This window comes from Myotis daubentonii, chromosome 9, assembly GCF_963259705.1.
Source record: "Myotis daubentonii chromosome 9, mMyoDau2.1, whole genome shotgun sequence".
In the NCBI taxonomy this organism is placed as follows: Eukaryota; Metazoa; Chordata; class Mammalia; order Chiroptera; family Vespertilionidae; genus Myotis; species Myotis daubentonii.
The window spans coordinates 15292859-15364947 of NC_081848.1; the positions used below are offsets into that span (position 1 = coordinate 15292859).

The following is a 72089-nucleotide window of genomic DNA, read 5'->3' on the forward strand; positions in this document are numbered from 1 at the left end:
ATGATGAGAGAGGATCATTGATTGGCTGCCTCCTGCACACCCCCTACTGGGGATTGAGCCTGCAACCCAGGCATGTGCCCTTGAACGGGAATCACACCCAGGACCTTTCAGTCCACAGGCTGATGCTCTATCCACTGAGCCAAACTGGCTAGGGCTGTACCAAATATTATGCTAGAAATCGAGTTGACTAATAGCTCCTAATCTCATGGTGCTCCCTGAGAAGGGACACATATAAAAAAAAAGTGGGGGGAGTTGCCATATTGTTACTGTGAAAGACAGTGGATTATCTATAATAATAAAAGCGTAATATGCTAATTAGACCGACCACCTTCTGGATGAAGCCATGGTGGGTGGGGGCCGAGGCAGAGGCAGCCATTGCAGTGGTGGGGGGCTGAGACCTTTGTATGAATTTTGTGCATCGGGCCTCTAGTAGAAACATATAAGAAGACCATCTAACCCAGCCCTATGGGGATTGAGTAACTGCATATAGTATATCTTCACCTGAATTTTCTACTTTTGTCTTAAATTCATCTTCATTTTCTACTTCTGCCCCATTACTTCATTTCCTTATTATTATATTTCCATATAGACACCATTATTCTCCAAGTTACCTAGATCTATACCTGGAGGATAATTTTTTTTGCTTTTTTATGTTCACTTAGCCAAATTACAAATGAAAGACACATACTTGCAAGCCACACCTGAAACAACAGTTTCATGAATACTTTATATGATAGTCTCTATTATTTCTATCTTATTCTATTACAGTTCACGTGTCAAAAAATGCTACTTACCATCCACTAAATTGATTGTATGACTGACTAAAATTTTATTGCCCACTCTTGAAAACTGCTTTTTTCTATATATTCAAACTTTTACTTCCAACTAGATCTTTTCTTTTTATTTAAGCATGACTCTTCCCTGCTTAAATAGTATCAACAGCAAACTTTCTTTCAATCCACTTTCCACTAATCTCTAGTCCCCTCAGAGCCCAGGGGATGTCCATTTTCTTTCTTCTCCATTCACTGAATTTTAGCTTTCATCACTAATTCAGAGAAACTTATTTTTCTAAATCCATGTTTCTAAATCCAGAGGATATACAGGGTGAGCAAGAGCAGGTTTTCAGTTGTGAGTACATGAAATAGTTTATTCTTTTATTATTGTTTGTTGATTGTTGTGTTATTTTCCATACGAATAACTGTAAACCAACTTTTGTCCACCCTGTATTTTAGTCTTTTTTTTTTTTTTTTTTTTTTTTTTTTTTTTTTTTTGCTATCTCCCTCCTTCAGAAACACTCTGAACATGGTTGCTGTGACCCCCACCTACTGGTTTTTCTTTTATTTCTCTGGTCTCTCCTTATTTTAGATCTTCTTTTCAGGCTCATCTTTTTCCATCTGGCCATTCAAAATTTCTCAAGACTCAGTGTTTTTCTGACTCTGTAGTTTTATACTCACAGCTTTAATTTCCATCTACATGCTTATGTCTCATTCTTGGCATTATTGACATTTGAGGCTGCATCGTTCTTTGTTGTGGGAGGCTGTCCTTTGCCTACTAAAATATTTAGCAGAATCCCTGGTCTCCACTTACTAGATACAAGGGGCAGCCCCTCAACCTCCAGTTCTGATAACCAAAATCCCTCCAAACATTGTCAGCTGTTCTCTGGGAAGCAAAGTCCCCCCAGTTGAGAATCATTGTTCTGCCCGGACCTCTCACCTGCACACTAGACTGCATTTCCAACCACCTAGTAAACAACATTTCCACCTAATGTTTCAAAGATACCTCACGTTCATCATGTCAAAATTGAATTGAATTTACCTATCCATTCTGATCAACCTACCTATCAATTCTTTTTTTTAAAATTAAATCTTTATTGTTCAGATTATTAGAGTTGTTCCTCTTTTTCCCCTCATAGCTCCCCTCCACCTGGTTCCCACCCCACCCTCTACCCTTAACCCCTCCCACGGTCCTCATCCATAGGTGTACGGTTTTTGTCCAGTCTCTTCCCGAACCCCCCACACCCTTTTCCCTCCCCAAGAATAGTCAGTCCACTCCCTTTCTATGCCTCTGATTCTATTATATTCACCAGTTTATTCTGTTCATCAGATTATTTATTCACTTGATTTTTAGATTCACTTGTTGATAGATGTGTATTTGTTGTTCATAATTTGTAGCTTTACCTTTTCCTTCTTCTTCCTCTTCTTAAAGGATACCTTTCAGCATTTCATATAATACTGGTTTGGTGGTGATGAACTCCTTTAGCTTTTCCTTGTCTGTGAAGCTCTTTATCTGACCTTCAATTCTGAATGATAGCTTTGCTGGGTAAAGTAATCTTGGTTGTAGGTTCTTGGTATTCATCACTTTGAATATTTCTTGCCACTCCCTTCTGGCCTGCATAGTTTCTGTTGAGAAATCAGCTGACAGTCATATGGGTACTCCCTTGTAGGTAACTGACTGTCTTTCTCTTGCTGCTTTTAAGATTCTCTCTTTGTCTTTTGCTCTTGGCATTTTAATTATGATGCGTCCTGGTGTGGTCCTCTTTGGATTCCTTTTGTTTGGGGTCCTATGCGCTTCCTGGACTTGTAAGTCTATTTCTTTCACCAGGTAGGGGAAGTTTTCTGTCATTATTTCTTCAAATAGGTTTTCAATATCTTTCTTTCTTCTTCTGGAGCCCCCATAATTCAGATGTTGGTACGCTTGAAGTTGTCCCAGAGGCTCCTTACACTAGCTTCATATTTTTGGATTCTTTTTTCTTTTTGTTTTTCAAGTTGGGTGTTTTTTGCTTCTTCGTATTTCAAGTCTTTGACTTGATTCTTACAATCCCCTAGTCTGCTGTTGGAACTCTATATATTATTCTTTATTTCAGTCAGTGTATGCTTAATTTCTGATTGGTCCTTTTTCATAACCTCGAGGGTCTTACTAGATTTCTTGAGGGTCTCATTAAATTTATCGGCAGCTTCTAGAAAATTCTTGAAAAACCTCATAACCGTGGTTTTGAACTCTATATCCAGTAGTTTTCTCTCCTCCATTTCTGTCATTTGTGACCTGTTTCTTTGTCTCCACATTTTTTATGCTTCCCTGTGTTGATAGAGTGGCTTTCTGTGCTAGGTGTCCTATAGGGCCCAGTAGCTCAGCCTCCCCAATTACCTGAGGTGGACACTCTTGGTGCACCCCCTTGTGGGCTTTGTGCAAAATCTTGTTGTAGTTAACCCTTGATTGTTGTAGGTAACACTGGGAGGGATTGACCTCCAGGCCAATTGGCTGTGAGAATCAGCTGTGTCTGCAGTGGGAGAACTTCTGTGCTGGAAACACCCCTCTGGGGCAAGACTTGCTTCAGTGGGGCTTTGGTGCTCACTGAGTCTGCCCCCTGAGTGTGTTCCTTATGGATGTGAGGAGTTGTAATCTGGATGGTCCCACTCTGACCACTGGGTACACTGGCTCTTGGATCTCTAAGGAGGTGCTAATTTAGCCTCTGCTTGAGGCTACCCAGCAGGAACTATGGAGAGATCTGCAGATTCCTCTTCTTTGTTTGAGGTTTGGAATTGCCCAGATGAGGTCCAGCTGTGAAGCAATGCAAGCTGCTGTGGGGCCTTGGGCCTTCTTTTGGATGTTTTGGGTCTCTCTGACCCAGCTGCAGTTTGTTAGGTAATTTTCAGATTGCAAAGGGCCAGGCCTTCCATATGCAAAAGCTTCTGCACACAGCTTGGGTGGGGTGGGGTCTCAGGGGATAACAGGGCAGAGAAAGCAGCTACGGAAGATCCTCAGTCTTACCCTAAGGGTCCTGCGTCTCAGTGTCCCGGTAATCGCTGCAAGCAACTCTGAGAGAAAGCCGCCCTTGAGTTTCAACTGATGCCACAGTCCAGTTTCTCCCCGTATGAGTCTGGGTCCCCAGAGACTCACCTGGAACTAGAGTCAGGGCCATCGGGAGCTTGTGACTCCCTCCTGATTGAAAAAGACAACCCTGTCCTCAGTTTCCAGCCCTTTCCACATGCGCCTCCATACCTCTGCACTTTACGTCCACACCTCCTCTGAGTCTCAGTGTGCTTTTCTCTTTCCTTCCAGTTGTAGAATTTCCACTCAGCCAGCTTCCTGTGATTCTGGATGATGTCCGTTTTGTCTTTTAGTTGTATTTTTGAAGTTGTTGTGCGAGGCAGCAATTTCCGGTGTTTACTTATGCCGCCATCTTGGTTTCTCTCTACCTATCAATTTTGATCCTCTGCTAATAATACATTCATCAAGTGCCTCATGCTAAAAAGCTACATATAACGCTTGACATCTTCCTCTCCTTTCATCACCTTTCTTCTCCTTCCAAGCTCAAAACTCATGGAAATTACTGGAAGTTCAGAAACCCTTGGTTCCTTTTCTTTCTATCCTTTTCTCTAAGTCCTCTGTGCTAGTTTGATTATTTTTCTCTTAAAAAAAAACCCCCAAACCTTTCACATTTCCCCCTTTTTTCTTCTTGTACTGATCCTTCCATTTCATACTTGAATTATGCCAACAACCTTTTTACTACTTTTCTCTGATTCCAGTCTCTCTTTCCTCCCCTTTTACTATACAAATAAACCCAGAGATCTCTTCCTGAACTTTTGTCCATAATTTTAAAACTCCATGTTTCTTTTTAAAAAAATATATTTTATTGATTTTTTTACCAAAAGGGAGAGGGATAGAGAGTTAGAAACATCGATGAGAGAGACACATCGATCAGCTGCCTCCTGCATACTCCCTACTGGGTATGTGCCCGCAACCAAGGTACATGCCCTTGACCGGAATTGAACCTGGGACCCTTGAGTCTGCAGAGTGATGCTCTATCCACTGAGCCAAACTGGTTAAGGCTAAAACCCCATGTTTCTTATTCATTCCTCTATTCAATAATTAAATATTGACCTGAATTTTTTGTTGTTGAGATTCTCCAGTCTGGTTTTTACCTCTCCACCAGCACCTATTGCTGGCCCCATCCAAATGTGCCCTCTGCTGCTGCCATACTGATCTCCTCATTGGTATATCATTGGATATTTGCACATGTTGTTCTCCCATTTGCAACTCTACCTCCTCTCTTCCACCCCCTGAAATCTTCATCTCTGAGGATTAACTCAATAAATCTTCCCTCAGCTAATCTCCATAGAGCGCTCTCTCTTCACTAATCCCTCATTTATACTTTTAGTTAACACCCAATTTGTTCTTTAAAAAAACCCAAAACATTTTTATTGATTTTAGAGAGATAGGGAAAGAGTGGGAGAGAGAGAAAAGCAGCAATATGAGAGAGAAACATCAATTGGTTGTCTCCCATACGCACCCTGATCAGGGACCAAACCTGTAATCTGGGAATGGCCCTGACTGGGAATCACACCAGAGACAGACTTTTGAGTGTACGGGATGATGCTCAACCAACTGAGCCACACTGGTGATGGCTCAAATATGTTCTTAATTGCTTAATTTATTTTTAATTTTATGGATACTAGGTTTTCTACTTCCAACTTGATTGTAAGTTTATTGAAAGCAAGGTCTTTATCTTTTTTTAAAAAATATATTTTTATTGATTTCAGAGAGGAAGGGAGAGGGAGAAAGAGATATAAACATCAATGATGAGAGAGAATCATTGACCGGCTGCCTCCTGCACACCTCACACTGGGGATTAAGCTTGCAACCCGGGTATGTGCCCTTGGCCGGAATCGAACCTGGGACCCTTCAGTCTGCAGGCTGACACTATATCCACTGAGTCAAAGAAGCTAGGGCAGCCAAGTCTTTATCTTACATATTGATAAGTATGTAGCACATTTTAATAAATATGCAAATAAATGTTGCTAGGTTTTAAAAACCTACTAGACAAGGCAGAGGGCCTCATTCAGTCATTTTCCCCTAGGAAGGTCTTCTTCATACTCTAGCAGACTCCCTTCTTTCATAGCTTAAACTTCATTGTCTTGTTTTACAATCGTAAAAATAAAGATAAAAACTTACCTTTTTATCAACATAAAAACCAATGTCCTCCTTTTAATTTGTTGAAGTTATGTTTTAAAAATAACCCACTGCAGTAGAGATTTAAATACCATTATTAAAATAATTTACTCTCTACTTAAAAATGTTGGGACTGTTCTCTTGAACTCACTTTTGGAATACCTTTTTAAAAATTTATTTAGAAGAGAGGGATAAGAAATGGAATTATCACTGGAAGCCAATCACACTTGGGATCAATATCTACTGAAAAACAAAAACAAAAACAAAAACCAAGCATGATCAGGAGAATGAACCTATCTCCAAACAGAGTGGAGACATTCTGATTAGGCTCCCATAATCATTTTCTGCGGGGGTGAGTTTTAATATTTGAAGGTTAGAAAGGTGAATTCAAGCTGAGTGCAGTGTCTGAAAACAGCCTACTTTTGCTAAGCAAATTACTTTTGGAGTGACTCAGTGTTGGATTCAGAAATGGTTGAGCTGGCTCTCAGAGGAGAAGGCTGAGGGGAAATGGTAGTTCCTGCCAGTGAGATGCCAGTTACTCATCCAAGCCCATCAATCAATGCTGAATGGCGGAAATGAGATTGAATGTCTCGATTCCTCTGATAATGAAGGAAATGAAGATATCCTGGAGAATGTCCAGGAGCAGAAAAGGCTTTAGATGTCAACATTCTCCCATGGAGATGGGTTTGCAAATATTTTCTCTAGGATCATGCTTAGTATTCACTGTAAAACATTCTCTAAGGCTCTCAAAGAATTTTTCAAATAACATCCCATTACTGTATATGTTTGGCAGCAGAGACATGTATTGTGGGCTTTTCTCCAGATTTTGGATATAAATAAACAAGGTTCCTATTCAGACTTAAATACAATTTATCCAGCACTTACCATGGGCCAAACACTGCATTGCTTTTATAGTTGATGCTTTCATGTAATGTTCCCAGTGACACTGAAATAGATATTAACATTCCCATTTTACAGGTAAGAGAACTGAGGCTCAAAAACGTTATATTGTCTGTCAGAGACATCTTGTAAGAGTCAGGTTCCTGGATGAAAATGCATGTTATTTGATTTCAAATCTCATATGTGTTTCACGCTGCCCTATACAAAGTCTTGTAAATGTCCTAAATTACATGAAACTCAAGTTCTCTTTCAGCTTAAAATTAGCAACTGCTTGAGATAAACTGAGCAGGCGATTCTGTTTCGCATATGTGAGCTAAATGAGGCATGAGCCATATGATTTCAGGTCACACAAACTGACTTGGATTCGACTGGAACATGTTCAGAGTATATGAATGCACACACTTGTACATAACTGTACATGATAAGGTAGTCCTAGCAGGTGGTAGATCAAGGCTCTCTCATTTGAGGACCTCACAACACGTGAGGGCTACACTTGTGCTTTAACGAACCAGTATGCTGTACTTATGTTTATCCTGTCCAATAAAACCCTAATATGCAAATCGACCGAACAGCAGAACGACAGGTCGCTATGATGTACACTGACCACCAGGGGTAGACGCTCAATGCAAGAGCTGCCCCCCTGGTGGTCAGTGTGCTCCCACAGGGCAGCGCGGTTGGACATCCCCAGAGGGGCACTGGACTGTGAGAGGGCACAGGCCCAGCTGAGGGACTTCCCCCCTTCAGTGCATGAATGTCGTGCACCAGGCCTCTAGTTTTAAATAATTCTGTGGTTACTCTTAGGCAGGGCAGATCTCCATTAATTTGTTTCTGGCTTCATCACTCCCTGATCATTACTTACAGCTAATTCACACCATTCTGTGACCTGCCTGACCCCTGAATGCATTTGAGTTTGGATCCCTGATTAAAGGCTTCAGAATTCATTATAATTTCACTTTAAGATTTAGTGATTTCATTGCTGGGGATTTTTAGACTTTATCTTAGAGAACACAACGACCATACAACTGATTCATTTCACTACAGACTGGATTCTGCTAGGCTGGCTATATTTAAGACAAGTTCTTAGTCTCCAGAAGCTCACAGACAAGTGAGGGGATAATATATATAAAAATATATAACATGCAACACAAGAGGTATGCATAGGTAAAGACACACTCTATACTAAAGGTATGTACAGGTAAAGAGTGAAACCTTCAACAGCGCATGTAACTTATGAATTGTGTCTTGAAATTATAGCAGAAATTGCCCAAGGAAGGCCATTTTTGACACATGAGAAGGCATAAATGTGTTAAAAGTACATGGCTTGATGGGGTACAAACAAGCTGTCTGGTAAGAGTTGAAACAAGAAAGGAGAATGTTATTATGAAAAATATCTTATAGTTGTACTAACAAGTTTAAATTTTATTCTATAGATAATGGGGAATTATTAAATGATTTTAATTGATGAATTAACATGACCGAATTTTTGTTTTTGGAAGAAGCTTTTTGCAGTTAAAGTTTGAAGGAAAAGACAAATGAAAGAGAGATCATGGTGGGAGTTTATTCAATAGCACAGTTAAGACACATATGGGCTTGAAGTGAGGAAATAGCCATGGTAAGAAGCATAGTTTCAAGGGATTAGTGAGAGGTAGGATGGACCAGATTGAGTACGGGTAGAGGAGTAGGCCTAGGTGCAGTTATTGAGGCTGGAAATGGACTGCCCCTTCCCCAGATCATTGTCCTCTGCTGAACAGAAACCATTTTTTGAAAGAGATATATCTCCAGGGAAAACCAGCGCCAACAACTGAATCATATGGGGGTACAAGAGGCTTGTGACCTCAAGTAAAGGTGCTACCACTAGCTATCAGCCTCATATATATCCTCACTTAGCATGCTTTTCCCTATTCTGCTTTCCTTACTTCTTTCTCATGCAAGCAGGTTACTAATCAACCACTTGAACAAGAATTCTAGACTCAGGCTCTGTGACTAGAACATGCAAACTTGAGCAGACCACAGAATCCCATGAATGCTGTTATAAATATCAACTGACCCATAGTTATGAGAAGAAGCTGTCAGATGTGGAGATGGGCAATTCACTGGTATCCTCAGAAGGAGTAGTTTCATATTTACTATAGAAACTGTGTATTTATGGGTCAGTTGATATTTATAACAGCATTCATGGGATTCTATGGTCTGCTCAAGTTTGCTTGTTAATACTGTTCAACATAATGCCATTTTTGCTAAACTCACGTTGAAGGTATAGGGGCCAAGCAGAAGTAGCTGAAAGATTTTTATGTTCTAATATGCTGCTGAGCATAAAGATTGGCCCATGAAAAACAATGTATTATTTCATAAGTGATGTTACAACAAATGGCTGGCCATCTGTAAAAAAAAAAAAAAATGTGGGCTTGAAACACACTTCTGACATTTAGATAAATTCCACATGAACCAATGTTTTAAACATAAAAAAAAAAGAACTATAAAAGTCTCAGGGTAAAAATATAGGCAAACTTTTTATAGTTTGGTTGTGGGGTTGTATCTAAGTAAAATAAAATAAACCACAGATGAAAGTACTACATGAAAATTTATGGTTTCTGCAGGACCAAAATAAGTGTTCAATAATAGCCAAGGTTTGAATACTGTATCTGTGTTTTACAAGTACTAACTTATTTATTTTTCTTACCAAATATTTGAGGTAAATGTTGTTATTCTCATTCTCGGTTATGGTATTAAAGATTAGGCAAATTTTCTAACATCACAACTCAGTAAGGAGCAGAGTTGTAATTCCATCCAGGTACTATGCTTCCAGAGCCCATGCTTTATTTTGAACTTTCTATTTTGCAGAAGTTTTAAACCCACAGAAATTGGCCAAAACTGTACAGTTAACTCCTATATATCCTTCACCCAACTTCCTCCAATATTGACATCTTACAAAACTATAGGATTAACAAAAAAGAAGATATTAATATTGGTATAATATTATTATTCTAATTTTTAAACTAATATTCTCCCTCCCCCCCCCATTTCAAGATCCAACCTAATATCTGACATTGCATTGAGCTGTGAAGTCTTTACAGTCTTCTCCCAAACTATAACCTTTTCTTCAGTCTTTCATGACATTGGCACTTTTGAACATTACTGGTCAGGTATTTTATAAAATACTTTTCAATTAGGGCTTATCTGGTATTTTCTGATGATTACGTTGCTATTGTACATTTTTGGCAACAGTAGTACAGAGGTGGTGTGGCCTTATGAGTGCATGATATGATGTCAGTACGTCTTAAAGGTTAACTTTATTGTTTGGTTAATGTGGTGTTTGTCAGGTTTCTCCAGTGTAAAGTTAATATTTTCCCCTTTTTAATTAATTAATGTTTTTGAGGAGACCCTCAACTATATTCAAATATTCTGTTTCTCTTTAAATTTTCACCCACTAATTTCAGCATTCTTTTGTGGATCTTGCCTACAGCAATTATTACTGTGATTTTCTAATGGTGCTATTTCTATTCCTTCTATAAGAATTCAAATTCTTTTGTAAGAAAGCATGGCTCTTTCTCTTATTTATTTATTTATTTATTTATTTATTTATTTATTTATTTATTTATTTATTTATTTATAAGTCATTTATTTATATGAAGAGGATAATTATGTGTTTTCCTTGTGCCATAAGTAGAATCAACCAGTTTTCAAAGGAGCTTTGGTTATTTTAGTGGAGTATTTAGATACCAAGATCTTGGTGGCCCCTTCCTTCTTTTTTGAAGTATATTCTTTGCTGGATATAGAATTCTAGGTTGATTTTTTTTCCTTTCATAATGTTACACATATGGTTCCATTATCTTTTGGCTTGTATTGTTTCTGATGATATAATAATGGTGGTTTTAATTTATCATTGCTCTCATATTACAAATGTTCCTGTTTTCCTAAAACTGCTTTAAAGATTGTCTACTTATCTTTGGTTTTCAAAAATTTGATTATAAATATGTTTGGTAGGGGGTTCTTATGTTTATCCTTCCAGGGATTATTGAGTTTTCTGGATATGTGGTTTTATCATTTTCATCAGTTTTAGAAAATATTTGTCCACTCTTTTGTCAAGTTTTTGCCTTTGCTTACTGGTACTTCAATGAATATATGTTAGATCACTAATTGTCACACATACCACAGAGCTCGATTCATTTCTATTTTCAGCCTTTTTCTCTCTGTGCTTCCATTTAAATAGTTTCTATTGTGTTCTCTTCAAGTTCATCAATCATTTATTCTTTAACATCTAACCTGCTATTGATACCATCCAATAATGTTTTCATTTCAGATATTATAGATATTTTTATCTCTGAATGATTCATTTGGTTCTTTTTCATTTCTTTAATTTTTTATGTACATATATTTTTCTTTTAAATCCTTGAGAAAAATTATGGGTGCTTTTAAAGTCCTCATTGGATAATTACATAATCTTTTATTTATTGGTTTTCTTATGTTTCCTGATATTTTTTCCTGCTAATGGGTCCCATTTCCCTGCTTTCATTGCATGCCTAGTAAATGGATCAGATGATTGGCATTGTCAATATTATGTCTCTATGTTGTTGGTCTTTCTTTAAAGAGGCTTTTGAAAAAATATATTGATTTTAGAGAGAGGAAGTGGAAAGGATAGAGAGATAGAAAATTGATGAGTGAGAAACATTGGTTGGCTGACTCCTGCACATCCCCTACTGAGGGTTGAGCTGCAACTGGGAATGTCCCATGACTGGAAATTGAACCGCGACCTCCTGGTTCATGGGTCCTCAGTGAGAAACACTGGCTGGGCTCTTTAAAGAGTTTTAAAGTATGATTTGGTAGCTTTTTTTATTTATCATCTCAATCTATTTGAGGTCTTAAAACTTTATTTTTATTTTGGGAATAAAAGTTACAATTTAACCTTTTTTAAATGAACAATTCAGTAGCATTAAGTATATTCACACTGTTGTGCAACCTTCACTACTATCCACTTAGGACTTTTATATCAATCCATTCAAAACTCTGTACCCATTAAACAATAACCCTCTCAACCCCGGGTAACCACCATTTTCCTTTGTGTCTTTATGAATTTGAATATTCTAGGTGCCTCATGTATGGGCAATCATACAATATTTGTTCTTTGTATCTGACTTATTTTACATAGCATAATACCTTCAAGACTTATTTATAATTGTAACATGAATTATAATTTTTTCAAGGCTCAATAAAATTCCATTGTATATATATATATATATATATATGCCGTGTTTTGTACTCATCTCTTTTATTTATTTATTTTTATTTTTTTATTTTTTGAATTTCTTTATTGATTAAGGTATTACATATGTGTCCTTATCCTTCCATTGCCCTCCCACCCACCTCCCCCACTCATGCCCTCACCCCCCTGTTGTCTGTGTCCATTGGTTAGGCTTATATGATGCATACAAGTACTTTGGTTGATCTCTCCCCCTTACTCCCACACTCCCCTACCTTCCCTCTGAGGTTTGATGGTCTGATAGATGCTTCTCTGTCTCTGGATCTGTTTTTGTTTATCAGTTTATGCTGTTCATTATATGCCATAAATGAGTGAGATCATGTGATATTTATCTTCCTCTGACTAGCTTATTTCACTTAGCATAATGCTCTCCAGTTCCATCCATGCTGTTGCAAATGGTCAGAATTCCTTCTTTTTCACTCCAGCGTAGTATTCACTCATCTCTTATTGGACATTTGTATTGTTAAAACTTTTTGGATATTGTGAATAATGTTGTCATGAACGTTGGTATACAAATCTCTGTTCAAGTCCCTGATTTAAATTATTTTGGATATATAGCTAGAAGTGTAATTGCTGAGGCATATTTAATTCTATATTTACCTTTTTGAGGAACCAACAAACTGTTTCCCATGATAACTGCACCATTTTATAACTCTACCAGCAATGCTCATGGGTTACAATTTGTTCACATTCTTGCCAACACTTAATGTTTTCTGTTTTCATTAAATAATAGCTATGTTAATGGGTGAAGTAATAGTAGCATCTCATTGTGCTTTTAGTTTGCATTTTATTTTTTTAAAAAAAAGTTCAACAAGTATTGTTGAAAGTATTACATATGTCCCCGTTTTTCCCCATTGACCCCTCCTACCTGACCCCTGTCCCCTGTCCCAGGCCTTCATCACACTATTGTTTGTGTCCATGAGTTATGCATATATGCGTACATGTTCATTGTTTGATGTCTGCCCACCCACCCCTGCCTTCCCTCTGAGATTGGACAGTCCATTCCATGCTCCCATGTCTCTGGATCCACTCTATTCATCACTTTATTTTCTTCATTAGATTCCACATATGAGTGAGATCATACGATACTTGTCTTTCTCTGACTGGCTTATTTCACTTAGCATGATACTCTCCAGGTCCTTCCACACTGTCTCAAAGGGTAAGAGATTCTTTTTGTTCACTGCTACATAGTATTCCATGGTATAAATGTACCACAGCTTTTTTAAACACTAATCTACTACTGATGGGCACTTGGGCTGTTTTTAGAAAATAACTATTGTAAATTGCCTACTATTAACATAGGGGTGCATACATTTATTCTTTTGGTGTTTAGGGTTTCTTTGGATATATTCCTAGAAGTGGGATCACTGGCTCAAATGGAAGTTCCATATTTAATTTTTCCAGAGTGGCTGCACCAGTCTGCATTCCTACCAACAGTGTACTTGGGTTCCCTTTTCTCCACATCCTTGCTAGCACTTGTAATTTGTCATTTTGTTAATGGCATCCATTCTGACAATTGTGAGGTAATACCTCATTGTTATTTTAATTTGCATCTCTCTGATGATCAGTGACTTTGAGCATTTTTTCATATGTCCTTTGGCCATCTGTATGTCCACTTAGGAAAAGTGTCTTTTAGGTCCTTTGCCCATTTAAAAAAATATATATATATTATTTATTTTTTACAGAGAGGAAGGGAGAGGGATAGAGAGTTAGAAACATTGATGAGAGAGAAACATCGATCAGCTGCCTTCTGCACACCCCCAACTGGGGATGTGCCTGCAACCAAGGTACATGCCCCTGACCGGAATCAAATCTGGGACCCTTCAGTCTGCAGGACGATGCTCTATCCACTGAACCAAACCGGTTAGGGCCTTTTGCCCATTTTTAAATTGGATTGTTTGTCTTCCTTTTGTTAAGTTGTATGAGTTCCTTATATATTTTGGATATAAACCCTTTATCAGATGTATCATTAGCAAATATTTTCTCCCATACAGTGGGCTCTGATAGTTTGCATTTTCTTAGTAACTATTGATGTTGAGCATCTTTTCATATGCTCATTGATGATTTATGTATATTCTTTGGAGAAATGTCTGTTCAAGCCCTTTGCTTATTTTTCTTTATTTTTTTACTTTTTTCTTTTTAAATTTTTTTCATTGGAGGTATTTGTATTTATTAAGAGACTTCTTCCAAGGACATTTATATTCTGTCAATGCTGCCAGGAATATATTTTATTCTATTTTACAAATGAGGAGACTAAGGATAAAGTTAAGTATCTGGAACATGGCCAAATGAATATTAAAGCTAATTATCTAAACTAAAACACCCCCTTACATTCTCAAATTGTCAACTTTCTTACATAATAATCTCACCATTTCCAGCTGATTTCCAAAACTATTTTTTTTTTATTGTTGTTGTTGTTTTTAATTGAATGTCCTGGATGACATCTATAATAATAAAAGCATAATATGCTAATTAGACCAGAGGTCCTTCCAGGATGAAGCCGGGGCTGCAGCCACTGCAGCTGTGAGGGAGGGATCCAGGCAGCTGCCTCAGCTGCGAGGGAGGGATCGAGGCAGCTGCAGCTGTGAAGGCCTACTCTTGCACGAATTTTGTGCATTGGGCCTCTAGTTGGTTAATAAAATTAAATAGGTTTCAGGTGTTCAGTTCTAAAATACACCATCTGTATATTGTATTGCATGTTCCCCACTCCTAGTCAAGTTTCCTTCCATCATCATTTATCCCCCTTTACCCTATTCTACCTCCCTCCAGCCCATTTTCACTCTGGTAATTTGCATACTGTTTTCTATGAATTTTTTTTCTTAATCCCTTAACGTTTTTTACCCAGCCCTCCTGTCCCTTTCCTCTGACAGCAATAACTCTGTTTTCTGTATCTATGAGTCTGTTTCTATTTTGTTAGTTTATTTTTTCATTAGATTCCACATATAAGTAAATTCATATGGTATTTTTCTTTCTTTCACTGACTTACTTCACTTAGCATAATACCCTCCAGGTTCATCCATGCTTTCACAAAAGGTACAATGATTTCTTAGGTACAATACTAAAAAGTATAGCTAACAAAAGAAAAAATAAACTTCAAATCAAAACTTCAAATGAAAACTTTTGTATATCAATAGGCACTAAAAAGAAAGATTAAAAGAAACCCCACACAATGGGAAAAATATTTACAAATCATATATCTGAAATGAGATTAATATCCAGAATATGTGGAGAATTCCTACAATGCAATGCACAATTCAGTTTAAAAATGGGCAAAAACAAGTACCCACGAGTAGAATAGTAGATAAAGAAGCTGTGGTATATTAACATAATGGGATATTAAACAACTGTAAAAGAGAAGAAAATCTTATCTTTCTTTTCCTGTAATGCCATCCTGACTTTTTTAATTTGTTGAGAGGCTTTTGGTAACTGATTCTATCTCCTTACTAGTTATAGGTGTATTTCAATTTTTCTTTCTTCATGATTCAGTAATGATAGACTGTATGTTTCTATGAATTTGTTTATTTCATTTAGGCTATCCAACTTTTTAGTGTATAATTTCTCATAGTAACTACTCATAATCCTTTTTATTTCTGTAAGATCAGTAGTAAAGTCCTCATTTTTATTTCTGATTTTCGTAATTTGAGTCTTCTCAATTTTTTTTTAATTGATCTAACAGGGGTTAGCCAATTTTATTGGTCTTTTCAAAGAATAAACTTTTGGTTTTGTTTATTTTCTCTATTGTTTTTCAATTCTATGTATTATTTACCTTTAATATATAATCTTTCTCTTCTGCTAGCTTTGAGTTTAGTCTGTTTTCTTTTTCTAGTTCTTTAAGGTAAAACATTAGATTGTTGATTTGAGATATTTCTTCTTTTATAATATAAATGTCCTTTTTAGCACTACCTTCCCTGTATCCCATACATTTTTGTGTTTTGTTTTTATTTTCATTTGTATAAAGGTATTTTCTAATTTCTTGTGATTTTCTTCTTGTGAGTTTCTTCTAAGACATATTGTGTTTAAATGTGTGTTGCTAATATTTATGTAATTGTGGATATTCTTATTTTTCTTCTGCTTTTGATTTTTAGCTGTCCTTCCTTGTAATTGGACGAGATATTTTGTGTGATCCATTCTTTTTTTTTATTAAGACTTGTTTTGTTACCTAACATATGTTCTATTCTGGAGAATGTTCCATGTGCACTGAGAAAAATGTATATTCTATAGTTAAATGGAATGTTCTGTATATGTTTATATGTCCAATTGCTTTTTTTTCTTTTTTTAAAGTAAATCTTTATTGTTCAGATTATTAGAGTTGTTCCTCTTCACCCCTGCCCCCATAGCTCCCCTCCACCTGGTTCCCAACTCACCCTCTACCCTTACCCACCCCCTCTCCACTGTCCTTATCCATAGGTGTAAGATTTTTGCCCAGTCTATTTCCGCATCCCCCACACCCATTTCCCACCCCAAAATAGTCAGTCCATTCCCTTTCTATGCCCCTGATTCTATTATATTCACCAATTTATTCTGCTCATCAGATTATTTATTCACTTGATTTTTAGATTCACCTGTTGATAGATGTGCATTTGTTGTTCATAATTTGTATCTTTACATTTTTCCTCTTCTTCCTCTTCTTAAAGGATACCTTTCAGCATTTCATATAATACAGGTTTGGTGGTGATGAACTCCTTTAGCTTTTCCTTATCTGTGAAGATCTTTATCTGACCTTCAATTCTGAATGATAGCTTTGCTGGGTAAAGTAATCTTGGTTGTAGGTTCTTGGTATTCATCACTTTGAATATTTCTTGCCACTCCCTTCTGGCCTGCATAGTTTCTGTTGAGAAATCAGCTGTCAGTTGTATGGGTACTCCCTTGATTGCTTTTCTCTTGCTGCTTTTAAGATTCTCTCTTTGTCTTTTGCTCTTGACATTTTAATTATGATGTGTCCTGGTGTGGTCCTCTTTGGATTCCTTCTGTTTGGGATTCTCTGTGCATCCTGGACTTGTAAGTCTATTTCTTTCACCAGGTAGGGGAAATTTTGTCATTATTTCTTCAAATAGGTTTTCAATATCTTGCTCTCTCTCTTCTTCTGGCACCCCCATAATTCAGATGTTGGTATGCTTGAAGTTGTCCCAGAGGCTCCTTACACTATCTTCATATTTTTGGATTCATTTTTCTTTTTGTTTTCCGGTTGGGTGTTTTTTGCTTCTTCATATTTCAAATCTTTGACTTGATTCTTGCGATCCTCTAGTCTGCTGTTGGAACTCTGTATATTATTCTTTATTTCAGTCAGTGTATGCTTAATTTCTGATTGGTCCTTTTCCATAACCTCGAGAGCCTCACTAGATTTCTTGAAGGTCTCACTGAATTTATCAGCAGTTTCTAGAAAATTCTTGAAAAACCTTATAAGTGTGGTTTTGAACACTATATCCAGTAGTTTTCTTTCCTCCATTTCTGTCATTTGTGACCTGTTTCTTTGTCTCTGCATTTTTTATGCTTCCCTGTGTTGGTAGAGTGGCTTTCTCTGCTAGGTGTCCTATAGAGCCCAGTGGCTCAGCCTCCCCAATTACCTGAGGTGGACACTCTTGGTGCACCCCTTTGTGGGCTTTGTGCACAGTCTTCTTGTAGTTAAGCCTTGATTGCTGTAGGTATCACTGGGAGCAATTGACCTCCAGGCCAATTGGCTGTGAGAATCAGCTGTGTCTGCAGTGGGAGAACTTCTGTGCTGGAGACACCCTTCTGGGGCAAGACTTGCTTCAGTGGGGCTTTGGTGCTCACTGAGTCTGCCCCCTGAATGTGTCCTTTATGGATCTGTGGAGTTGTAATCTGGATGGTCCCACTCTGACCACTGGGTACACTGGCTCTTGGTTCTCTAAGGAGGTGGTAATTTAGCCTCTGCCTGAGGCTACCCAGCAGGAGCTCTGGAGAGATCTGCAGATTCCTCTTCTTTGTTTGGGGTTTGGAGGTGCCCAGATGGGGCCCAGCTGTGAAGCAATGCAAGCTGCTGTGGGGCCTTGGGCCTTCTTTTGGAAGTTCTGGGTCTCTCTGACCCAGCTGCAGTTTGTTAGGTAATTTTCAGATTGCAAAGGGCCAGGCCTTTCATATGCAAAAGCCTCTGTGAACAGCTTGGGTGGGGCGGGGTCTCAGGGGTTCAACAGGGTGGAGAAAGCAGCTATGGCTGCTCCTCAGTCCTACCCTAAGAGGCCCTGGGTCTCAATGCCCCAGTAATCGCTGCAAGCACCTCTGAGAGAAAGCAGGCCTCGAGTTTTGACCAATGCCAGACCATCCAGTTTCTCCCCCATATGAGTCTGGGTCCCCAGAGACTCGCCAGGAACTGGAGTTCCGAGCAGTCAGGAGCTTGAGACTCCCTCCCGATTGAAAATACAATTGTGTCCTCAGTTGCCAGCCCTTTCTGCATGCCCCTCCGTACCTCTGCACTTTACTTCTGCACCTCCTCTGAGTCTCTGTGCTTTTCTCTTTCCTTCCAGTTGTAGAATTTCCACTCAGCCAGCCTTCCTGTGGTTCTTGATGATGTCTGTTTTGTGTTTTAGTTGTATTTTTGAAGTGGTTTGTCCAATTGTTTTATAGTATTGTTCAAATCCTATGTTTCCTTACTTATTTTCTTTCTGTTTGTCCTACCCATTATTGAAAGTGGGATATTTAAGTTTCCAACATTATTGTAAAGCTCTCTATTTTATCTTTTACTTCTATTAATGGTTGCTTCATATATTTAGTAACTCTGGTGCTTATATGTTTATTGCTGTTATAACTTCTTGGTGAATAATCCTTTTTATCATTATACTAGAGGCCCGATGCATGAAAATTCATGCACTTGGGGGTGTCCCTCAGCCCGGCCTGTGCCCTCTCACAGGGGGAGCAGGCCTAAGCTGGCAGTCAGATATTCCTCTGTGAGCCTGGGAACCCTCGGGGGCTGTCCGACTGACAGTTGCAGTCGGATATCCTTAGCGCTGCTGTGGAGGCAGGAGAGACTCCCACCACCACTGCTGCTCTCACAGCCATCATCCTGGCTTGTGGCTGAACGGACCTCCCCTGTGGCAGCACACTGACCACCAGGGGGCAGCTCCTGCATTGAACATCTACCCCCTGGTGGTCAGTGCGCATCATAGCAGCCAGTCGTTCTGGTTGTTCCTCCATTAGGGTCAATTTGCATATTACCCTTTTATTATATAGGATAATGTCCTTCTTTGTCTCTTGTAACAGTTTTTGAATTAGAGTCAATTTTCATATCTTTTTATTAACAGATTTCTTTTGATTACTCTTTGTATGGAATATCTTTTTTTGATCCTTTCACTTTTAATTTACTATTGTTCTTAGATGTAAAGTGAATCTCTTATAAATAGCACATAGATGGTTCACTAATAGATTTTAGTACAATCTGTCTTTTGATAGTATAATTTAACGTATTTATACTTAAGGCAATTACTTAGAGGGAAGGACTTTCTTCTGCCATTCTGTAATTTGTTTTTTGTATGTTTTTTGTTTTACAGTTTCTCTTTCATTTCTTCCATTACTTTCTTTCTTGATGTTCATTTATTTAGCAACATGTTTTGATTTTCTTCTTATTTTCTTTTGTGAGTATTCTGTTGCTATGTTTTTCATGGTTACCAGGAGGACTATATAACATCATAAAATTATAACAATCTATTTTGAATTGAAACCAACTTTACTTCCATCATATATAAAATCTACTATGTAACTCTCTTTCCCACCTTTTTATTGTTACTACAAATTACATCTTTTTACATTGTGTATCCAGTAACATCAATTTATATAATTACTTTTAATCCATTTTTCTTTTAAATCCTGTAGAAAATAAGTAGGTACAAATCAAAATCACAATAATATTGGTTTTAATATTTGCCCTTCTATTTATCTTTACTAGAGATCTTTATATCTTCATATGTCTTATTATTATTTTTTAAAATCCTTACCCGTGGTTATTTTCCCATTGATGTTTTTAGAGAGAATGGAAGGGAGGGGGAGAGACACACAGAGAGAAACATCCATGTAAGAGAGACACATCAATTGGTTGCTTCCTGCACACACCAGGACTGAGGCCAGGGATACAGCCTGCAACTGAGGTAGGTGCCCTTGACCAGAACTGAACCTATGACCCTTCATCTATCTCAGGCCAATACTCTAACCACTTAGCCAAAATAGCTAGGATTCTTCATATGACTTCAAGTTAACATCTGCATCTTTCCATTTAACCTGAAGAACTCCCTTAAGCATTTATTGTATGGCAGGTCCAATCATAATGAAATTTCAATTTTTCTTTATCTGAGAACAGTCTTAATTTTTTCTTTATTTTTTGAAGGACAGTTTTGCTGGATGTAGAATCTTTTGTTGTCAGGTTCCCTACCTAGCACATTAAATATATCATCTCACTGCCTTCTGACCTGTAAAGTTACTGCTGAGAAATATGCTAATAACCTATTAAAAATCCCTTGTATATGACAAGTTTCTTTATCTTGATGTCTTTAAGATTCTTTCTTTGTCTCTATCTTTCAAAAGTTTGATTTAATTGTGCTTTTTAAGAAGCATAATGAGTAGATTCAACTCATTCATCAAAATTTGAAATCTTTAGCCATAATTTCTTTAGATAAGCTATCTGCTATTTCTCTTTCTCTTCTTTTTGAACTTTTATATTATGTACCTTGGTCAGCTTGATGCTGTTACACAAGTCTCAGGTTCTCTTTACTTTTTTCATTCTCTTCTCTTTTTGTTATGCAAACTCGGTAATTTTAAGTGCTCTATCTTTAAGCTCATTAATACTTTCCTTTACCTGCTCAAATCTGATATTGAATCCCTTAAGTAAATTATCAATTGGTTTATTTGTTTATTTATTTATTTATTTTCAGTTCCAAATTTCTTTTTGGTCCCCTTTTTATATACTTTCTATTTCACTGTTGATAGTATTTTTTTTTCCACATATCATTTTCATGCTTTTCTTTTTTTTTTTTTTTTAATATATTTTATTGATTTTATACAGAGAGGAAGGGAGAGAGATAGAGAGTTAGAAACATCGATGGGAGAGAAACATCGATCAGCCGCCTCCTGCACATCTCCTACTGGGGATGTGCCCACAACCCAGGTACATGCCCTTGACCGGAATCGAACCTGGGACCCTTCAGTCCGCAGGCTGACGCTCTATCCACTGAGCCAAACCGGTTTCGGCTCATGCTTTTCTTAAGTTCTTTGTTTATTTGCTTTTTTAGGCTTTGAGTATATTTAAAACAGTTTTTTAAAAATATATTTTATTGATTTTTTACAGAGAGGAAGGGAGACGAATATAGAGTTAGAAACATCGATGAGAGAGAAACATTGATCAGCTGCCTCCTGCACACCCCCCACTGGGGATGTGCCCACAACCAAGGTACATGCTCTTGACTGGAATCGAACTTGGGATCCTTCAGTCTACAGGCTGATGCTCTATCCACTGAGCCAAACCAGTTAGAGCTTAAAACAGTTATAAAAATGTTTTGTCTTGACAGAACCTGCCTGGAGATCCTGGCTAGAACCTGGCTAGAGAACCTGGCTAGGCTGCTGATCAACTGAACGCTGTCTCCATGTCATTCCTACTTTGCCAACTAGGTCCACACCTTTAGGAACCCCTGGAACAGGATTACCCTAGGTAAGCCCCCCCACGCATTGAGAATCCCCACACTCGAGACGGATAGGACTCCACTAGGGTGCTGCAGACCCGCCCTATAGAGGATAAGTAGGGTAAGAAGGTGGATAGTACAGAACTTAGATTGAGAAGATGTCGCATACTGAGTCCAAAGAAAGAAGACTCTGTATTGATCTTTTAACACATGCGTGCTAGCAGAGGAGTTAAGGTTACTCTTAGTCAGATGGAATGTTTTATTCAAGAAGTATGTCCAAACTTTTCTGAGGAAGGAATGGTAAATGTAAAGGCCTGGGAGAAGGTAAGCCCAAGGAGCCTTATCCTTAACCCCACTGCAGCCTTTCCACCCCAGGAAAGTGCAGGATTGGCAAGCTCTCCCTGGGGTGATAGATCAGGACTCAGGTAATAGCGGAAAGCGTCAATCCTACTCTTAAAATGGATACAAGAGAGCATTTGGGATTTTTCTTTTTAATGCCTGCTTTGGATATGTTAAATTTTTAAAAAATACAATGCAGAGGGTTGTACAGCAGCCAAAAGGCAACGGGCCTCCTGTACAATAGCCTCTGCCGACCCAGCCTGGTAGGAGGATGCACAAACCAGACCAGAGTTTTACCAGATCTCGTGATGATGTGCGAAAGAGGTTGTGTTTTGTATCTTTCCAGAGGGAACAGCCTCTGTCTCCCTCCTGGGTACTGTCACCCCTGGGAGACTGCACACCTGACCAGTTCCCTTCTGCAGCAGATGTGCAGCCCTAAGCTGGAACCACCTGTCCATTGGGAGGATCACATGTGCCTCACTTTTGTCTGTCCATATGTCCCACTTTGGCCCCACATCTCCTTTCCTTTTTCTTTCTTTATTTTGTTTTTTAATCTGACTACTTGTTTGCTACTTTTTGGCCTTTCTCTTTCTCTCCTGAACACAACCTTTTTTAGAATCTCCATACCCTACTGTTTCAGGAAGGGAACTTCCCTTTTATACCATGACCGGGACTGTCTGGTATATGCCCCATATGTGAAATTGTCTTGTGCCAAGAGCCTGACATACTGGGCTGAGAAGCCTGTCCCTGGACTACATGCTGACATGCCATTCCTCCCTTGTCGTGTAGTGGCCCCACAAGCATATGCCCCTTGTGTCAAGAGGGACCCTTTTCTCACAGTCCATTTGCAGGCGAGGAGAGCCCAAGGCAGGCGCTGGGCATGGAGGGCACAGGGGCATCGGGTACCAAGGAGACAGAACTGAACTTCTTGCAGGGGCGGGCTGCCCCATCCCTCATCCGCACACCTCACATCACCCTGCTTGGCCCCGGAGGATGGCTGGTTAGCCAGAGACGGTAAGATTCCTCAGGGAAGGAACAACCTAAGACAGACACAGTCGCAGCGGGGCCATCAGGAGACAACTTGGGGGTCAACGGAGGTGGGGCACAGACCCTCACCGCGCCTGCCCCAACTTTGCAGACCTGAACCCTCACCCCTTCTGAGGGAGGTCCCCTGCCCCCATGGCTGCTTCGCTTCCCACACCCAGCTCACATCGGGACCCAGGTAAAGTCAAAGACTGGCTGACAGCAGCTGCCCTGTCACTGTGCAACAGGACTTGTCTCCCATTTCTACCTTTGAATACAGGGAAAGGGGCAGCTGAAGGAAAGGGCTGTGTCAGGATGTTGTCTTCTTCCCTTTCTTCTCCCTCTTTTTTTCTAAACACTTCCATGCCTTGTAGTTCTTCTGCTGTCTCTTCTTTTTCTCTCTAGTACGCTGCATCTCCTCCTCCTCCTCCTCCTCCTCCTCCTCCTCCTCCTCCTCATCCTCCTCCTCCCTCTCCCCCTCCCCGGTATCTTCCATCTCAGCCGACCCAGAGGGCACAGCTGACTCCTCCCCGAACACTGACATCACCACCAAGAGCGGCCCTGATGGACCCTTTGATAAAGCCCTTCAACTCAAGCTGAAGCTTCGGGAAGCCTGGCGCCAATGACGCCGCCCGCTAGCCAGATCAACAAGGACAACCAAACCACTGACTTGAGGACAGCTGAAATCCCTTGACTGAACAGGCTCGCAACCTTCTACAGGAACCAGGCTCCTTGTTCACTCCAACCACTATGTTTATAGCTGTGCTCGCTACCATTCCTTGTCAGTCTTCTTCCGAGCCTTAAACAACCCAAACCAACAGGTGGCTGCAGATTTACATGCGCCATCATTTAAAAAATAAAAAAGGGGGAATTTGCCAGAAGCCGGGCCATCCTTGCTGCTTGACACAGTCGCTGCAGGGAAGGAACTTCTGCTCAGCATATGTTTCAAGGGACCTGGAGCATATGGCATACTGTTCTTAATATCTTTGCTCCCCTCCTTGGCACTATGTGTTTTAACCAAGGTCACCTCTCTGAGAAAGGTTGTTTCCCCAGGTAGGGATTTTTCCCTGAAGTTAGGGAGGGAATAAAACCCTTTAACTAAGTGACAACCAGGTGGTTAATCACTTTAACTACGAACAATCATGCTTAAGCTACATAATCTTTAATCCCTGGAATGGAGAAGAGACACGCCCTAACCTTTGGAATAGACATTGATAGGATTAAAATCAGCTGGTATAAATACAGACATAGCAAGACAGTAAAACACAGAACCTGGCTGGAGATCCTGGACAGAACTTGGTTGGAGATCCTGGCTAGGCTGCTGATCAACAGAACGCTGTCTCCGTGTCCTTCATTCTTTCCCGACACTGTCTGCACCTTTGGGAACCACTGGACCTGCTGGGGTTGGACCCCAACACACCTTCTGAGAGCTGAGCCACTGTAGACATTCTCGGAGCCACCGAACCGCAGCCCGACCTCTGCTCACGGGTCTCCTGTGCAAGCCTGAGCGGCTGTGTGGAGCTTCTCCCTTTGTCTCATAACCATGCCCACCAACGAGAATGCTAATTCGCCAGCTGCCCACCTTAACAGATTCAAGAACAAGGGGAAAGACAGTACAGAAACGAGGCGGCGCCGAATAGAAGTTAATGTGGAGCTGAGGAAAGCTAAGAAGGATGACCAGATGCTGAAAAGGAGAAATGTGAGCTCCTTTCCCGCTGATGCTACGTCTCCACTGCAGGAACACCGCAACAACCAGGGCACTGTAAATTGGTCTGTTGAGGACATTGTCAAAGGCATAAACAGCAACAATTTGGGAAGCCAGCTCCAAGCTACTCAGGCTGCAAGGAAACTGCTTTCTAGGGGAAAACAGCCACCCAGAGACAACATCATCCGGGCTGGTTTGATCCCACAACTTGTGTCCTTCTTGGGCAGAACCGACTCTAGTCGCATCCAGTTTGAATCTGCTTGGGCCCTCACTAACATTGCTTCCGGGACTTCGCAACAGACCAAAGCTGTAGTAGATGGAGGTGCTATTCCAGCATTCATTTCTCTCTTGGCATGTCCCCACGCTCACATCCGGGATCAAGCCGCATGGGCTCTAGGAAATATTGCAGGTGATGGTCCAGTTTTCCGAGACTTGGTTATCAGGTATGGTGCAGTTGACCCACTGTTGGCTCTTCTTGCAGTTCCTGATATGTCATCTTTAGCACGTGGTTACGTACGTAACCTGACCTGGGCACTTTTAAACCTTTGTCGCCACAAGAATGCTGTACCCCCATTAGATGCTGTTGAGAAGATTCTCCCGACTTTAGTTCGGCTCCTGCATCATGATGATCCAGAAGTATTAGCAGATAGCTGCTGGGCCATCTCCTACCTGACTCTTGGTCCACATGAACGGATTGAAATGGTTGTGAAAACAGGAGCTGTGCCCCAACTTGTGAAGCTCCTAGGAGCTACTGAAGTGCCAATTGTGACTCCTGCGCTAAGAGCGATAGGCAATATTGCCGCTGGCACGTATGAACAGACGCAGGTTGTAATAGATGCAGGAGCACTTGCCATCTTTCCCAGCCTACTGATGAACTCCGAAACTAAAATTCACAAGGAAGCTACACGGACCCTCTCAAACATCACAACTGGCCGCCACGACCAGATACAGCAAGTTGTCAATCATGGATTAGTCCCATTCCTCATTGCTGTTCTTGCTAAGGTGGACTTTCAGACACAAAAGGAAGCTGTATGGGCTGTGAGCAACTACACAAGTGGCGGAACAGTTGAACAGATTGGATACCTCGTTCATTGTGGCATAATAGAACCACTGATGAACCTCTTAACTGCAAAAGATATCAAAATTATTATGGTTATTCTGGATGCCATTTCCAATATATTCCAGGCTGCTGAGAAACTAGGTGAAACTGAGAAACTCAGTACGATGATTGAAGAATGTGGAGGTTTGGACAAAATTGAAGCTCTACAAAACCATAAAAATGAGTCTGTGTACGAAGCGTCACTATACTTGATTGAGAAATATTTTTCCGTAGAGGAAGAGGAAGATCAAAATGTCGTGCCGGAAACTACCTCTGAAGGTTATACACTCCAAGTTTGGGATGGCACTCCTGGGACCTTTAACTTTTAGATTGGACAACTGAGGCATAAAGTTGTCTGTTGTGTACTATGTTTGGTATCAGTACGTCTCACTGTTTCTCTACTAAGAACTCTTTTTCAGCCCTGATTGGTTTGGCTCAGTGGATGGGGAGTCAGCCTGCAGACTCAAGGGTCCAGGTTCCATTCCGGTCGGGGGCATGTGCCTTGGTGCGGGCACATCCCCAGTGGGAGGCGTGCAGGAGGCAGCTGATCGGTGTTTCTCTCTCATCGATGTTTCTGGCTCTCAATCCCTCTCCCTTCCTCTCTGTGAAAGATCAATAAAATATTTTTTTTTAAATAAAGAACTCTTTTTAAACGTGGTTTGTTACTGTAGTACTTTTTACAGTGAATCTATAGTTGAACAGTTCCAAATTCTACTTACTGTATGAAGCTTCTACTCTCTGTGAGTTTCTCCTATGTGGAATTTCATATCTTGCAGTCTCCTGTAAATAAAAGATTATATTCCACTGAAAAACAAAAACAAAACCCTTAACAAACTGCCAGGTGGGTAGTTCACACCTGACCAGTGCCCGTCTGCAGCAGATGTGCAGCCCTGAGCTGGCTTTCATGCTGAGGTTGAGGCCTGGTGGTGGCCGGTGCCATGGATCTGTCTCTCGCCCAATGGGGTGTGCTGGGCCGTCCCTGGGGAAGAATCCTGGGGTCCCAAGGAGATGTGACCTGTGTCGGGACCCCGTTGGCAGGCGAGGGGAGCCCAAGGCAGGTGCCCCCATGGCTGCTTCCCTTCCCACACCCAGCTCACATTGGGAACCTGGTAAAGTCAAAGACTGGCTGACAGCAGCTGCTTTGTCACTGTGCAACAGGACTTGTTTCCTATTTCTACCTTGGACCACCAGGAAAGGGGCAGCTGAAGGAAAGGGCTGTGTCAAGATGCTGTCTTCTTCCCTTTCTTTTCCCTCTTTTTGTCTATACACTTCCCTGCCTTGTAGTCCTTTTGCTTTCTCCCCTTTTTCTCTCTACTACCCTCCTTCTCCTCCTCCTCCTCCTCCTCCTCCTCCTCCTCCTCCTCCTCCTCCTCCTCCTCCTCCTCCTCCCTGGTATCTTCCATATCAGCCAACCCAGAGGGCACAGCTGACTCCTCCCCGGTCACTGACATCACCACCAAGAGCGGCCCTGATGGACCCTTTGATGAAGCCCTTCAACTCGCTGAAGCTTCGGGAAGCCAGTCGCCAATGACGCTGCCCGCTAGCCGGATCAACAAGGACAACCAAAGCACTGACTTGAGGACAGCTGAAATTTCTTGACTAAACAGGTCCGCAACCTTTTACAGGAACCAGGCTCCTTGTGCACTCCAACCACTATGTTTATAGCTACGCTCGCTACCATTGCTTGTCAGTCTTCTTCCAAGCCTTAAACAACCCAATCCAAGTGGTGGCCGCTGATTTATATGTCCCATCATTTAAAAAGTTAAAAAGGGGGAATTTGCCAGAAGCCGGTACATTTTGCTGCTTGACACAGTCGCTGTAGGGAAGGAACTTCTGCTCAGCACATGTTTCAAGGGACCTGGCGCATATGGCATACTGTTCTTAATATGTTTGCTCCCCTCCTTGGCTCTATGTGTTTTAAGCAAGGTCACCTCTCTGAGAAAGGTTGTTTCCCCAGGTAGGGATTTTTCCCTGAAGTTAGGGAGGGAATAAAACCCCTTATCTAAGTGCCAGGTGGGTAGTTAATCACTTTAAGTATAAACAATCAGGCTTAAGCTTCATAATCTTTACTTCCTGGAGTGGAGATAAAAATGCCCTAACCATTGGAATAGAATTGATAGGATTAAAATCAACTGGTATAAATACAGATGTAACAAGACACTAAAACCCAGAACCTGGCTGGAGATCCTGGACAGAACTTGGCTAGAGAACCTGTCTAGGCTACTGATCAACTGAAAAAAATATGCATAATAATACAATAAAATGAAAAATTTTTGTCTGATAAGTTCTATGCTTGTGCTTCTTTAATGACAATTTCTGCTAAATATTTTTTTATTTGAATAGGCCATGTTCTGCTATTTGTATGCCTTGTAATGTTTCTTTTTTAATTGATAAAAGCAGCCATTGATGCTAGTCTTTGACAACTGGCTCTGTACTGAGCTATCATTCCCTAATTAGCTAAACATGGTCTGATCCTAGATATCAGCCTAAGGTACTTAAGGCCTTTGGGTTTTTTTCCTAAAAATATCCTTACCTTGGCATATATGTGTTTTTTTCAATTACGTTATATACATGGTATACTTCTGCATGTCTTAATTTTCCAAAGAATGTCACCCCAACTTCTTCTTAGGGCTTCAGATATTCTATTTTATGTCTCCATCAATAATTTGACCCAGCATATGTGGGTTTATAATGCCCCCACAGTTTTCATGACTAATGCCTGTCACTTTTCCTGCTTGAGATCCAAATTAGGTGAGATAGCGCTCAGTCCTTAGCAGACAGCTTCCATATAAGTTAGAATGTTGAAGAGAAGGTCTATTTTACTCACTCTTTTTTTCAGAGAGGAAATTGGACACTAGGATACCACCTTCTCTAGACCAATACCTCACTGTACCAGAGAATGAGTGGGACACAGTTGAATTAAAAAAAAAAAAAGCCACAAGGTTTCCCCTGGTTTGAAAGTAGTGTTTTCTGTATTTATGTTCATTTAGTAATCAGCTGTTCTCAACCTGTGGGTCGCGACCCCTTTGGCGGTCGAACTACCTTTTCACAGGGGTCGCCTAAGATCATCCTGCTTATCAGATATTTACATTATGATTCATAACAGTAGCAACATTACAGTTATGAAGTAGCAACTAAAATAATTTTATGGTTGGGTCACAACGTGAGGAACTGTATTTAAAGGGACAGAAGGTTGAGAACCACTGATTTTAGTTCCGGTAGAACTTTGTTTTCCAGAGAGTTTATAAGGTTATTTTTAACCAGTTTCTAGTTTATTTTAATGTTTCTGTGGGCAAATGAGTGTTTGAGTTTTATTAGTGCCTCATTTTACCTAAGCTGTTTTCCTGGGGGATTGTTTTAAAAATTTGTTTTGGCAGGTTGTTGGACCTTACTTTTAAGGTGTCATCATTTTGGGAATCTTTATTGTATTCCTGTTTTTAAAACATCTCTCCTTCAGACTAGATAAAACTGGAAAGTCTCAGCCTTTTGAGTTTGACTATATACATTCTCACATTAATATCCAGTGATAGAGTGCTTGCTTTGGAAGCACATATAATATTCAGTAATAGATTTGAGAGAAATCCCATGCAGATTATTAGAGATATTTTTATATAAATTGATCTTTCCAATAATGTGTCCTGAAAATCCCAGGCATCTCATCCTCTGTAAACTTTAGTCCTTGTCTCCTCAGCTCAGTGAGACCACCCTGGGCTCCCCCTCCTTGCACCATGGTTCAGATAACACCTCCAAGCAGAAATTCATGGCTTACTTTGATTTTTTTCTCTCTTGTTGTTTACATTTGTTAATGATATATTGTCCAATATCATAAAACAAATATTCCACATATAATTTTCTGTTTTCTAATTATATGAATAGAAAGACAAATTCAAAACCATTTACTTGGTTATGGCTGGATGTAGAAGAAGTGTACTAATGGCTTTTACTATTTTGAACACATATTCAAGCTCATTCATAATAAAAATATGTTAAGTTAAAATGTACATGTTTTATATTTATAGTTTTAAAATTGGGACCTTTATGTTTGGGAAGCAGTGTAACCAGTTTGACAATCTTCCCTATCCACAATGCCCAGAACAGAGACTTATATATAGTAAGTGCTCAATATATGTTTGTCATAACTCCTGTAAGTAATCAATTTATGTTTGTGCAGAACATAAATCCAGGAGAGGTATATTTTAAACTCATGTCCACTTCATCTTGGCAGTCTGTTTGCTTCTGCTTCTAACTCCATTGCAGCAGCTTATAAATTGTTATTTGTTCTCTGCTTGGTCATCCTTTAAGGGCTTTACTCCTGAATTGCCTTGGGGCAGTCTAGGAAAATTATAGCTTTCACTGCTGTAGCTAATATATCAGAAAAAGAGACATAATTATTTCCTGCAGAGACTGGACTGTAAGTATAAAATGTAAGAAAGACTGGAGTGCATCTGGGGTTTGCCATCACCATTATCTTTGGGTAACGTAATGCTCATTAAATTTCCAGGGTGTGTATGTCATCATTTTTATCAATACTGAGGATGTCACAAAGCCCTGAGATGATTTGGGCATTGGTCTTGTGAGAAATATGGTTGTTGTATTTTAAAATCATTTGCATCTAGGAAAGGATGTTACATAGTGTAGTCTCGGCATTAGATTCCCACAGGTCTTCATTCCTTTCAGCCCCTAATGTACCTAGAGAGATCGTACTACATTTGTAATAGTTGCTGTGATCTTAGCTCTTGAAGATTACTCTGCCTTTTGATTGGTTGCTCACTTTTTGAGATGGTAGTTGCAGGAAATAGTTGTGATTAAATGCATGAAATCTGGAGTTAGAGAAGATCTCAAAACTTAGTTGAGTCACATTCTAAGTCTGTGATCTTGAGAAATTATTTAATTCTATCTTGGACTGTTTCTTCATTGGTTAAATGAGGACTTCTTTATAGAGCTTCTATGAGGATTAAATATATATATATATCTTAGCACAAAGTTTGGGATGCTACTATGAACCAAATACATTGAAATTATTATTATTAATATAATAGTGAAGATGTATTGTTAAATTCCAAATAACAGTACACCAACTATTTTAGTTATAATTGCTGCTTTGTTTGGTTCTGTCCTTCACATGACACCCTGTAAGACCTTTTTAGTTCTAGAGTCACTTTTTCAAGGTAAAGGATATCCAGCTATTCTCTCCAGAGGACCTCATATTATTTGGCACTGAAAACCCCCATAGTGACAGCAGGAGTCAGAGATGTCTTTGGAGTCAGAGCTAGACCATGGCCCTGAAATCACGTGCTCTCTTTCTCTTCTCTACCATTTTTTCTATTCCTATAACTCAGGTACACTGACAAAGCACAAGTCATTCTAAGGCTGAATTTAAGATTTCAGGGTTGGTACCGCCAGAAAACAGTTCTGACTAGTTTGTCACTGTCCATCCACATAGAAAGCCATTCCAGTAATAAACCCATCTGGGTCTCTGCTGTGCAGACAGATGGCAATTGATTGTTCTTACTAAAAATTACAGTCAGAATTGTTCTCTAAAGATACCAGTGCTGAGCATATGGCCACAGCTTATATACTTAAGATGATAGGCTACCCACAGACTCCAGGGGTATCAGTGAAGGGTTACTAGTAGCAGCCTGACTCTACTTCCCAAGTGTGCATTGATGACAGTGATGAGCCTTGAAGAGGACACACAGTTCCTCTCTCATTTAGATTCATTCTTATGCTCTTTTGAGGGGTCTCAGGTAATTCTAAGTTGGTTGGATATTAAAATATTTGCCTTTCAGCTTCTTTGGTAGGTTATGGAAATTATAGGTGCATTTTTCATCCCAAGGAAGTGTTTTCATTCATTATAAAGGCAATACATGATTATTATAGAAAATCTATACTAATAAAAGGGTAATATGCTAATTAGACCAGAGGTTTTCTGGACAACCTTCCAGACATCCTTCTGGAGAAAGCCATAGTGGCGAGGCCAAGGCAGAGGCAGTTAGGGGTGATCAGGCTGGCACGGGAGAGCAGTTAGGGGGATCAGATGGGTAGGGGAGAGCAGATAGGGGATCAGGCTGGTAGGGAAGACAGTTAAGGGAATGAGGCTGGCAGAGGAGAGCAGTTGGGGATGATCAGGCCTGCAGGGGAGCAGTTAGGAGGCAATCAGGCAGACAGGCAAGCAGTTAGGAGCCAGTGGTCCCGGATTGTGAGAGGGATGTCTGACTGCCGGACAGTTTATAAATCGTGCACTGGGCCTCTAGTTTATAAATATAATACTTGAAATAAAAATCACACACCCCCCAACACACACACACACACACACACACACAACACAATCCTGTCATCGAAAGATAATCACCATTGAAATTTTGACTTTTTCTTTTCTAGGCTTAAAATTTTGTTTCTATAATAAGGTGTTTTTGGTAGCACATCTTGTTGTTGACCCAGTAACTATTAGATTTCCCTCCTTGCTATTAGACCCCCCAAATTGTTTGAGGGACAGTCTGCCTGGTCTTAGGTAATCAATCATAATCATGATAGATATAAATCAATTTTGACCATTCTGTTCCCTTTTACCAGTGACTGAACTAAGGGTGAGCATATGTCCCAGAACAGCAAGCTGTATGAGGACATCTAGTAGATGGGGTACTGGGGAAAGATTTTTATCTCTGATTAGAAAATGAGTAGATGGTTGCCAGAGGGGAATTGCGGTTGGGGGTCTGGGTGAAAAGGGTGAAGGGATTAAGAAGTACAAGTTGGTAGTTACAAAATAGTCACAGGGAGGTAAAGTACAGCATAGGGAACATAGTCAATAATTTTGTAATAACTATGCATGGTGCCTGCTGGATATTGAAAATATCAGGGGAAACAGTTTATAAAGTATATAATTGTCTAACCATTATGCCGAACAACTCTAACTAACACAAAGTAATATTGAATGTAAATTGTAATTGAAAAAAATAAAAAGTTAGAATCAAACAAAGGAAGTTTTGAATGTTGACATTTACAGATGTTTTGTCTGAAGGATTGCAACCATGAAGCTGCATGCCTCGGGATGCAAGTCGATACCCTGAGGATGACTGAGTGGGAGGTTGAAAGGAACCTGGGTCTTTAATGATTCTGAGAAGTTGGCTAACGAACCCAGCTTCTTGTTAATAAATAATAAATGTCAAAATGGTGCAAGCAGTGTTAGTTTTTGTTGTTACTGGCTGTTGAACACATTCTCTCTGATGCACAGTTCTTTTGAAAAACTTCCAAACAAAGCCTGGGCTGTGAGGTTGAAGAAGACTGTTCTGATTGGAAGTAGGAGAACAGTCAGAATCTCCCAGACAAGGGAGGTGTCATAATGTATGCTTTGGGCCCTTTAGACATATTTTGATTAACTGTTACTCTAGTGAAGGAAAATGCATTTGAACTGAGAATGTCCTTATGTGCATATGTACTTTGGAAGCAAAGAGTCTTCATTAATCATTTGCATTACTGACCTGATTAGAATTTATTTGGCAAAGTGTTTGAAAGTTGGTGATGGTGGTGATTATGCTGGCCACTTTCCATTCTGGAGTCAATGAATTGCCATTTGTCTGTGCCTAGAAATGGTAGCACACAGTTTATCTGCTTCTGAACAGGTGTAGAAAATGTTGTTCTGGCTACTGGTCAAAGCTTATCAGATTTTATAGGGCCTCGGTAAAATAAGATACAGGAGGAAAATAATGAGCTTTTTCTCTGTAGAAAAATGAACAATGAAATATGTTTTACTGAAATGAGAATGTGATGAGCTACAATGTTCTAAGTAGCTATGTGTTGGGGCTGACCCTAGCCCCCAAATAATAGGGTTAACTACCATTTTCTGAGCTTCTAGAATATGCCTATCATTTTATAATTATTTCTTTTAATTTAATCCTTACAAGTAAAGGTCTCCAATTGGTTTGTCAGAACTGTTGTGCTTCCCACTTAAATGTGAGAAGGGGTCTCAAATGGAATCCATTCTAGTTAATATTTCTTCCCCATCACTCTCTCCTATATTTCCTAAGCTATTCATCTGGATTTCTCCTGGTGACTATGTAACCAATTCAATTCTATTTATCTGATTTATTGAAGCTGAGAAGAGTTAGAAATCAATGTGGAAAAATAAAACCTGACTCGCACTATACACACAAAAATCAATTTCCAAATAGATTATATATCTGAATGTGAAGAAAACATAGAAGAATGTCCTCATGGATTTGGGTATGGAAAGATTCTTAAGTAGAAAACAAAATTCACTAAATATGAAGGAAATGATTACTAAATTGGACTACGCTAATATTATAAACTTCTGTTTCTCAAAAAACAGCACTAAGAGAGTTCAGTGTCATTAATGTGTCACTAAGATTCCTCTCTGAAGAAGAACTTACTGCCTCACTTGCTGGGAGTGTTGTTGGTAGCCAGCCAGAAGCTGTCAGGTCATTCAGGAATGGTCTCTGCTACACAGACCTGCCCTGACCAAGATCACGCCTCTTTCTGGGATGGCACATAAGCCAATGAGTGACTGCTGCAGGAGTATAAAGGTCTGGCTATCTCCAACCAATTGGAACAACTCTATAAGGCCATTGTTACTCCAAAACTCCCTGCAGGCTCAGTTGAGGCTGTTGGTCCTGCATCACAAGTTGATTTCTGTGTTCAATCCTATTTCTAGCTTTTCCCTTCCACAGTTATTAGCCATAAGGTACTCCTTAATAAGTATTCTGCATGCTAAACTTTGCCTGAGTTTGCCTCCTGGATAACCCAACTTGTGATAGAGAATAAAGAGAAAAGCCACAGAGTCAGAGAAAATACTCATAATTCATTCTCTCTCTCTCTCTCTCTCTCTCTCTCTCTCTCTCTCCACTTCTTCCTCTCTTATCTTGTTGTCTCTCTTTGTTTCTGCATCTCTCTGCCTCTGTTTATCTCTCCCTATATTGTTTTCCTTGGTTTCTTTCCCCCTGTTTTTGTCCTTTTGCCAGCTCAGGGACTGCTGTCCTGCCCAGAAGAACGGATAATTGTTTGGAATAAATAGTACATGACTGGTGTCTGTTTCTGAGTATCCTCTTTTGTAACCTAAAGGCTTGTAGTAGAGATTATATAGAGTAACATATAAAGTGTCAGGTATATGGCAGGCACTGACTTACGGAGTCACTATTGTTCTTGTCTCTTGAATTCTCTTCTTCCTCTAGATAGCCAAAAGAATGGGCATGTTTTCTCCGCTCTTTGATTAATTTGCCATTCTAAAGTGGGATACGTGACTGAGTCTACTTGGTGTTTACTTCTCAGTTACTGTGAACTCTCTAGAGAGCTTTGCTGCACTCTTCTAATTTCCACTGATTAACATAATTTCCTCTTTTCTTGAGATGTTAAGTCCAGAGGAAAGAAGTGAAGTAGATATGTGTTTGGAATGAAATACTAATTTATTTCCTCTGTCCAAATGGTTTGTGGAATGTTGCCACAAACATATTATTTCTGTTTTTCTGTTACTTATCTTGTCCTCAGAATTATCTCTCCACCATGTACTTCCATATTCAAGTTCTAGGTTCGGTTAAAAGAATTTGTCTTCTTGACTTAGAATACTCTTTTAAAACCCATCTTAAAATGTTTCTTTTAATATAATTAACAAAAATAAACTGGTGAATGGAGTAAAGACATGGGAACATGGAACAGAGTGTGGAATCTCGGAGGAAAGGCAGGGGAGTGTGGATGGGTGGGGGTAATCAACCAAAGACCTTATATGCATATATGCGTAACCCATGGAAACAGACAATAGGGTGGTGAAGGCCTAGGGTGCGGGGCAGGGCAGTCTGAAGGGGGCCAATCAGGGACAAAAAGGAACATATGTAATGCTTTCAACAATAAAGATTTAAAAAATAATAATAATAAAATAAAATGTTTCTTTTAGATACTATATACTGTCTCCTGATGAATTCTAGTCATGAGTTCTATCCAGTCAAATCTTGGGAATACTTATAATATTTTAATCTTATATGAAAACTAGAGGCCGGGTGCACAATATTCTTGCACGGGTAGGGTCCCTAGGCCTGTCTGGTGATCAAGGCTGATCTATGGGATGACTGGCGGGGTGATTGGGGGGGCCCCCACTGGCACCTGCCTTGGCTGGCCTGGTGATACCCCCTCACTGGCAGCACCCTGGGCTGCCACTGTGGGAGACAATCGGTGGGGTCACTGGGGGTGGTGCTGCCTACTTGCCGGCTTGTCCTGCCCCCTGCCACTGCCACTGGTCGCCTCCCTCTGTGGGGTGACTGGCAGGGCAATCAAGGGCCCCCCGCTGGCATCTGCTTTGGCTGGTCTGGGGCCTGCGGGCTGGGGGCAGCTCTTGTGTTGAGCATCTGCCCCCTGGTGGTCAGTGCACATCATAGTGACCGGTCATTCCACTGGTCATTCCGCTGTTTGGTCGATTTGCATATTAGGCTTTTATTATATAGGATATAAAATATATTTGATATATACAGTTTATTAATCTATGCATTAAACTAGGACAATTCATTTGTTTAGTGTGTGTATGTATCCTACCACATGATGCTAAGGTCTCAACGTGAATAAGATAAATCTAGCCTCCTCATCTTCAAGGAGCCTACTATACTGGGTTGAATAGTGTCCCCCCAAATTTCTGTTTGGAAATAGGGTCTTTGAAGATATAACCAAGTTAAGATGAAGTCATACTAGATTAGAGTGGACCCTAAATCCAATATGATGTGTGTCCTTATAATAAGAGGGAAATTTGCACACACATGTACATGCAAGGAAGTGAAGTGAAGTGAAGTGAAGTGAAGTGAAGTGAATGCTGAGTTAAGATGGACAGAGGAGATGGCCATGTGAAGTTCGGAGCAGAAATTGGAGTTACATGTCTACAAGCCAAGGGATGCCAAAGATTGTCAGCAACCCCCAGAATCTAGAAGAGAAGCATGGAACAGATTTTCCCTCAGAGCCTCTGGTAGGAACCAATCATGATTACATCTTGATTTCAGATTTCCTGCCTCCAGAACTGCGAGAGAACACATGACTATTGTTCTAAATTACTCAGTTTGTGGTTATTTGTTATGGCAGCCCTAGGAAAGTAATTACAGACAGTGTCCTTCCTAAACTCATTTCTTGCTGATTTCTCTTTTTTGTTTTTTGGGGAGGAGGTCTCTATTCCACTAGTTTTCTTTCTTTCTGTGGTTCCACTGTATTATCTGGGTGCTTATATTCATCTCTCTAGGCAATTTCTTTTGAGTATTCAGGGTCATGATGGGAATTCATTTTTTTCTTGTTTTCCATGGGATGTGTCCTTTGCCTGCCCCTAACCTTTAATTACGGAATCATAAACCACAGTCTGGAAACTTGTTCTTTGCAACAACTGTTTCCATATCTTTCATCCCCAATGTAAAGTGTGACCTTCCCCAGAAAGAAAAAGCACTCTATGCTTCTAGTTTTTCAATAATGGCCCATATACCTCTGACACTAAAGGGCATTTGGGGAATTCATGGTTTCTTGCCGTGCTATCAACTTTGAAATGTTGAGCTGTCTAACTCAGCATGCATAGGTGAAACAATAATTTTCTTCCTTTAGAACGTGTCAATTGTAAAGTTTTATAAAATCTTGTTAGAGATACAAGTTATTCTAAAATATTTTCAGCCTAGATTTCTCTGGGGCATAGGAACTCAATATACTGATTGTACTGTAAACATACTTCATGACATTTTTGCCCTATCATGGATCTGGTGAGTTTGTTAGCTATATTAATGCAGAGAATAAAATCATATAATTCCAGTTAAAAGGAATAAAAGCACTTCTAAGGCCTGAATTAACTATGGTCTCTATTTGGCCAAGTAGGGCAATTGCTGATGTTTCATGTTTCGTTTGTTTACACTGCTTTGGTGCAGTAGAAAGTGGGCCAAGGACAGATAGAGTGGAAGTTCTAAAGTTGCTGGATCAGTCTACCAAGCTTCACTAGTGGTAAGACTGTATACACATTTCTGTCAGGTGCTCTGTCACGTGGCCTAAAAGGTGGGACCATCTTCCAGGTGTACCCATTCACTGGCAGTCATCCAACCATATTTTGGGTTCTGTAGTGCATAATAAAACTGCTAGTAACAAGCTGCTAATAAGACTGCACACTGGAGTGGATGTTTACTACAGACACCACTCCAGCGTGCAGTCTTATGCTAATAAGAAAGCTTATAGAAAGGCATACAGAAAGTAATCAAACAGAAGAGTTTTCTTCTCCAGTCCCACATTCTCCAATTTCTTTTTTTAAATCTTTATTGTTAAAAGTATTACATATGTCCCCTCCCGCCCCCCACCATTGACCCTTTCTAGCCAACCCCTGCCCACAGTCCCAGGCCTTCACCACACTATTGTCTGTGTCCATGGAATATATATGCATATAAGGTCTTTGGTTGATCTCTTCCCACCCACCCACCCATCCACCCCTGCCTTCCCTCTGAGATTGAACAGTCTGTTCCATGCTTCTGTCTCTGGATCTATTTTGTTCATCAATTTATTTTGTTCATTAGATTCTAAATATGAGTGAAGTCATGTGATATTTGTCTTTCTCTGTCTGGCTTATTTCAGTTAGCATAATACTCTCCAGGTCTATCCATGCTATCTCAAAGGGTAAGAGATTAGAGTGGAACCTAGATCCAATATGATGTGTGTCCTTAAATAAGAGGGAAATTTGGACACATATGTACATGCAAGGAAGTGAAGTGAAGTGAATGCTGAGTTAAGAGGGACAGAGGAGATGGCCATGTGAAGTTCGGAGCAGAAATTGGAATTACATGTCTACAAGCCCAGCAACACTCAGAACCCTTTTTTACTGCTGCATAGTATTCCATGGTGTAAATGTACCACAGCATTTTTATCCACTCAGCCACTGATAGGTACTTGGGCTGTTTTTCTGATCTTCACTATTGTAAATTGTGCTGCTATGAATATAAGGGTGCATATATTTTTTCTGATTGGTTTCTTAGGATATATTCCTAGAAGTGGGATCATTAGGTCAAATGACAATTCCGTATTTAATTTTATGAAAACTCCATACTGTTCTTCATAATGGCTGCACCAGTCTGCATTCCTACCAGCAGTGCACTAGGGTTCCCTTTTCTCCACATCCTTACCAGCACTTGTCATTTGTTGATTTGTTGAGGGCAGCTATTTTGAGAGATATGAGGTGATATCTCATTATCATTTTAATTTGCATCTCTTTGATGATCAGTGACTTTGAGCATTTTTTCATATGTCTCTTGGCTATGTGTATGTCCATTTTGGAGAAGTGTCTATTTAGGTCCTTTGCCCATTTTTTAATTGGATTTTTTGCCTTCCTTTTGTTAAGTTGTATGAGTTTCTTATATTTTTTGAATATTAAGTCTTTATCAGATGTATCATTGGCAAATATGTTCTCTCATACAGTGGGCTCCCTTTTCATTTTGTTAATGGTCTCTTTTGCTATGCAGAAGCTTTTTATTTTGATATAGTCCCATTTGTTTATTTTCCCTTGCCCTAAGAGATGTATCTGCAAACATATTGCTATGAGAGATGTCTGAGATTTTTCTGCTTATAGTTACTTCTAGGATTTTGTGGTTTCACGTTCTCCAATTTCATTGGATTTTCTAAGGCTTTAGTCAAGTCATGTATTCAGGTTGGAGATGCTCCTATCTGTTTTACACACTCTGATCAAGGATTTCAATTCAGCAGTTATTTCAGAGCATTTGCTTTGTGTCCAGGCTGAAGACTAAGTACTCAAGGAGTTCCTTTTTGCGTAAGTATGAACAAAGATCAGCTATTACAAAGAATTGTGTTACACTACCTTAGAAGGATACTGGCTCTAGTTATAGTCAACTACTTTCAAGTGCATTTGTTGAACAATATTTGAGAAACTCTGTCACCTTTCCTCCCACTCACCCCTAAAATGCCCTTAACCTACACTGTACACTATGCAATGCTGAAAACTTATCATCTGTTTAGTCAAACATTGTTCTAGCTCAATATTTGTAGTGTATTCATTTGTTTAGTAATTTATGTTGTAGGTTGAAAGACCACTGAGGATAGATGTTGTATTTGTTTTGTCTGCTTTGGGACATGTTTCTCCCTGGACAATCAAAGATGATCTATCTATTCTAAATTATACACTTTTGACATGGATCTGCAAATAAGGCAATTGACTTCTTTTGTTAATTACATTTTAAAAAGACAGCATCACACCATATGTATTCATATGAGTGTGGTTCTATTTTTTTAGTACTGTATAAAAGTCAATGGAAGTTATAAAGGATAATATGAGTGCATGAGATGCAGGTATAAAAGGTTAATGAGAGATAAGGCTGAAAAGTTGGATTGGGACCAGTTTAGAGAGGTCTTGATCCTTAACTAAAATAATTTAGACATTATTGCGTAGGTGGAGGGAAAACGTTCAAGGTCTTTGAAGAGAGGCTGGACATAACTGGATTCATGCATTGGGAAGGTCAATCATGCATCCAAGTGGAGGCTGGACTGGAGAAGGGCTGAGTGTGGAGGTGAGAGGTTGTGTGGTCTTACTGCTTTTGACAGGGTTCTGAGTTGCTGAGCTGAGCAAACATGACTGGCAGTAATATTGTTGCAGGCCTCTCCAGCTAAGGGTACTTATTATTATTCTAGGACTGAGAAATATTAACTAGTTGCCTGAAAACTGAAACAAAACAAAAAAAAACTGTGTTCAAAGTTTCCATTTACCCATGGAAAATTAGGAAGCTAGCATTGAGGAACTCAAAATAAAGTGCTGGTGAACCAGAGAGCGTTACAGGGGATTGTCCTGAACGTTGGTTAGGCTTCTGTGGTATGTCTTGCATACCTATTTCTAGCTCTACCTCCACCTCCACAGGGCTTAAATATATGTTTAATGTCTAGGGATTTATATAACCCAACTAGGGGCCCAGTGCACGAATTTGTGTACCTTGAAAGGAACTGTGGGCTGCGAGGCTGCCATGGGCACAGGGGTGGGTCTCAACCCATCCTCCATGCCCCCAATAGGCCCCTCCCACCATGGCCCCAGTCCCCTCCCTGCCCTGTCTGCCAGCAGCTCTGCTCCCCTCGCTGCTGCCGCTCCCACACACTGACTGCATCAGTCCCACTTGCACCCGCTGATGGCATGGAGCGATTGGGGCCAGTGCCATCAGCGGGTGTGAGCGGTGGCTGCTGCCCCCTTCGCCCCTGAGGAGCAGGGGGAGGTGGAGAAGCCCTCAGGGGTGATCGGGGCCAGCAGCCGCCACTTGCACCTGCTGACAGCGCTGAGTGATCAAGGCCGATGCTGGGCACCAGCAGCAGGTGTGAGCAGCATCTCTGGTGCCAGCAGTGGGTGCGAGCAGGGCCAGCACTGGCAGCAGGTGTGAGCACATGAGAGCAAAGAATTTTCAGTAACCATCAGAGGCTCACCCCGATGACAGCAACTGGTGTGCCACCTTGGTCTAGGGCCCCTGCTCACCTGCTCCACCATCACACTCTGGCCAACACCCACCATGTTCAGCATGCGCTCCTGGTGGTCAGTGCATGTCATGCAACCGGACCCGTTATTCAGTTGTTTAGTTGTTCAATTGTTCGGTTGTTCTGCCATTCGGTCTTTTTGAATATTGGGGTTTTATATATACAGACGATTTACAGAAGGGATAATTAACAAAGGAGGAAGTACCAAAGGGTGATCAGTTACTGATATGAGTAATTGAGGAAAAGAGCCTCCAAACTTTTGAGGGAGAAATTCTCATTTTCTCAAGTTTGTCAACAGGTGAAGGAATAGGCTGAATGAACAGGCCTGGGTAAGACAAATATGACAGTGTTGAACTTTACTTGAGCTCTGTGCTCCTAGAAAGCAGTGATGGTTAAGAGATCTTTCCCACCCCTTCCAGCCCCCCATCCTTTTGGACATAGGGAATTTTTTTTTTTTTTTTGCAAAGAATTTCTCTTACTCACATAACTTAGGTAAGACTCATGGATGTTCCTTTTGTTTATCTATGACACAGTCAGACATACACACAACAAATTCCCATTCTTCATCTCATAAGTGATACGCAGAGCTCTTTGTACCCACTGGTCAACCTGGACAAAATACCTGCTACCTTGACTTGACCAAACATTAGTTAGACTTCTCTCTTTTCTGCAGGCCTTTGAACTTTGACACCCCCCAATCAGCCTGAACTAGCATAAAAGCCCTTCTTGAATGTCCTGAGCATTAACTGACCACAGGGAAAACATTCCCTGGTCAACTGTCCCATCACTCCATCCCTTCATCCACTTACCCACATTCGTTTCTTCTAGCCTTACTCATTCGTCCTTATAAATAAAAGAAAAGCCTTTTTCTGCTTCACTTTTGAGACACAGATCTCATGGTCAGAGCATTCTTTCTAATGCAATAGTCTTCAAATTGCAATAGTCCTCTCCTCCCCTCTTGCAATAATTCTTTCAAAGAAAGTCTCTCTTGCCGAAACCAGTTTGGCTCAGTGGATAGAGCGTCAGCCTGGGGACTGAAGGGTCCCAGGTTCGATTCCGGGCAAGGGCATGTACCTTGGTTGCGGGCACATCCCCAGTAGGAGATGTGCAGGAGGCAGCTGATTGATGTTTCTCTCTCATCGATGTTTCTAACTCTCTATCTCTCTCCCTTCCTCTCTGTAAAAAAATCAATAAAAAATATTTTTTTAAAAAAAGAAAGTCTCTCTTTACCTAACTCCAGGCTTATTTTTTTATTGGACAGTTAAGATATGGAGAAAGAAGTTCTTGAGAGGAACCTGGAAGGCGGCTACTGCCAATCTTGTTTCCCTCCTTTCTGGAAGTTCCAATAAAGAAAAAGAAGATAGCATTGTGGTGACTGGGTTGGACAACTTATTGTTGTCTTAGACTTTTCTAACTAGAATGAAACATAGGGATTAATCCTCAAATTTCAAGTGAAGCAATGGCCCCTTGCATCAATTTTATACTACCATGTAAGAAATCAATTAAAACTTAGTTGCGGGGGGTAGGGGAGACCAGGGGACTGTCAAGGGTGGGGGGAAAAAAAGGACACATATGTAATACCCTTTGTAATACTTTAAGCAATAAAAAAAATTAATTAAAAAAAAACTTAGTTGCATAAAACTGCAATCATTTATTTAGCTCAAGATTCTGCTGGTTGGCAAACTAGGCTGTCCTCAGATTTTTATTTCTGTTAGACTGAGCTGGGATCACCTGTGGATCTCTGGTGAGCTGCTAGGTCAGCTGGGGACTGGCTGGTTTAGGAGGGCCTCAGGTGAGGTAGCTCACGTCTACTGCACATGGTCTCTTATCTCCCAGAAGGCTAACCAGAGATTGTTCGCAGGGTGGCTATGCAGTGTTTTAAGAGATTGAGTAAAAGTGTGAAGGGCCTACTGCGCCCAGATTCAGCACTGGCATCACATTGCTTCCAACGCATTCCATTGACCAAAACAAGTCATATGGCTGCCTCATATTTCAGAGGTGGAAATATAGATTTCATGGATAGATGGAAGGCACTGAGAAGAATTACGGCCACTGCTGCAATCTACAAAATCCCTCGAGGTGAAATAGTTGGCCCAAATTCAGTTCACTCAGCAGCAAGGCTGGAGCTGAAAGAAATGGTATGTTTTAGTTCAGCCCATGCTATTGGTTGGTTACAGCTTTGCAGTTTCCAGCTGACACTCTTGTGAGTCAGGACCCCTGCAGTAGAAGAAGAGGAAGACCATTGTTTTCAAAGGACCCACCATGGGAAGTGCATGGGAGGAGCGGGAGAAACGCTGCATAGCCACCATGTGAACAGCAATCCTATGTGATTGTTCAGGCTGTGCCTCACATAAGCGTGACAGACTGCCAAGGGGAACAGGGGCTGAAACTCAGTTTCTGCTCTGCCCATAAGCCATGTGCTCTTGCACAGGGTTTTATTTCTTGGAGAAATGATTTCCTTTAATTATTTCTACAAAGGCACTGTTCCTCAGGCAAGCCAGGCACCGCCCTGCCTCCCCGATCTTCCCCCCCAATAGATACATATTTCTTATCCTCTCAGAGCTCTCTGTGGCTTTAGCTTTGGATACACAGTTCTCAGTGCTGCTAAGAAGGTGAATATGAAGGCACCTGTCCCAAACTCTTCTCCCAAACGGGCCATTCTGAGGGACAACACAGAGATATTTGCATTTGGAAACTGTTCATGAAAACTAGTGTAGATACTGAGAAGCAACCGTTGTAAAAAGAGGTAAATCCAATGTTGAGAGTCTCTGAAGGAATTTCAGAAACAGGAAAGGCCCTCCTGAGTGTTTTTGGTTCATCCCACACTTGGCTTCCTGTTCCTCTTACCACTTTCCGCCATCCCTGCATCTCTAGAAATAGCAGTCTGTAGGTGTTGTCAACCACACTGGTTATGTGCTCTGTCGCAGTCACCTCCCTAGCAACTCATTCCTTATGTTCACTGATTTCTGTGGGCTGTTCTGCTTGACTTTCCTCTCCACAGGTGGTTTCTAACCCTATGAAATCTGGTCTCTTTACTTTTACGACTATGAAGAAAATAGAAGGAAATGGATAATAAAATAAAATATATGATGTTCTCTCAAATTGGAAGATCTTCAAAATTTCCATAAGTGTTTTCAGGCAGTTGGTTCTATACTATCAAACTCTTTCCTGTGTAAGACTCACCCCACGACAACAACCTCCTGTGGTTCATGGAGTTTTTCCATTAATTTTTAGAGAGAGTGGCGGGGGGAAGAGAAAAGAGAGAGAGAGAAAGAGAGAGAAATATTGATGTGAGAGGGACTTATTTATTGGTTGGCTCTGCACTCACCCTGACCTAGATACGTGCCCTTGACTGGGAATCAAACCTGTGATCCTTTGGTGAATGAGCTGATGCTCAAACCACTGAGAAACACTGGCCAGGGCAACATTCTCCCCTTTCAAATTAATGGTAGTCATTGTAATTGCTAATCAAAAATGACACTTTTCCTACTGAGTCCAGGTGTATTTTAGAATCCATAACATCAAATTGCTCTAGGAAGTAGCTATTGGTTGGTTGGCACCCAACTTTAAATCTATTTTCCATTCTTAACAAAGTTTATAACAGCTGAGAAAGTAGACTTAGTGAGTTGTCTAAGAGGATACACAACAAGTAAATATCAAACTCATGATTTGAATCAAGGTTTCTTGATTTCTGCTCTAGTGCTCTTTCCACTACACCAAAATGCCTACGTTTGTTAATTTTTATTTTATTCCTGCATTTCCTGAGCTCTTCAGTAAGTTTTAAATTTTCCTAGGGAGAGAACTAGGGATTATGAGATTTGGTGCCTCTTGTTGTCTTGCATGTTGTAGGAACTCGTTTCTATGGGACAAATGACAAGTGGAGACATGAGCTTTGACTGAGGGTCTCGGTTCAGCCATTCCACTTTGCAGCTTAACTTCAGCATCACAGTGAGTCTTCACTCAGACTGGCAGACTCCTTGTGATCACTACATTTGCCATCATGGTTTCACCAAGTACCCCACCCCAAACTAGGCAGGCTGTAGTAACACCTTCCTCGTCCTAGCAGGGAAAATGAGACACATTTGCAAATCACGCAGCACGTCAAGCACACCCAACCTTCCCTTCTCCATATGGGACTTGTGAACATACATTTAAACAGACCAAAAAAAAAAAATCTTTACCCCTTTATTCCTTTTCTTGTGTTTAGAATCAATGATGGATTTTCTTTTTCCTACAGCAGCTGCTCACACACAGCTGTGACTCAGGAAAATACTGGGAAATGTGATTATCTGATGGGTGCTGGTGTGGCTCTCTGCTTCAAATTATCCATCTCCTCTTCCCTGGCCCTGACTCTGACATACCAACATGTTAGAAATTCCCACTATTGGAGTCATCCTTTTGGGCCGATGTGTTATGTTTCTAGGAGGTAACTGCTAATATACCCCAAATGATCATAAACATTTTAGTGTGAAATACTGGAAACAGCCAATTTATAATAATAAAAGCATAATATGCTAATTAGACTAGTCGTCCTTCCTTAGGTCCTTCCTTCCAGACAAAGCCTCAGCGGGTGGGGACTGAGGCAGAGACAGCAGACAGATGCCCTTAGCTGCGGAGGCTGGCGGGGTCGCAGCAAAGGTAGCAGAGCCCTTCCCCCCACCCCCCTCACTCCACCACGGCTGTGGTGGGGGGGAGGGGCGGAGCCAAAGTTCTTGTACGAATTTTGTGCATTGGGCCTCTAATTTTTTATAAAAGAATAAGAATATAGAATATGAGGTAGACAAGTTGCTTCAGTTTTTCAAGAATTGTTTAAGAATTAGAAAATAGGGAAGTCTGAAGCCTGGGTGTTTCCTGGGAATGCAGGTTCTAAGCACTCAAAAGACAGCACATGGACACTGGTGCCTATAATGGGGCGTCAGATGGGGAACCCCTAACACAGATAAAGAGATGGAGAAAATTATAAAAGCAAGCTTTGTGCCCAGTTTATTTAGCTCATGGATTTGATGACCACACAAGCCAATAATTTGGAGAACCATGCCATTCTTTGGGTGATATGATACTTTTTTAAAAATCATTTTTTGTTTGGATTTAGCCAGCATCTCCTAACTCTGACTTAGTTTGGCCTCTTTGTCTCTCACCTGAAATATTGCAGGTGTTATTAACTGGTTTGCTTCCTTCTAGAAACCCAACTCAGTTCATTCTCTACATCAGCTCCAGGTTTATCTCCCTAAAATACAGATCGGATCAACACCCACTTGGTGGTCTTGGTCATTCTGTTCCCTCTGGCTGGTGGGTTTCCCTCTATTGTCTGTTTTTCCCACTACTAGTCAATAAATATTCCAGGCCCAATGCAAATGTTACTTTTTCAGTGAAGAGTCCCATATCCACCAAACAGTTCAGTACTGTGCTCCAACTGTGCTTTCTGGTAGTGATTTTGTGGTATCACCACTTGGCATTCTCTTCCGTGGTCTATCAATTTGTTTTTTCCTGTCCAAGTCACAAACTCCTTTTCCCCATTTATTTATTTTTGGATGCCTAGCACTTAGTACAAGAACTGAGACTTAGTGTGACCTCATTAAGTGTTTTCGAAATTGAATTGAACCCAGGGCTTTTGATAATCCATAAAATAGAACAAACTTCCTATTAAAAAGTGAACAATTCTACATTTTGTGGAATTATCAAGAGCTAGAAGCAGTATCTTTCAATCTTGTTTGGGCATTTGAAATCTTTTTCTGTTATCTGGAAGAAAATTGAATTAAAAAGGCACCTACCTGTCTTTCTATGTTGCCCTTTCTCTGTCGATGACTTTGACTTACTTTTATAGAGAATGTTACTCCCCCTCTTTCTAAAGAGTTAGATTTGGTTGTTTTATTTTCCTCCCCTTTCCTCCTTCACCTTCTCTCTTTCCCGTTTTCCTTCCAACGATGTTGCTGTCATTAGTCATCATGATCATCATTATCCCCCCATTGCCCTTATTCCAAGTGCCAGATGTTTTACAAATATCATCTCACACTTGATCCTCCTAATGTTTTGCAGCATAGGTCTTATTTTACTTTCCTTAAAGATGAAGAAACTGGGATTCAGGGAAGGTTAGGAACTTTCCTAACATCCTCGATCACAGATCTGGGATGTAATGCCAGAGCTGTTTCTCCCTCTTTTTCTTCCTCCACTATTCTCTCCCCTTCTCCCCTCTCTTTCCACTATTATTAAAAACCAAACAAACAAATAAACAAAAAACAAAGCCAGAATTTTAAATTCTGCTTCTTTACTTTTGGGGAGTAATTTTTTTCTTGTTAGTTAATACATGTGCATAGTTTGGGCAGTTTTACATCCAGTTCAACAAGCCTCCTTCCAACTCAGAATCAAGCAAAGAGGCTGGTTAACCTCACGGTTGTAGGGAGAACGCTGTGCTCTCATACAGACATGCATGAATTGCTAGTTATCAGCCGTAGACCCACAGCCAAGGCCTGCTCATTGCTCACAATGTGGGTGGCTCTTTCTGAGAGATATGCCTCTTCCCTTCACTGGTTTGTTCTTCCTGGTTCCTTATTTTAGATCCAAATGTTTTCCTCTGGAAAATATTCTATCTCACTGTAGTCTAGTTTCCCCAGTGCAATAACAACTGTAGAAGTTTTTTTGATTTATGAACAATTATGTTTTTAAAACCTAAATATTTTTAAAACAACTATTTTATATCCACAAGAACGTGAATTCTTAAACTTGAATAGATCACCAGAGACCCTTATCTAGGAGTGGACACATGTAATGTAGGTGGGTTACAGATGATTCTCTAATAGGAAAAAGAAAAAGCAACCCAAATCAAGCTAGACTATTTTTCTTCTAACTTGTTAAATTCTTAAGTATCACTGACCCAGATAAATGGTAACAGATGGGCTGAGAGCTAACTTAAGCTAGGACGAGGCCACCTCTGCAGCCTACTCTAAGTTTATAGATACCCTGAGAGATGGTGCTGCCCTGAGAGGCAGGGCTATCTGTCCTCTCAGAGCACCCAGTGTAAATGGTGTGTGACCAAAGCAGCTGTGCTACTACATGTGGTCCCCATGGCCTCATTGTCCCCAAACTTTAAATGTCCCTCCCAAGGGTGCTGCTGTCACATCACTGCCTGTCTCAAGAGACATCCTTGGTGCCAGCATCCTTTGCTTCAGAACTGCCATCTGCTCCCAGGGATAGTTCTACCAACCACATTTCCCAGGATTTGCTTCATTATGTCTCCACGTCCCTCACACAGCACATGATTTTTATGGAGTTGGTGTTTCTTGGGGAGGAGAGCGGAAAGGAAGGAGGGGGTTTATAAAAATAATGAGATTGAGCTTTGCTTAAAGATGTTCCGAATCACCCACTTATAAATTGACTGTTTAGAGAGGCAGCTTTCAAAATTGGCCAGGGAACTAGAAGGAAAAGAAGTAAAAATAATTCATGCTCAGCACATATATATTTAGATAACAAATTCAAAGAGAAGCAGATGAATAAACCTGGATAAACAACTAAAAACCAGCGAATGAAAAGAAGAGATCGCAATTGGGCCACACAGCTGATACATGAATAGGAATCCTGACAGGGAGAAGTTGAAGATGAGACAGCCCAGGAAGCAGAGACTATCTGGGAAGCTGGGCCTAACAGCCCCAAAGTCCCAATGTCCCTGGTTGAGAGGCTCTGGGGCCAGGGCAACATGAAATTTCCTCTTTGCCCCAGCATCAAATAAATGTATATATATATATATATCTCCCCCAAAGTATGTATATATACTTTAACAGCTGATAGCTCAATTTTGAAAATGAAATATCCTATCTAATAATAGATAAACATGGTAATTGACTGTACCTTCCCTACACCTCCCATGGGCTAATCAGCATGATATGCAAATTAACCACCAACAAAGATGGCGGCTAATTTGCATACTGCAGGCTGGGCGGGTCAGCACCATCTCACCTGCCTTGCCACCATCCAGGCCTGCTATTTGCCACCTGGGGTGGTGGGGAGGGACAGCACCATCCCCCCTGCCTTGCTGCCATCTGGGCCTGCTGTCTGTGACCTGGGGCAGCGGGCGTCCCGTGTGCGACCCGACCCAGGGCGGCAGGGCGGGACAGCGTAGCTCCTCTATCACCCCAGCTTCCTCATCACAGCTCCCTTGGGGCCCTAAGCCTTTAGTCTCACATCCCCCAAGGGCTCCCTGGCTGCCAGAAGGATGTCTAACTGCAAGCTTAGGCCTGATCCCCCAGGGAGTGGGCCTAAGTCAACAGTGGACATCCGCCAAGGGGTCCTGGACTGCAAATGGGTGCAGGCTGGGCTGAGGGACCCCCCACTGAGTGCACAAATTTTTGTGCACCGGGCCTCTAGTATTTTAATAAACACGGTGGTGCCAACATCTTTATTCTCAGTGTAGCTCGCACTCTTCTCTGGCCCTGGCTGAACTTCAGGCCTTTCTCCCATGGCTTGTTTATGGAACAGTTGTACCCTTGTTCCTCATTTAATCAGCACACACTTAATGACCAGGAGCTACACTAGTTTCATGTAAATATTGATTTATTTTTGTCTAGAGGCCTGGTGCATGAAATTCATGCACAGGTAGGATCCCTAAGCCTGGCCAGCAATCAGGGCCGATCTGTAGGGAAACTGGTGGGGCAATCAGGGGGCCCCTGCTGGCACCTGCCTTGGCTGGCCGGGGGCCTGAGGGCTGGGGATAGCTCCTGCATTGAGCATCTGCCCCCTGGTGGTCAGTGTACATTATAGCGACCAGCTGTTCCACCAGTTGTTCTACCAGTCATTCCGCCATTCGGTCGATTTGCATATTATGCTTTTATTATATAAGATAGTGATTTATAGGTTACTAGGTATGTTGCCATGCAAGTATTCTAACAACTTGGGAAGTAGGTTAGTATGTTTTTATTTCACGGATAGGTTAGACAAGGAAACTCATGAGGCTAAATGACTTTGACAAAATTTCACAGCTTTTGAGTGGAAAATCTGGCATTGAATACCTGTTTTGCATTATACCAGGCACAGTATTAGTTGCCAAGACCCCAAAGATAAATAAGATGTGATCTCTGTTCTTGAGAAGATTAGAAACAAGGAAGGGAGGGCAAAGAACAAAGACTTCAGTATGGATAGTGCAAGGAAGAAACTAAGTACAATAAGAGAGGTACTGATAAGAGAAGTATAATTGAGTGGGGATGATAAGATTTTAAGGAATCTTTCCTTCCAAAGGCATGGGAATTATAGCTGGGAATGGTTGAAGCCGAAAGAAGATGCTAAGATCCAAAGAAATGCATTACAGAATGTGGGCACTTCAGGTAGAGGTGACTGGCAGCTGGGAAAAGATACTTTGCAGGGGAGAAATCCTACTGGCTAACTTCTAACTTGTATGAGTTACTCCCCTATAATGTAGAGCAGTGATGGCAAACCTATGACACCCATGTCAGAAGTGACATATGAACTCATTTTTTTGGATGATTTTTCTTTGTTAAATGGCATTTAAATATATAAAATAAATATCAAAAATATAAGTCTTTGTTTTACTATGGTTGCAAATATCAAAAAATTTCTATATGTAACACGGCACCAGAGTTAAGTTAGGGTTTTTCAAAATGCTGACATGCCAAGTTCAAAAGGTTTGCCATCACTGACGTAGAATTTTCTGTTGTTAAATCTAACCAGTTGGCCTATGTTTTAGAGTAGCAGTAGCCAACCAGAGGTCTGAAAGTTTGGCAACTGCTGGCTTAAGGAAACTTTTGGAGCAGTGGTTGACAACCGGTGGTCCGTGGATCACTGGTGGTTCAGGGGGTCCGGTTGGCCACTGCTGTTTTAGAAGCAAGTGACGAATAATAGATTGCTCAGTAAGTGGATTAAACCACCAACCTTAGAAGATTCCTACTGAGAAAGTGTTTTTTATTTATTTTTTAAACAATAGTTTAATTTGTCGGAAAGTTACATTAAGCCAAGTGAAAACTGGGAGGACGGCCCAGAGCGTGTCGGTACCGCCCAGGGCGGGCCCTCGAAGTTGTCCAGCAGGCTCAGGATGCACTTCTGCTCGCTCTCCCGGAAGTCCGGGCCCGGCCCTCCCCGATGTTCTCCGCGTATTCCTTGAGGACGTGCCTGACCAGTTGGATGGAGCGTCCTCTCACGCTTAAGATCTGCTGAACCCTCTGCCGGATCTGGGGGACACAGGCATTGCAGACCTCGGCCATGATGCAGCAGATGTGCTGGAGGACAAAGAGCCCTGCGTCCAAGCGCCGCAGGTAGAACTCATCTTCAGAGCCCTGGTCTAGGATTTCCCCTCGCAGGACCCTGTCATGCTTTCCCCTTCAGTCTTCCTGTCGGCCACCTGCATGGCATCCAGAGATTTCAAATGCAGCTCCATCAGCCTGTCCACCGTCTCCAGGTCATTTTCAGTGAATTTATTCAGCAGCCGGGTTCGCCTTTGCCCTCTCAGGTTCCACAGGAGGGAAGCCAGGATGGCACACACATGCTCTTCATGTTCCTTCTCGGTGGTTCCCACTTTCTTGATCTTCTTGGGAGATTTCATAAATAGAGGAAAGATGGTTCACAAGCCAAGAATGTCAACAAACTTAGGGCAACTGTGTGTGCCCTCGGGCCCAATCATGGCGTGGTCCAGCACCCTCAGGCCGCTGCTCCTCGAAGTCTTCTTTGCTCTGAACATGAGATTCATCAGCTGAAGACCCTCGCCCTTGAGGAAGCGCTCACGATGGGAACTGAGCATCAGGCAGGAACAGAGTGCGTCAAACACATCCTCCATCATCTCCTGCTCCTCTGCAGTGCGAGGATCATATCTTTAGATCACGGATAACTGCTGCAGAAGCACATCGATTCCATCCAGCTCCCCAAGCAATGCCCTGTTGGCATCGCTGCCCTGCAACAATATGGCCAGCGCTTCACTACAGTACAGCTTGTTGGCATCCAAAGTCATCTTGGCCTTCAGCCTCTTCAACAGCCTCTGCGGAAGACCCTGCCGGGCGGCCTCCGCGCACATCCGCGGCCGGAACTCAGCCATGTTTTCCACAATAGCCAGAGTGTTGGGCACGCCCTGCGCCTCCTCTCTCCCAGACTCATCCAGGCGCTCCAGGTTCTGCACCAGCAGTGCCACCACTTGTCCGGCCACCAGAGCACCGGTGAGCACTTCTGCTCCCTCTTCACTCTCATGGAGGGTGTCCACATCTGTTAATTCCTGCAGCAGAGCCACCACAGCTATGGACACATCTGTATTATCGTGTCCCAGCAGCCCGAGGAGAGACTGGACAGCATTCAGCTCCACGAGGAGGTGGTACAGGTCCGGCTTGGGGGCCACCACGTGCATCTCCTGAATGATGTCATTTAGGTCCAGCTCGGATTCCATAAACTTCTCTGGGTTGTTTGGAAACTTGATCCGCAACTCCTGGTTTTTGTAGGACCTTTTTTCAAGTGTGAGGATCATTTTCTTCACTGAGCTTCCATCCAGTGGGGCCTCCTCTTGCCTGTTGTCCTCACCCTGTCAGTCCATCATCTGAAGCAGCCTTTTTTGGTGATTATCTGCTCCTTTTGCCACCGCTGGTTCCTCTTCTCAAAAGCGGCCAGGTTCTGGAGGACCAGCTTGTTCCCTGGGCCTTCTCAGCTCTTCGTCTCCATCATCCCGGGGAAGTTTTGTGCCCATGTTGGGCTGGTAGATGAGAAGTTCGCTCACATCCATGCTTCCAGGCGCAGCTCACAGGGGCAGCTCTGGTTCCTTGCATCCACTCACAACCAAGCTATGGACCCCCTCAGCAGCGCTGCAGCCACACTGCCCAAGCCTTGAGGGGGATGCAGGGCCAATGAGGTAAAGGGTGCCAGATGCAGGAGCCAGCTACACTGAGGTTAAAGGCTGTGCTGCCACCAAGAGAACTGCATTTGTTTTTTGTAGGTTTTTTTTTTAACAGTATAAACAAGTTTGTTTATTTTCAAAAATTACAATAATTACAAATAGTACAGATTGAAGACATTTTTCCTGTTCCTGTGACAGAAGCTGACAACCTTCGCTTTCAGTAGGGTTTTTGATATTTTGATATGATGCATATACAGTGATATACTGCCTTTTAAAAAAATATTTTCTAAATAATTCCAGGAAGCCTATTAGTGATATATATACATGGGACATTTACCTGAAATATTATTTCCGGAACTACTATGGCAAGTCCGACACAACTAAACTAGAACAGGGTAAGAAGGCACTGAATCGAATAATCTTTTTTCCCAACAGTAATTTTTCTTTTCTAAATCCTCACTCCAGGCTACTTTCCATTGATTTTTAGAGAGAGTGAAAGGGAGAAGAGACAGAGATATCTATGTGAGAGAGACACATTGATTGGTTGCCTCCCTCACTGGGGATCGAGCCTGCAACCAAGGTACGTGCCCTTGACCAGGATTGAGCCTGGGACCCTTCAGTCCATGGACCAATGCTCTACCCAGCCGTGGGCAAACTACGGCCCGCGGGCCGGATCCGGCCTGTTTGAAATGAATAAAACTAAAAAAAAAAAAAAGACCGTACCCTTTTATGTAATGATGTTTACTTTGAATTTATATTAGTTCACACAAACACTCCATCCATGCTTTTGTTCCGGCCCTCCGGTCCAGTTTAAGAACCCATTGTGGCCCTCGAGTCAAAAAGTTTGCCCACCCCTGCTCTAACCACTGATCAACCAGCTAGGGCCCAACAGTAAATTTTGATAATTCTCTAAATATTCAACAAAGGGTTAAGAACTAAAGTCATGATTTTTGGCTGTAAAAAGTAAATCTGCTGTAATTTTTAATGTTCTGCACAATTCCACTATGGCCAATATTACCTTTTTTTTTTTTTTTTTACAGGTTTGCTATTGTTTAAGAAACAGAATGCTACAGTATTCAATTCTGTATGCTTTTTTCATCAGAGTCACTACTACTGCTAGAGGAGTCTGTTGACATAACCTCTACATAATCTTCATTTTCTTTATTATGCCCTGCAGGTTCCAACAAAAAGTCATTACTGTGATTTGGTGGTAACATCTTCATTGCCATATCATTTGATTGAGAGGGATACTGTGGAGCAAGGACATCTGGCAATCTGCCTACTGCCAGTGCATCTCCAGGTAAATGACCATTCACACCACTAGTGGAAGGATTGTTCATTTGACCCAATAATCCACTTCTCATCTCTAAATCCGTTGGGTATGGTTTCCGTGGGTCCCCTGGAACCCAGGTCAGTGGGGCACACACAGCATTACTTGCACTAATCCTATGTGCATACTGAATTATTTCTTCGGAGGAGATAGCACCTTTCCTTGCCTTATCTATTGCTTTCAGTTTTTCTTTTGCTTGGGAAACAGCTGTTGCCAGTATTTGCTCAGCTTCCTTTAGCTGTTTTTGTAACCGCTCAATATCACTGTCTCTCTTCTCAACTTCTTTTTCTAAAACTTGCATTTCATGGTGAATTTTTCCCTGATTAAGTGCCGATTTTATTAGTCCCTGAAACTCCTCATCTCTGTGAATTAATAACTCCAGCACCTGGTTTTCCTCGCCAGCCTGTAACAACGTTTGGTTTCTTGAAATTGCCAGCATTTCTATGAGCTCTCTGGACAGGACCTCCAGGTCCTCCAGCGCAGACAGCAGCCGCTCTCGCGTGCTGTGGCCACAGGCCGCCCCCGACCCGCCGCCCAGCCGCTCCTTCTCCTTTTTGCCCATGGAGGCAGCTGCCATGCTACTCTCGGGCCACGGAGGCCGCTCAAGAGAACCCTCCTCTTCCCCGTTCTCCTCACCCTGTCTGTCCATAATCTGAAGCAGCCTTTTCTGGTGATCATCTGCTTCTTTTGCCACCGCCATGTCCTCTTCCCGAAAGCGGCCAGGTTCTCGAGGACCAGCTTGTTCCCTGGGCCTTCTCAGCTCTTCCTCTCCATCATCCCCAGGACGTTTTGTGCCCCTGTTGGGCTGGCAGCTGAGAAGTTCGCTCACATCCATGCTTCCAGGCGCAGCGCACACGGGCTTCTATTTATTCATTTATGCAAGACCTGGTGGGAAATGGATGATCTTGTTTAAACCCAAGAAACATAAAAAGGTTTTCTGTAGAAGAAAGTTGCCCATCATTGGCAAAGAATAACTCAAAGAGAGCATCTGAGCTCCTGCGACCTGAATTACTCTCTGTCTTCAAAGGGTGTTAAGCCTATCCCTTACTCCCCTCAGCCATTAGCCATCTGTCCTTGGAATTTATATTTGTATTAGTCTTTGAAGCTGTTGGGTGAAGGGAGGGAATCATACACTGGGTGGCTTATAAACAACAAATTTGTTTCTCACAGCTCTGGAGGATTGGAAGTTCAAGATCAAGGCACTGGCAGATTCCTTTTGGGATGGGGGCTTGCTTTGTTGTTCCTAAATGTGCCTTGGAACTGTGTCCTCCCATGCCAGAGGGAGGTGAGGCAGCTTTCTTCTGCCTCTTACAAAAGCACTAATCTGATTTGTATGGGCTCCACCTTATGACCTAATCACCTCCCCAAGACCCCACTCCCTAATACCATCACCTTGAAAAGTAAAAATTCAACTTATGAATTTTCAGAGGACACAAATATTCAGATCGTATCAATATTTATAACCCAGCTTAGATGCCACCTTCTTTTCCTAGTTAACTCAATTCACTCTAGAATTAATTGCTTTCTCCTTCTGAACCCAGAATACCTCTTTGATCTCTATTCATAGCTTTTGGGTCTCTCTGCTATTTATTATAATTGTTGTCTACAGATCAGACTCCCTCACTAAACTGTGTGTTTCTTAAGGGTAAGGACTGTGTTAATTGTCTACCCATTATTGGCTTCCTATCGTAGTATTGTTTTCCTGAGAAGGGTTCAGGAATGTTTACATGACCTCATTGTTGAATAGTTCAGTAAATTAGGAGTTAGTTTGTGGCTTCTCAGTTTCCATAACATTGTTCTCTTTTTCAACAATTAGATTTCCTAGGCCCTCTCTAACCCTCAGCACTTTGCCAAAGGGGCCTCATATGACTTCTTATATAACCAGGTCATAGGTTTCAACCACAGACACATTATCCTTCACCAGATATTCCTTGCATCATTAATAACCAGTATCTCTTTCTGTTTAGTACTTGTGCCCTACTTCGAGTAAACTAATAACATCAACCAGGGTTTATGAAACACATTAAGGAATAATGCTTTATATAAGGATTCACCACAGGATTGCTTTTGAGAATCAGTTCCTGTTATGTTCTTTAATATTTTATTCTTAAAATAGTCTGAAGAATGCACTTATAAAATAAAGGCATACCCTGTATTTTGAAGATTGTGAGTGGATTTGTGTCTTGATATTGGTTATCCCTTCTTAGTTTCTTGGTTGCTTTGAGGTAAGGCCACTTACCTGTGACCATTATAGGTTTCTGACCCTATCATTTCCTTGCTTTTATGCAGACTAATTAAGACTTCAGCTCTCATTGTTCCTAGAAGAGCACCTCACGAAGTGAACATCTGTTATTCTTTTAGGCCACCATTGAACATTCTTCTGTATTTGAGAAATTTACTACCTTATAAATCATCGCCTATCAGTATAGAATTTAAAAAAATGCTTTTTTGCCTTTCCTTGTAGTCAGAGTTTGGGTATGCGTATTTGGTGCTTGCAGGCAGGGAAAGTATTGTCACTGAACTTCAAATTGGAAGTTAGTGCTACAAATAAAAATATACCTGGGGAAAAACATACTGTGGTAAGGATGGTGGCAGTTATATCTGATTTTCTGAAGCAACAGAGTCTATATCCGATGGTCATGGCCATGTGGGGAGGATAGCTGTGAGGCCTCGGGCTAGCCAGGGAGGCAGTGATAATTTCAATCAAAGCAGCATATGGTATGATATCACCATGATTCCTGGCTCAGAAACCTTTATTATGCTTCTCTGGCTCTTCAGGAAATTCTGTGAGTGACCTAGTATTCTTTAATGAATTATTTTCTATTTAAACTTGCTAGGGTTAGCTTGTGTTATTTGCAAATAAGAAAACCCTACTGGATGTAGAACCTGTACTATAGCCAGTGCTAGTTCATGTTGTTGATTCTGTCTCTGGAAGTGGTTCGCTGTGGTAGAAGGAACAGAATCCTGCTGTGTCTTATGTCTCTGTAGAGTGGCTAGATTCTGTGTTGTTCAGTCCTGGAGACTTTAACTTGAACTCCCCCATCTGTTGACCCTTCTCCATCTCCATTGCTATCACCTGAGGCCAGGCTATTATCATTCTCTCCCTATGCCCCTGCAACAGTTTCCATGCCTCCCTCCCTCGGTACAGTCTTGACCTTCCAGAATCTATCCTCCATATTACAGCCAGGGGAGCTTCCTGAAGCATGCATTTGATTCTGGCATGCCACTTCATGGACCCTTTTAATGTCTCTCTAATATTCTTCAAATGAAATATGAAGTCCCCGATGTGGTTTTAATAGCTTAGTGTTGTAGCTCTGTTTACACTTCAAACCGGATACCTCACTTCTCTGATCCTCCTACTTTATGTTCCAAATACATTGGATTCTCAGTTTCTTGAACATCACCCTAACCTTTGTGTCACTGTGCCCTTTTTGCATGAACACTATTCCTCCCTTCATTCAGCCTTGCTTTGTTTGGCTTACTCTTTACAATAGGCAAGGTATTACTGGCTGCTGTAAAATAAAAATCCAAACCTCACAAAAGGCAAGATTTCATTCTTCTTAATGATTGAGTAATATTCCATTGTATATATGCACCACTTCTTCATTTGTTCATCTATTGACGGTCACTTAGGTTGGCTATTTTAAATAATGTTGCAATGAAATAGTGGTGGATATCTCTTTTCGAATTAGTGTTTTGAATTTCATTGGATAAATACCCAGAAGTGGAATAGCTGAGTCATGTGGTAGTTCTATTTTTCATTTTTTGAGGAACCTCCATGTTGTTTTTTTAACCTGAACATGACTGCTTCTGCTTCTACTTGTTCCTTCACTTGGCTCTATGGGGAAGCTCTATGAAGGAAAAGCCCAGAACAATATCTTACATGTAGCAAGTACTCAATAACTTTATTTTTAGAAGCTGTTTGAAAGTATTGAAAGAATATAAACGGAAAAAGTGTGGAGAACATAGAGCAAAGTAGTTTATGTCCCAAAGGCCCTGAATAATAGAAGATTGAAGAATTACTTGGTCCTCAAAGACTTAAACAACAGAATGAGGGCGTTTCTTGAATGAGTTGATTAGAAAACTAAGAGTAGAGGCAACACAGTTAGAACAGATTAATGATACATGTGTTTGTTTGTTTTTTAATTTCTGGGTGTCACGGAGAAGCGCAGGGTGACATAAAGGTGAAGTTTCTTAAGAAAAAATGAGCTTGCCCTAACCAGTTTGGCTCCATGGATAGAGTGTCGACATGCAGACTGAAGGTTCCTGTGTTTGATTCTGGCCCAGGGCATGTACCTTGGTTTTGGGCTCGATCCCCAGTAGGGAGCGTTCAGGAGGCAGCTGATCAATGTTTTTCTCTCATCAATGTTTCTAACTATCTATCCCTCTCCCTTCCTCTCTCTCTATATATAAAAAAAAATCAATAAAATATATTTTTTTAAAAAGAAAAAATGAGCTTATAATTTTCTGAGAAAGATGATATACTCAGTGCAATAGAGAACAGAGCACCATAATGGCTTTCATGTCATTTTCACCTACTGAAATCTTTTGACAGGCTGAATTGATTAATTTTAACTGCCAGTAATTATTTTCCATGTTTGCATTTGGTGCCAGGATCAGCTTGGGTCTCTCCCTTCTTTTCACATATGAGGAGAGGATCACTCATTTGTATATTATTTCAATACTTTCTGGAGAGTATCACAGTGTTTAGGGCTAGGAGGCCAAGCAGTTACCTGGTTCAATTCTGTGCCCCCTGTCAGGCTCGCCTTTGTTTTCTTCCCAGCATCTGGCCCATGTTTAGTAAATATGTATTCAAAGAACAGTATTGACTCTCATAAAAGAAGGCAACCTATCCTATTTAATATATATATGTATATAATTTTATTGTTGATAGTATTACAGAGATCTCCCATTCCTTCCCTATGTCCCCCTCCTCCACGCCCCTACTGAAAGGACTTTAGAGATGGAAAGAAGCCATTTTAGGAAAGGGAAGTCCATGGGAGAGGAATGCATAGCTCCAAGCCGCCTGATCATTTACAAGAATGTTACAAGATGAGGGGAACAAGAAGAGGGGGGCACCAGGTGAGCTTTGAAACGTTGAAACTGATACCACGCAGGGAAAAGAGGGAAAGTAGCCAATTAGGAAAGCACAGGGGACATAAAATGAGGAATGGTCCAATTAGATAGTGTCAGGAACAAAGAAGCTTCCAGTATTTATAAACTTGTAGACAAAGAGATTCAGAAACTAGATTTTTCCCATTTTATATATAGAGAGGTTCTCCCAATTTGGGGACCCCTCCTCAGGGGGAATTCATATACATTTGCAATAAACTTCCATATTTTTGTTTAAAATCTTTTACTCAGAGAATTTTGTTCTTCAAACTTCGTAGGACAAGAACCTGTGAGGAGAGTCCAAGCTTGCCATTCCGCATATCACTGCCACACCCGCCCTAAGCAATGTATCCTATTTAAAAATATAAACAGATATGCTTTATTTGAGCGGTTTTCATTCTTCCTTCCACCCTTCCTTCCTTTTTTTCTTTTATTTTTAAATTTCCAATCTAACTCTATGTCTATTATTTCACAGGTGTGACTTCGTAAAGCTGGTAAGTGATAGTTAATTTTTTTTTATTTTATTTATCATCTCAAGTGCAATAATACTTTGGATATATACTTTTTAGTTCAACTTTAACACTATCTTCTCTGAACTTCAAAAATCTAACTACCTTTTCTTTTTTGGAAGTGATAAGTTCTGCAACTCTCAAATTTTTGCTACATGAGAGGGGCCTTTAAAGGAATCTCCTCATAACCATCATTTCTTTGTGTTAAAATTTCTTTTTGACCTGTCTCACAGTCTAGGCTATGACTTATTTGAGAGCAGTGACTTTGTTTTATTCCTCTAGGTTTTTCCAGCACAGAACAGAATATTTGGCACATAGGAGGAGTTCTAGAAATATATATTGAATGCTTGTATATTTCATCAGAGATAGAAAAGGTCAAGTCTTTTAGTAGTTCTATATCTATATGTCTTATGGTGCAGAGGATATAGCATTCTTAGACACTGAAGGGAATTTAGAAATCTTTTAAGTTCCCAAATTCTCTTTCACAGATAAAAACCCTAAAGGCTCAAAAAACTGAATCCCAAACTGAAATTCAAAGTGAGTTTCCTGAGGCCACACAGCTAGTAAGTGGCAGAGCTGAGACTTGAACCCAAGTCTTTAGCCCTGGACTGAACTCTTTCTATAACAGCTGCCCTGCTGGTGGGCATATTCTAATGGATTGTCCCAGGTGATGAATAAGAGCTAAGTAGGTCTCTTTTAGGAATGAGGGGGGAGGCAAATGGATTTTTTAAAGGTCCATTGTAGCAGGGAAATGGCCATAAATTGCTACTCAGAGGTTACAAAGGTGTGTTCAAACCTGCAGGAAAGAATAAACCAACAAATGGAGACTGATTTACATTAGTCACTGCTCCCTCTGATCCATTACTTCAGATTTCGAGTTTATCATTGAAAGCACAAAAGAACAGGAACTAAGGAAAGGTTTTTATTTAGAAAATTTAATCCAATCTGAAGCTGTGAAAATGCCAGTCTTGTTTCTATTGAGGGATAAAATGTTCATTTACTAAGAGATTAAAATAGTGGCTATTTGCATTTTCCAAATAGATGGAATAATACACAGCCACATGAGAGAAATACCCGTCCAATCACAAGTACATAATAAACCTAAGCCAGTAACTAAAAAACTATGAGAGGTAATTTACCTAACCCCAAGTCTACCCTGGCACCTATTGATGTGTTTGGAATCTCCTTTATTGAACTGAACTACTGCTGTGGTCTTTTGACTTTTTTTGAGTACAGTGCCTGCTGACTAGAGAGGTATTTTTGTGGTTGTTGTTTTAGCATAATAATTCCCAAGATACAGAGGTTCTACCTGCTACCTACTGCCTGATCAGCAGTAGGAAGAATGTTTCTGAAACATATAATTATTTTTTAAGAGCCTTTTACAATTGAAATGAAGGGAAGACATACAGCGTTTTTGCTGATGCTTTTTATTCCCTTCAAATTCAGTGTCCAGAGCCATTGGACATTGTGGCAATATGTACTTGACTAGGTCAGCCAGGGAAGCAATTCAGAGAACTTGTCAATGTAGCTCTTGTCTTTAGGTATCCCTTCATCATTTGACAACATCTAGGTACCCACTGAGGCTTCCAAAATCATTTCAGACCCACCAGTGTACCTGCATGACAGGCCATGGACTACATTTCTTTAGTATCTTCCACTAAATATTGCACACAGCTTAGTACAATAGATGTTCAGTAAATATTTGCGAAATAAATATAATTTTTTTATTATTTGCTATATTACCCAGGTGACATAGTAATCATTAATGAAACTCAAAGATTACAGGGACAATAGTCAGTAAACTAAAAGTACCTTCACCATGTGTTATTTATAACTACCACATACTAAATAATCAATCATTACTTAATAAATTATTAAGCTAGCTTTGGAAAAAAAATATTTGTGAAATAAATAAATATTTATTATTTTGTTATCTCGTCATTAAAGTGCTTCCATTGACATTAGCCCACTTGATCTATACTTCAACCTTGAGATGTGCAATCTATTGACATTTTGTAACTATGGAAGTTGAACCTCAACGAGAGTAAATCACTTGTCTAAAATAACATGAAGAAACAATTCACAAAAGAAACATAAAAATAATTAATAAACACATTTAAATCATTTAAATTTTGTTAGTAATAAAAAGTGCATCAAACAGAATATACCATTTAATTAAATTGCCAAAGGTTAAAGACAAAGAGAGAAACTTAAAAGCAGCAAGAGAAAAACCATTAGTTACCCACAAGGGAGCTTCCATAAGAGTGTCAGTTGATTTCTCAATAGAAACGTTGCAGTCCAGAAGGGATTGACAATATTCAAAGTTATGAAAAAGGAGGACTTACACCCAAGATTTCTCTACCCGGCAAACTTATTTGGGATCAAAGGACAAATAAAGAGCTTCCAAGACAAGGAAAAGCTAGAGGAGTCCATCACCACTAAACCAATATTACAAGAAATGTTAAAGGGTTTGCTTTAAGAAGAAGAAAAAAAGTTAAAAATGTAAATAATAAAATGGCAATAAATACATATCTATCAACAATTTCTTCAAATGCAAATCATTAAATTTTTCAATCAAAAGACATATGGAGACTGAATGGATAACAAAATGAGACTCTTACATATGCTGTCTATAAGAGACTCACTTCAGACTGAAAGACAAACACAGAATAAAAGTAAAGGGATAGAAAAAGATACTTCATGAAATGAAAACAAACAAACAAAAACAACAAACAAAAGTGGGGGTAGCAATACTTATACCAGATAAAATGGACTTTAAAACTAAGGTTAAAACAAAACAAAACAAAACAACTAAGGTTATATAACAAGAGACAAAGAAGGACCCAGCAGTTCTACTTCTGGGTATACATCTGAAGAAACCCAAAATACTAAATGAGAAAGACATGCATCCATATGTTTACTGCAGCATTATTTACAATAGCCAAGATATGGAAGCAACCTAAGTATCTATCAGTAGATGAGTGGATAAAGAAGTGGTGCATTTATACAATGGAATATAACTTAGCCATAAAAATGAATAAAATCTTGCTATCTGCAGCAGCATGGATGAACCTAGAGGTATTGTGCTGAATTAAATGAGTCAGAGGAAGACAAATGCCAGATGATTTCATTTATATGTGGAATCTAAAAAACAAAATAAACGAACAAGCAGAACAGAAATATATTCATAGAGAACATTTTGATGGTTGTCAGATGGTTGTGGGGATGAGTGGAAAACGGAGAGAGATTAAGAAGTACAAATTAGTAGTTACTGAATAGTCACAGAGATGTAAAGTGTAACATAGGAAATATAGTCAATAATATTGTAAAAACTATGGTGTCAGATGAGTACTAGGTTTATCAGGTTGATCACTTAGTAAGTTATATATTATTAGAAGCCCGTTGCAGGAAGATTCACGCAATAGGCCTTCCTTCCCCTGGCTGCTGGCACTGGTTTTCCTCCGGCACCTGGACCCAGGCCTTTGGTTCGTCTACAGTGAGGCTTGGCTTCTCTGCTGGGGCTGCAGTGAGGCTTGGCTTTTCCCGCAGCTGCTGCAGCAGAGAAGCCAAGCCTCTTCAGTCTTCAGTCTTCAGTCTTCACTCTGGGCCAGAGCCTTCAGTCTTCGCTCCAAGCCTGCATATGCAAATTAACCACCATCTTTGCTGGGTTAATTTGCATAGTCACTCTGATTGGCTGGTGGGTGTAGCAGAGTGACACCAACTTGCATGTTTCTCTTTTATTAGAGTAGATACTTGTATAATGACTGGGTTGTACACCTGAAACTGATTTAATATTGTATGCCAACTGTAATTGAAAAATAAGAAATTAAATAAAAAAATCAACCACCTTTATATCTGTGTGCTTGTTGTCATGTGTAGATCCTCACATACTTATGTGTATGTGTTCATGTATATGAAAGTGTAGATCAAATTATATGTTAACAAAAGTCCTTAGGCATATTGGTCATGTTTTTAATTTTCTGTGTCTCATGATGTCTTGACATCTTGAGGGACCTTATAGACCAGGGAAGGGACCGTCCCTCCCTGGGCTGATTTCTAAAAAAAGTAAACAAATTTAGGAGCACACATTTCATTAAGAAGCCAACTACTCCCTTTAGCTAACTCTCACAAAGTAAGTCAATCTTTCCCCTGCCCTACATTGCCCCAAGACCAAGTACCAGACAGCCCTTATGCCCCAAAATCCATCAGATTTTTTCAAACTAACCAACCCTAGACACTTATTTTGCCCTGCTTTGCCTTTCCTGGGAAAATTCCAATAAAGTCTTAGGCGTAGGTGTTTCCCTGGCTCCTGGTAGCTGTCCGCTGATCAAACCTGATGCTTCCTCTGTGGGTCTGCTTGGCCTGGCATTCCCCCTTGTCCTGGAAAATTCAAGTAATATGTGGATGTTTTCAATGGTTTTGGTCTTTCCATGTCTTTACCAGTCATCTCTATTAATTAAAATCCTGAGGGTACAAATGAGATATCGGAGTCAAAGGGATTCAGATTAATTTTACCCTCCTCTTTATTCTTTTCTACATTTTATGTGTGTGGATATATATATGGTTGATCAATGGGCTTCTAGTAATATATAAGTTACTAAGTGATCAACCCAATTTTAAAATATTATTGACTATATATATATATATTCTCTTTTCTTTTTTTTTCTCTTATGGGTTTGATTATTCTTTTCAGGACAATCTGAGAACACCTGGTGCTTTGGGGAATATTATTCCTTTTGCTCTTGCATTTTCTGGCTCATTCATGATAGATTATTTTCTTGTTTGTTGATGAGCCTGTTTGCTCATATTACCTGGATCGTATCTGAGGGAATCTTATTTGGCTTCCTACCATTGTTTCCCTAAGGAGTTTTCCATTCTAACCTGATGGGAACATTAGCTTCTATTTCTCAGTTTGAAGCATCTGTGACCATAATAGGTGGTATTTATTATATTCAATCACCCATGGAGTTTGAGAAAAAGCCACTGTTGCACATTTTCTCAGGATTTAAAGCTTTCCATTTAGAGCACAAGTAACAACACACCAATTTCCTCTGGTCTTCCGGAGCTGGTAATCAGATGTGTATGTGTGTGTGCGCGTGCATGTGTGTGTGTGTGTGTGTGTGTTTTGTGTGTGTTTTTTAGCACACACTTTCATCGTCTCTTCCTCCAATTTAGGCTTACATTTTGCTTTTGATCTCTTTTATCCCCACCCAGAGCTTCATCTTCCTCATTTTCTATTTTCCTGTATTATGTCCTTCCTCGCCTTGACCTTCTCTTCATTCTCATAAGGGTCTAAATTCAACTCTCCACCTTGCCCGAGCCCAGGAACTCATCTACAGTTTTCATTTAGACATTAAATCTCAAGTTTCTCAGCTCCTAAGCATGACATAATGCCCCAGGCCCGTCCTCTCTGCCACAGTAACCATGGCCGCATTCGCTTGCACACTAGCTGCTCTGCTCTCTCTGGCTTTCAGTTTCATCTATGTTTTTCTGGCTCCTGAGGATTTCCCTTACTTTCCTAAGAACTTAACTTCTTAGTTAAAAGACTGTCATATTTTATCATGCTTTACTATGCATTTTGCAATAAAAGTTCTGAATTTATTCTGAAAATGTAAATCTCATATTAATAGGGAGAAAAAAACAATAAGCTATTTCATGTTGGAAAAGAAAAATTATTTTCTAACATAAAAATTGGCAGAGGCAAGACTTGAGTATGGCTTAAATTCCCATGTTGTTTTTCACTGTGCCTACTGACCCGCAACCTCTTATACAAGACACAGTAAAGCAGAGAGGCAATGAGCAACATAGTAGAAGGCAAAAGGCCTTGATTCTTTTCAATAAATTTACCACATGATCTTGAGCAGCTTTTATTACTTCTCAGATCCTTCACCTCATTATTGGCAAAATGGGAATAATACCCCTTCTGCTTAGTGCCAATATTGCCATTAAGATGCTCATAGACAAAAGACAAGAAGTTCTTATAAAATGTTCAGATAGAAAGAAAAAAAGAGGCTGTCTCGTTAAAGGATGTCTTATGAAGATAAAGGTGATGTTACAAGGCACCTTGAATCTTAAAATTTTGGTTAAGCCTCACGTTTTATCTTCCATTTATCCTCATCATCAAGATTTCTAATCTCCATATGGTCCTTTCCTCCCCTGGTCTTCATAGTGTCCTTTGATATTTTGAACATCTGTTTTCTTCCTATCGATTATTCAAACATTTATTAAAATGCTATCAGTGGCTACAGAGAGTCTATAGACCATGAGGGAAGCAGCTGAGGGACACACTGGCAATGCAATGAGATGAGAGGCAGGTAGAGGTGAGCACAGGGGACTGGAGACCCAAAGGAGGGGACCAGCTTCCCATCTCTCCCCAGAAAACCATACTTGTCCTTTGTTCTGGCCCTTTGGAACCCTACTCCAAGCTAAGTGAGTGGGTGAGCCAGAAAAAAAAAAAGGCTGTTTTTCCTTAGGAAATACCTTTTCTAGAGCAGTGCCCCAGCCTGAAAGACTAACACTGATGGTGAGAATTCAGGCAGCTAGACTGGCAGAGAGGTTGTTGGGAACAGGCATGCTTCTGCTGTGTCCCTGATGAACTGTGTCGACAGGTGGCCTAAAGGGAGCTGGACGGGCAGCTCAAGCTGGGTTTCTCTTTAGACCTAGATGACCAGTGCCAGCAAGATCTATATTTTTTTAGGAGGAGTGGCTTTATGCACAGTTTGGGAAAGCTTTCTTCTATTAAATGTTGCTCATACTAGTGACATGTACCCTTGGAGCAGCATCACATCCCAGCATCAAGTGCAGAGTGAGTTTTGTTGTGACCTTTTAAAATGGCTTGAAATGCCTCTGTCTTTTAGTTCTGAGTTTATCAAAGTTACAGGCTACAGTACATTTGTCCTACTGAGGAGACTGCTCAAGGAAAATAAGCCAGGGGTTGGTGGAGAGAGTGGAGGTGGCTATAAGGGGGCGACTAATCCTAGAATAGGTTAAAAAAGCAAAACACCCAAAGTAGAAATATTAAAAATAGAGAAGCCTCCAGGACCAGATGGTCAGAATTGTGAACAAGCCTGAGGACAAAATTAAATAAGCCCTCAGGAAAATACTTTGTCATCTTTTTGGAAGCCTCGATGGGCACTGAGAACTGCTAAAATGCTTCCTGTGCCCCCTCTTCCATTGAAAAACCAGTGAGAGTTAGCTCAAGCCTGACCTACTTTCCAGGAAACTTTTTTTGGTTGGAAAGAGAAAAATCCATGAAATGATATGGAGGCAGTGGGGTGCAGAGATAAAGGGCTGGATTTGCTGTCAGGAAATCTGGACAACAGACCTAACTGCCAGCACTAATAAGAGGACTACTAACATTTATTGAGTGTTAAGGGCACTATATATGTTACTTCTTTTAAGGCTTACAAATCCAGACACGTGGGGCTGCTGTCTTCATTTTACCGAAGTAGATACACTGAAAATGGTACAAGAAAGAAAACTTGCCCAATTGGCTTGCCTCAGTGTTTGAGTGTCCACCTATGACATAGGAGGCCATGGTTTGATTCCTGGTCAGGGCACATGCCTGGATTTCGAGCTCAATCCCCAGTGTGGGGCATGCAGGAGGCAGCCGATCAATGATTCTCTATCACCATTGATATTTCTATTTCTCCCTTCCTCTCCCTTCCTCTCTTAAATCAATAAAAACATTTTTATACAGAACCTTGCATGATATTCTGTGGCTAATAAGGAGCAGAGCCAAGTCTTGAACCCGGGTCACATTTTACTCCAAAGGATATGCTTCTAACCCTATGCAATATTAACTCATCTGTCTGATTCACCTTGGAAAAGTCACTTTCTCAGCCTCATTTATTCTATCTCTTACTTTCACACAATTCAACTAGACTTATCTGTTAATAAGTTAATGCATAATTATTGGTTTAATGTTCATCTCTCTTAGATGATTACTGCCACAAGGACTGTGGCTTTGTCAGAATCGCCCGGATTCCAGCAGCATGCACAGGGTCTGACATATGGTAGATGCCTGGTAAATATTCACTGAATGAATAAATGAGCCATAGCAAAGCTCATTCTTTCCTCTGTCAATCCCAAGATCCAACAGCAGTGAATGTAGAGGAGCCTTTGCCACCACACTTCCCTGATCTAGAGGGACCTGCCAGAGGTACAAGCACTGGCTTGTTGGCTTTCTCTGGGATTCTTCTCTTGCAGCCAACAGTCATTTCTGTGGGCTAATTTCTGCCCCAGACACAGCAACCAACATTGTCATGTATTTCAAATATACAACTTCAGAAGCACAGTCGATGATAAGAACTTTAAAAAGCACCCTCTGCCTGCCAGTCTTATGCTTGGCATTGTTAGGTTAAAAGTGACACTGGGCTTTGCCTATAGAGGGCCTCAGGGTTAGCAAAGAGAGCAAGCACACACAGACCAAGCAATTGTTAAAACTACTAGGTGGGAGCAAGTGCCAGATTGTATGACCTAGGACAATGATGGCGAATCTTTTGAGCTCGGCGTGTCAGCATTTTGAAAAACCCTAACTTAACTCTGGTGCCGTGTCACATATAGAAATTTTTTGATATTTGTAACCATAGTAAAACAAAGACTTATATTTTTGATATTTATTTTATATATTTAAATGCCATTTAACAAAGAAAAATCAACCAAAAAATGAGTTTGCTTGTCACCTCTGACACGCGTGTCATAGGTTCGCCATCACTGATCTAGGCGCTAACACTGTGGTGGCCCTGAGAAGGGAGGGCAGCTGGAGCAGTCTGAAGGCTTGGCGGAGCAGGAATAATGGAGAAGGGGAGAACAGAAGGAAAGGGTTTGAGTAAGTAAAGAAAGAGAAGAATAACAGGTCCTAAAAAAAAAAAAAAAGCTTTTCTCTTCCTTCTGGAGAATAGAAGTTAACACAGCAATTCCTCCTGCTTCACAGACACAGTAATAATGGCATCAACTTATTGAGCACTGACCATATGCTATGCACTACAAGTTCCCTTACCTGAATTACATAACACTCAATGCAATCTAAGGGGGTAGTACTGCTTGTTATCATTGCTTTCATTTTACAGATAAGAAAAATGAGGCCCAGAGTATTCAAACCTGAGAATTCATATAATGAGATATGTTCATGAGAGGAGACCTTGTAACTATGCAGAAACTTAATTTCTTTAATATGCACTTTTCTCCTTTCTTTCCCTTTAATTCAAACTGGCCTCATCCAGCACCCTGACTCACCTGCCTCCTTCTCCTTGCATGGTCACTCTATTAATTATTAAACCCTCTAGTTGAGTGATTCTCAACCTTGGCTGCCCATTAGAATCACCTGGGAACCTTTTTAAAATCCTGATTTCTGGGCCTCATTCTCCGGAAATTCTGTTTCTTTGTTATGGGGAGAGGCCACAACATTAGTAACAAAGAAACAGAATTTCCGGAGGATGGGGCCCAGAAATCAGGATTTTAAAAAGATTCCCAGGTGATTCTAATGGGCAGCCAAGGTTGAGAACCAGTCAATGAGGCCCTGGTGGGCATCAAATAATTGTAGGAACAAAGCCTTGGGTCTAATGACCACGGAGATGGAGTCTCAATCAAACTAAAGATAACATCTAGGCCTCGATTGTGTTTCAGCTTCAGACCTAGAAAACTGGAGAAACCAAACAAAGAGACACCATGGCTGATATCAGGACCACGTGCCTTGGTCAACTACTCCCTAACCTAGTGCTGACCTATTAGTAGAGACCATGACCGTGACCACAGTCTAACTCCCTTAGCCACATATAATCCATCTCTTAGAAGCCATCAGGGAGCTGGGTCTTTGAGCATTAGCTTACCTTTGTTTCCAGGTGTGAGCCACTTCCTAAAAATAAACCTTATTTTGCTGCAAACTCCTGTTTGGTTTTGATGCATGCAGGCAAATGGACACCTTTAGTCCGGTAACAACCATGACATGGATTTGTGGTGAGTCATTTCTTAGCTTTCAGAATGACTATGCATCAGGAGAGGCTATTGAGGGCGCCCCTCACAGGCTGGCTTCTATGCATTTTCATGCCCCTCTGAGCTCAGGGCCAATATGTGTGTAGTCTCTGGAAATACAAGGAAAATGAAAATCATAAACCAGATGGGTCCCTAGTATGCAGATCAGAGTTATGGCAGCCCTCATACCTCAACTAGAATGGCTAAATTGGAGTTTGGTTTAGACATGTCTAAACTCATCAGGGTAAACTTGGAAACTATGATGATTAGAAGAGGCAAGGACAAACCCATGAGTTCTCAGCAGCTCAGAGGAGCTGGTCACTAATGTTACAAGGAATGGGGCTCATATTGCTACCACCCATCTCACGACCATAGGATGAAAAGTGTGTTTCTTATATGTTCCAGAAAGCTGGAAAAGGTGCTCTAAAGAATCCTGCACTCTGGTAAAAAGTCAGCATCTTTTGGGACAGGTTAGCACCTTTTGTCAGGAAAGGGGGCTGAAGAGATGATTTATAGGGGTCTCCAGAGTGGAGAGAAAAGTGATCTGGATGATCGTGAAGCTAAAGAAAGAGATGAAAAAGGGTTCAATCTACATCCTCATTTTATTGCTTCTTGTAGATGTCTGGAGGATGGCTATTCCTGGACTTGTCTCAGCAATGACCTTGCTAATGATTTTCCCACACCTACTATATTATGAAGCCATTGGGCTTGATCTCTCTGTATTTCACATTCACTCTGACTTAGTGTGCATTAAGAAAATAGGAACCAGTTCACATGTGAGTGCTGTGTCTTGTGTCCTTAATTTTGTAAGTTCCTGCAAGATAGGTATTGTACCCTAATTGCCTTTTATATTCACTATTCAACTAACAATTTCCAGAGTCTCCTCCAGTTCTAACAAACATTCTGAGGCTCATTTACTCATATTAAGACTTTTAGAGGGTTACTGGGCTTCGTATGGGAGTAGGGAAATCTGGGAAATGTGTTCAGACCTGGCTATTAATGTAATAGAGTCTCTTCCATTGGTTGTGAATATTATGGATAAGTGATGAGAAACTGATGACTGCTTTTTTACTATCTTGAGGACTCAAACTTTTATCTCTTTTTCAAATTTTATGTTGAGTTTGGTGATTAGCAAATCTCAGGACAGTTTGCTAGAGTTTTCAAAGACATTTTGCTGTAGATAGTTAGATAGACATGAACAGAGCAAGGACGATGGGCCAGATATAGAAGGTCACCAGGATGGAAAGCCCAGGTGCCTACCAAAGAACAATTGTAGGGTGGGACCTCACTCCCAGGGTGACTTTTCCTCCCCTAGCATACCACTGGTCAAGTCATTTGGACCCCCTGACCTTTCCTCCCTAGAGATAACATCTAGGACTCAATTGTATTTCAGCTTACGGCCCAGATAAGCAACAAAACCCAGCCTGGCTGACATTAGGACCAGCTGCATTGAATGACTCCTTGCCCTGATGCCAGCCAATCAATGAGGGGAGACTACAACCCTGAATGGACAAACCTGGAAGGCTACTGAATATTCTACTAAGATCTTTCCCTGGGACCTCCCCTAAAATCTCAGCCCTTAAAATCCTTAGGATGGAGGACCCAGTGCGATCCCCCTCCCAGGAGCATACCTCTGTCTTTCCCTTTCCCTTCTCCTCCTTCCCCACTCCCCCAGGAACTGTACCATTAGCTTCCTCACTCCCAAACTCCAAGGGCCTCCCTTTACCTCTATAACTTATTTCCTAAGCCCATTTCTTCTAGGAATTACTTTTTCTACCTCTGTAATTTACCAAATAAATGTTCTCTAGCAAGTTTGGGTCTTACTTTGAATTCTTTCCTAGCCATAATTCAAGTACTGAGATTGCTGACCCCAGATTTGGTATGACCCCTCTGGACAGATTTCTGGTGCTGTTCCCGCTACCTACAACAATTTTATAGAATGGATTTATTTTTCTTCATGAGTTTTTCTTCAATGCCGAAAGTCCAATTCTGAAACATCAGGT

At 40.8% G+C, this 72089-nt stretch overlaps 2 protein-coding genes and 1 pseudogene across 2 annotated transcripts; 1 reads left to right on the forward strand and 2 right to left on the reverse strand.

Moving 5' to 3' along the window:
* Window positions 1-24581: 24581 nt before the first annotated feature.
* On the forward strand, window positions 24582-26293 carry LOC132242019 (importin subunit alpha-1-like). Its single transcript, XM_059710956.1, has one exon. It carries the CDS (start codon window positions 24632-24634, stop codon window positions 26219-26221), a length of 1590 nt encoding a protein of 529 aa, XP_059566939.1. The 5' UTR covers window positions 24582-24631; the 3' UTR covers window positions 26222-26293.
* Window positions 26294-51296: 25003 nt separating this feature from the next.
* Window positions 51297-55343, reverse strand: LOC132241644 (beta-catenin-like protein 1; annotated as a pseudogene).
* Window positions 53833-55070, reverse strand: LOC132240603 (mediator of RNA polymerase II transcription subunit 4-like). The gene has a single exon (XM_059708006.1). It carries the CDS (start codon window positions 55068-55070, stop codon window positions 54240-54242), a length of 831 nt encoding a protein of 276 aa, XP_059563989.1. The 3' UTR covers window positions 53833-54239.
* Window positions 55344-72089: the final 16746 nt, after the last annotated feature.

Excerpts from the sequence above, each read along its gene's own strand:
- LOC132242019 (XM_059710956.1), top strand. The coding sequence starts at position 24,632 with ATGCCCACCAACGAGAATGCTAATTCGCCAGCTGCCCACCTTAACAGA.
- LOC132240603 (XM_059708006.1), bottom strand. The coding sequence starts at position 55,070 with ATGGCAGCTGCCTCCATGGGCAAAAAGGAGAAGGAGCGGCTGGGCGGC.